The sequence below is a fragment of the Sorghum bicolor genome, chromosome 2 (genome assembly GCF_000003195.3).
Source record: "Sorghum bicolor cultivar BTx623 chromosome 2, Sorghum_bicolor_NCBIv3, whole genome shotgun sequence".
Lineage (NCBI taxonomy): Eukaryota > Viridiplantae > Streptophyta > Magnoliopsida > Poales > Poaceae > Sorghum > Sorghum bicolor.
The window spans coordinates 1,749,349-1,809,038 of NC_012871.2; the positions used below are offsets into that span (position 1 = coordinate 1,749,349).

Consider the following 59,690-nt stretch of genomic DNA (forward strand, 5'->3'; position numbering starts at 1 on the left):
TCTAACAGTGGAGCTGTAATGACTCGTATTTAAAATTTAATAGAAGAAGATGCAGCTAGAGCCTTAGGCAAATCAAGATTTTTTTGTAGTATGCATGTTTGAGTTGCCATTTTTATTAAATAGTTGCTTGAAACTTTTACTGGGGAATTAGATGCAGACAGTATGTATGACTGAACAATTTCACACTTTTTAAGTAATTTCAATTTTGCAACTTAGTCAGGATTAGCCGCACAATAAGTTAGTAATCAAACATTTTTGCAACTTCAAATGAATTAGCGAACAGTATTGCTATGGGTAAATGTCTAAGCACAATTGCTATTTAAGTTGGACCTTGTGTGTTATCTGAAGATCCAAGTCAAGTGAGGAAATTGATAATGTCTCCTTGGGTTTCGGTATGTTTTTTTTTGTGCATCTAGTTCGTGATTTCTTTTTTTTCTAACTAATTTCTTTTTTCCTTTTTTAATAGCAAAGTATCTTGTATGCTGAATCTACAAGTAAACTTGCTGAAAAGGCTTTTAATTTCCTTAATATCGACTATGCTTTGGTAAGTAGAATATTTTTTTTACATTCTTTGTACATTTCCTACCTAAGTTGCCACACTGAAATTTAATAATTTTGCTGTAAATGGAAACTGTATTCAGTATTTTTTGGGCTTTGTGTAGATTTGAAGAATGTAGATTAGGGATTGTGTAGCATCAGCAAGGCAGCATGGCTAACTTTTCATTTGTTTCAACAAGTGATGTTTGTTTCTGATGTATTTTCTACAGGATATGGAGAAATTTCAGCAACCTAAGGTACTCATGCTCCGGACACCAAAAACACCTAGTTGCCAGCACCTGTTCAACTATTAGCAATTTGGTGACTAAGATCACTTGTGAGATAGGGATGTGAGATTTCTAATTTATCTGAGATAACTTTGTGACTAAGTTCACTTGTTGAACTATAGTTTGGTGTTCGTGATGAATGTAATAAATATATTGATGAATGACATATGAACCTATTGATTTGGTCATGAATGGAATATATTGTTGGACCTACATATGTTAATGTGGATTGTTTGATGTGTCGGTGCGGTACGTGATGGTATGGATTGAGCCAAATTAATGAGTCATCCTACGTGACAAGGCCTAAGAACCTATGACATAAAAGTAGAAGTCATAAACGCTTGTGACATTTAAAACCAATGTCATGATATTATGACATGAACACTTAAACGTCACAAGTTGTCATTAAAGACGCGCATCTTTTGACATTTCAATTTTCGTCAACTTGGTGTCATAAATGGTGATCTATGACTTATTTTGCATGAATTATGACATATATCAAATGTCAAAAGATGACACATTTCTTGTAGTGTTTTCAGGGAGCCAGCTGGGCCAAGCAGGCCGCGCGCGGCTCACTCCGCAGTGCCGCTGCTGGGCCATTTTTAGCCAGTGGCGAAATTTCAGTTTTAATAATTGCAGAATTTGTTTTTTTATTTGTTATTTCCATCAGCACTTTATTTTTAGTAACTTTAAGTTAATTTAATTCAGTTATAAGTTTATATTATATATATATATATATATATATATATATATATATATATATATATTCGCTGAAAATAAACAAATAGAGAGTAAACTGAAAGTTAAGTTTTCGATGGGTTTTTATACTATGAGTTCTTTAAATAATGAGATCATCCCAACCACAAAGTTTTCCTATGTAAGCCGTTTATTAAGTTTTCGGGACAACTGCCTAGGTCGACTCAACTAGAAGCAGTCCACGATCTCACATTTAACTTTTGGCTACGTCAATATATATTTTGAGGCCAAACTAAGATTTATTTTAAGAATATAAGTTTCCGCTGCTATTTAATATAAGAGTTTTTTAAGTGTTATAATTGAATTTTGAGTTTTTAAATGCTCTCCTTATATTCAGTTTTGACGTAAGTTTATTTTGAAATTTGAGAAATTCAAACGTAGTTTTCGACGACAAGATGATTTCGAATGAAAAAATTATCAACTACAAAGTTTCATAACTTTTCGAGATCTACAACTTTCATTTTGATGGTTTTTCAAACGAGGTCATTTGCAAATCTCAAAAAATTCAATTTCAAATTATTTCTATAGGCTTAAGAAATCGCCTGTAGAAATATGATTTTTACAGGCGGTTTCTTAGAAGAACCGCATGTAGAAATACATTATTTCTACAGGCGGTTTTATTGGGAAAACCGCCTGTGAAAATTAAATTTCACAGGCGGTTTTTGACTTGGGCCCGCCAATTTATTTTTACAGGCGTTCTTTAATTGAAACCGCCTTTAAAAATTAAATTCCACCGCCAGCATAGAGCTTTTTTGTACTAGTGTATGTTATTGGAACTTTTTAATAGTTATTTTCACTTTTAAAATTTTTTAAAAAATAAAATAGACAAAAACATGTTCGAACCCCTTATACACCTGTTTTTTTGATTGGTTTTCCCCCACCATCCAGGTAGCATATAGAAGTCAGAACGCTTAAATAACAAGGTTCAAGACCAACGCCACATATTTTATATACCAGTTTTTCTTTTTTTTAATGTTTTTTCTTTCCATCCAGACTCTGCAGAACAAATGAATTCAGAATGCTGCAGCGGGCACCATAAAACGATGGTCCATTTGGTTTACTACTCATCTAGTTTACCATACCAAAAGGGCATGTGTTCAAAGCTCATCAAAATGCCATTTTTTGTTTTTCTTTTTTGAAAATTTTCCCATCAATCCTAAGACTTAGAGCTGACGTGGACGGAAAAGTTCACCTGGAACACATGATGTGTGGACCAGCAGCTATGTAGAATAAGATAATATTTTTTAAAAAAAAAATTATAGTAGTCCTATATTTTATGACGATCAACTATTATCATGATCTATCATCGCAAAGGCCATGCTGAGTATACTGTGACGATGTTTATGACGAACACACAGCTTGGTCACTGACAGTTGTCATCATATGAACAATCATCATAAACAGCCTCTGTTTATGACAAATAGATGCTCTATCATCTGGCAATCGTCATAGAAGTCCAGATTTCTTGTAGTGATACTCGCACAACTTAAACTTTAAGCCTTTTCTCTGAAAATTGAATGCGCTACATCTCATTGGCTTAAGTCACAAAAAAAATAAGCATAGGAATTCTTTTTTGTTATGCATGGTATGTAAATGGATGAGATTGGTCCCTAAACGATATTAAACATTGATGATTCCAGTCAATGTTGATTGTGCTTGTCTGTACATATGTAGGACCTGCATTTCTATTCTTGAACTTCAACTTGCAATGGAAGTGAAAAATGAACGTGCTTCTCTCGGTTTGTAAGAAGCAAATGTTAGCATTCATGTAGAGGTGTTTCTTATCCACAAGCAAACCACATGGAGAAAATCTCATTACCATCAAAGAATAGAATGCCATATAACTATATGAGTTTCTGCTGCAACAAAACATTTTCATCACCCATATCCATCTTGATTTTCAGCTATACACATCAGCAGCAGTATGATGAAAAATATTTAATCAAGATAAAAATTATGGGGCCTAGAAACAGGCACTATGGTTTATTGCTACATTGTAAATATTATGTTTTATGGATAATGTTGAGAAAAAATACCAATATATTTTCATTCATGGAGGGCAAAGGACGCACCTTGAGAGCTCTTGGATGCAACCATGCTCAATTAGCAATGTTCCTACAGACACTCAATAGGTTTCTTACTCATATATCTCATGAACATGTATAGGCATAGCCATCAAAGACACAAGAGATCGATCGTCATTCAAAAGGCAAGGTTATCCGCAGCGGGCATGGCTGCGGCTCCACCCTGAAAAGCAACCTTCTCCAGCCCTGTTCAGGAACACAAGATGATGACTGTGTACGAGCGCAACGTCGTGCATGAAGTACGTATGTGCTTGTTCACGTTTGTTGTCCCTTTTTCGATTGCATTATATTAGGTGGTGCGCTATTGCATGATTATCACTTAGGAGGAGTATATTAGCTTCTTCTCTCAGCGCCTGCTTGCAGATTGGGGTTCTAGATGCAAAGATTAGTAAAGTCGAGCTCCAGCTCAACAGTGAGCTGGAAAAGATCTCCTCCTGCTCAGGCTTGCTGGAGGATATCATCTCCAAACAACAAGGCTCATTGTGTTCTTCTCTCAGAGTGCGGGACATTGCCCGTGCCAAGAGAGATAGGGCATACCAGAAGCTCTAGCGCCAGCAGCTTGAGATGGAGATCCACGACCACAACAGTTAGGGCTGCGCCCCTAATCGTCCTGCCGGCGCAGTCAGCGCCTGCACCAGCGACTAGCGCATCAGCAAGGAGCTGGGCGCGACTAGCTAGCTTAGAAAGGTGACGTTCGAGTCGGCAGCCTGCAGCAACTGCGGCTGTCCGAAGGTGATCATCTTCTGGTGCGGGATAGCCTGCAGGCTGACGAGGAGAAGGTGACGACGGAGAGCCGGATGCTAGGGTCATGATTTTCGATCACGAACCTCATGGCGCGCTTCAGGAGCGCAAGTTTAGGCCAGACATGCTCCCGCTGTCGTCGATCGATCGAGCACAATCACCAGATCCAGTGGTGATCAGGTGCTCACCCACGCTGGCACATGCGGAGCCTTCAGATGGATCAAGATGGCAAACTGCTCCTGTGTGCCACCGTGCCGCGCGCGCCATGGCCATGTGGATGGTCACCAGAGCCAAGAAAGAGGAGACTTGAGGAGGAACAACGCCTCACCAACCGGATCAGCAGCCTCCCCGATGGCGTCCTGGGCGAGATCGTCCTCGATCGCCGCGCGTGCGTGTGCTGGTGAGTGTGTGTGTGTGTGTGTGTGTGTGTGTGTGTGTGTGTGTGTGTGTGTGTGTGTGTGTGTGTGTGTTGTGTGTGTGTGTGTGTGTGTGTGTGTGTTCGTGTGTGTGTTGCGTGTGTGGTGGGGTGCATATGTGTGGGCGCGTCTATATGTGTGTGGGGGTGTGGGTGCGCGCGCGCGTGTGTCTGCGTGTTGCGTGCGTGTGTGTGCACGCGTGTGTGCGTGTATATGTGTGAGTGCATGCGTGTGTATGTATACGTGACATGTGCAGATGCTCTCTACCACTTGCTTAATTAATTAAGATCAATAGTAAACAGCTGACCACCAGTACGTCCGTGCTAGTAATGGTGCCTACTGCAGCCTGCTCATTCTTCTTATACCACAAGCTGGGACCGTACGTCATGCGAGGCACAAATAAATAACACTTTTGCTATTCCAGCTTCAAGGTTATCTCAAATTATAAGCTATCACGGCACATATATAATGTTTTACATTTCAGCGTTGGATAATAACATTATATTTTCCTTCCTAAATTTATTTGCATCTTGTCTCATCAGCTATATATGTTGTGTCGCCCGTTGTTGCTACCCCAGCTGGATATTATATCCCCATGCATCATAATGGAAACGGCATGTATCTGCCAGTGAAACCACCAAGTAATTAATATGTCTTGCAGCCTGCTATCTTGTGCTAATCTCTTACTGTCATCACAAGATGTTCGAAATTATTTATGATGTGCTGCTCTTGCTGTCAGATTTGAATCATGGAATGGCAAGACCATCTTCTGTACACTCTTTCAAAAGAAAATTTGATTCAATTAACTTAACTGCTACCTTATACCATTTATTCTAATTCATGTTTCATTTATGTCGAACTTAATTGATCAATGATAACTATTCCTTTGCTCAGATGGGGCAATCGATCTGGTTCTTCTAGACTAGCTAGCAGCGCAGCCACATAGCGGATTGAGACTCTTTGCCGAGTGCTTGAAGCACTCATCAACAAAGCCCATATTACACTCGCAAATGCTTTGCCGAGTACCACACACTTGGCAAAAAATTTCGACAAAGAGCTCTTTACCAAGTGTCTTTTGTCGGTCACTCGACAAAACCTTTACTGAGTGCCTAACACTCGGCAAAGTTCAAACTCGAAAAAAAATCCAAAAAAATTAGAAACAAAATTAATCGAGGGAGGCCACCACTGGCCAGTACACGCCCACCCGTCTCAATCAAAATCGTAAGTCACAGCATTTTTCGCATAGCTACGTGACCGGCGGATAATAATATTATATTTTCCTTCCTAAATTTATTTGTATCTTGTCTCATCAGCTATGTTGTGTCACCCTTTGTTGCTATCCCAGCTGGATATTATATCCCCATGTATCATAATGGAAACGGCATGTATCTGCCAGTGAAACCACCAGGTAATATGTCTTGCAGCCTGCTATCTTGTGCTAATCTCTTACTGTCATCGGATGATGTTTGAAATTATTTATGATGTGCTGCTCTTGCTGTCAGATTTGAATCATGGAATGGCCAGACCATCGGGAAGAAGTCAGGTAATAAACCCTGTCATCATGTGTTCAAAGCTTTTTCTGTAAGCAAATGACACTCTTTCAAAAGGAAAATTGATTCAATTTAACTTAACTGCTACCTTATACCATTTATTTTGATTCATGTTTCATTTATGTCGAACTTAATTGATCAATAATAATTGTTGATCTTATTCCTTTGCTTACATGGGGCAATCTGGTTCTTCCAGACCAGTAGGGCAGCCACATACCAGATTGATCTTCTTTGCCGAGTGCTTGGGGCACTTAGCAAAGCCTATATTACACTCGGCAAAAAAAAACCATCGTCAAAGAGCTCTTTACCAAGTGTCTTTTGTCAGATACTCGGCAAAGCCTTTACTAAGTGCCCGACACTTGGCAAAGTTTAAACTGAAAAAAACCCAAAAAAACAGAAAAAAAAATTAATCAAGGGAGGCCTCCACCGGCCAGCGCGTGCCTACCCGGATCAGTCGAAGTCATAAGTCATAGCATTTTTCAAATGGCTACGTGGCCGGCGGAATTCGAACCCATGACCTCCCCCTCACACGATACCTCCTCTAACAACTACACATTCACATGTGCCTATAGGTCATTTTCGTTCCCACATATTATACTAAATCAAGTGTAAATTGCTTATTTGATGCCCTAAACAAATCCAAATAAAAAATTTATTGACAATAAAGTTTTACAACTTTTCGAGATCTACACTTTTTGTTTAGAATGTTTCTCCATCCGAGGTCATATGAAAAAAAAATCGAATTTTAAAGTTTTCAAATTCAAACGCACTTTTGTATGACAAGATGAATTCAAATAAAAAAGTTGTCAACTACAAAGTTTTATAACTTTTCGAGATCTATAAAGTTTATTTTGGTTGTTTTTCCTTATGAGAACATTTGAAAAATTCAAATTTTTAAATTTTTAAATTTTTAAATTCAAATGCAGTTTTGCATGACAAGATGGATTCAAATGAAAAAGTTGCCTACTTCTCAAGATTTACAAAGTTTATTTTGGTTGTTTGGTCATATGTTCATCCAACATTATGGTTGTAACATTATTTACAAATCTCATATATCTCTTTTGTAGTTTCATAAACTAAAAGAGAAATATATAAAGATGTGTAAACAAATTTAACTTCACTTTGTCATATGAAGAAATGACCAAAACAAACAATGTACATCTTGATGAGTTATATAACTTTATTGTTGAATTTTTTTTCATTTGAATTCATTTACTGCTTCAAAATGTGCTTTGAAATTTTCTTTGTCGAGTGCCACAAGAAAAACATTAGGGAAAAAAGCTCTTTACCGAGTGTCAAAAAACACTCATCAAAGAATTGCCAAGTACAAAAAAACACTCGACAAAGAACTTTACCGAGTGTTTTTTATTTGGCACTTGTCCCATATTACCATCTTAGTAGTCATGACCATGGCGTCGTGATCTTGCACGAAGAATGTAGGTGCTTTCCTAACATTAGACTTTGGCCTTGGCCTAGTTTAGGGGGTGTTTGGTTGGGGTGATAAAATTTAATAGGTAGTGTAGTATTTTTATTTTATTTCGCATTTAGTGTCCAATAATAGGTTAATTAGGCTTAAAAGATTCGTCTCGCAAATTATCTTCTAGCTGTATTTTTAGTTTTGTAAATAGTCTATATTTAGTACTTCACGCATGTGTCCAAATATTCGATGTGATGGGTGATAAAAAATCACCCCAAACCAAACAGGGTCTTAGTTCCCAAAAATTATCAAGATTATTCGTCACATTGAATCTTGCGACATGTGCATGGAGCATTAAATATAGATAAAAGATACTAATTGCACAATTTGCCTGTAATTTTTAAGATGAATTTTTTGAGTCTAGTTAGTCTATAATTGGACAATAATTACTAAGTACAAATGAAAGTGTTACGGTCGCTAACTAAACAAGGTCCTTGTTTCTCCATGAGCGAGGCCCAAAAGAAACGAAAACAATTCTGGTTTACTAGGAGCTCGGCCCGAAGGTGCATTTTGCGTTCTACCTGACGAACAACCATTACGGAGCCGACTCAAAAAGCCGGAACTAGCCTACGTACCAAACACGCTCTTAATTTCCATGCCCACAAAATTTGGACCGGAAGCATTCGCTTGAATTTACTCAAGTGTTGGCTTGACAAATTACACAATTGACTTCTATAACTGAGGATCAGACGACCTCGATGTCTGGTGCTTTGGCTTACATCTTCAGCCAAAAAAGTCTGCTTAGATATAATATAATTAGCTGAGGCCGCACTAATTCCTTGATGTAGTCCAGAAATCATGAAATACACTTGCTTCATACAGTGGTGAAGCTAGAAGCTTTTAGAATTCCGGACAATTCTCATTAAACAAGAATATTTAGTTATAAAATTACAGAATTCTATATAAAAATAAAGAAATTTTCCTTTTAAATTTTGGCGAGGAGCTCAGCCGGCCGCCTGGGGTGGCCGGGCGGTGGCTCCGCCAGTGGCTTCATATATAATCTCTCCTTCTCATAAAATGTGTCATTCTCACTCCCTAAGAAATTAAATATTTTTCACTTTGACCAAATATATATAAGAAAAAAAATATTATTTATGAGGCATAATTACTATCATGAAATGAATCGTTGAATATGTTTTTGTAATAATATACTTATTTGAAATATAAAAGTTGCTTGTATTTTCTATAAAGCTAATCAAATTTAAGAAAGTTTGACCACCATAAACCCCACAGAGATACTGTTTTAGGGACAAAAAGGAAGTATATTATTGCTTTGCTAGTCATTTTGGTCCTTTTGTTTGGGCATGCATCCATGCCAAAGTTTAAAATAGCAGGTTATTGAAAATAGCGGCAAATTTTTTAGCAGCTATGCAGCTATTGCGGTGCTATAGCGGCACTATGACAGATAGCGTTTTTATAAAAAAAATATATATATGAAAAACACGAGTAATTGATGAAAAGGACATGATAAATATGAATTTTGTTGAATAAAAATATTTTTTCATAAGTCTAGGTAACATTACAAAATACCAATATGACATTACAGCATGGTTCATGAATGTTTCATTGTCTAAACTACCAAATTAGTTATAAATGTTAAATGATAATCTAGTCTAAGATGGAGTTTTGAGAGTTGAATTGAGAAGATTTATCATAGCGGCGCTATAGCGCATAATAGCGGTGAAATTTGTTATAACAAATACAATATAGTGGCTCTAGAGCGCGTAATAACGGTAAAAGTTATAATAGCAAAAAAAAATACAAATAGTTTAGCGGTCAGCCTGTCTAGTAGCTATAGTGCCGCTATAGTCTGCTATTTTTTTTTCTTTGATCCATGCTTAACAGTATTGCATCGTCCTAGCCTCCATTTCGACAGTACTACAAAATCTTTCCACTTGAGTACAGTACTTGACTTTACGTACGTCCTACGTAGTTGCAGCTGTAACGTTGTAACTACGTTTACTACAAAAGTATGTATTCTCCTTCCTTGAGCACCGTGCAGTGTGTAGTATGTTCTTGAATCTTGAGTAGCTGGTTCCCTGCTTCCCTGTCCTGTGCACATGCATGCATGGCCACAAGAGAGTCAAGTACTGGATCGCTTAGAGAGAGGCTGCCTTAGTCAGCACCTCATCAGCCAAGTCAATGCCAAAAATTCTCCACAACTATATGCATGCATATGAATTGAAATCTACTCCTGCACAGTGCACAGCACACAGATTTGGACGATTTTGGAGTAGGTTGGTTGTGTGGTTTGTTCTTGGGTTGCGCTAGGTTGCACCGTATACTCCACGTAGTACATCCTGATTGTACGACGGCGAGGATCCAGAGCGACCGACGACTCTTTGGCTGAAATCGACGACGGCGAGGATCCAGAGTGGAGAATAAGGGCGCGTCAGTCAACTAAAGAAAGTGAAAGAGTGGGTGCATGATGCTTCAATTATCGTACATGTATATACTTCCTAATATTAGGAGTTCATGTGTTTTTTCGGTGCGTTCTCGCCATACAAGGCTTTGAAGACCACAAAATCCACTCTCTACTGACGATCAAATATAGAACCCACTAAACACTAACCAAGACTAAAGATGTCCATCTCTGAGCCCAGCCTAGAAGCCCCGTTACTCATAATTGATGTTATCAACCAAGACTAAAAAGCCTAATTTACTCCCAATTCACTAACGCGGGACTAAAATGAGGAGACTTTATTTAGTTTCGGAATTGCAGACCCAGCTGAGAAACCGGGATTGAAACGGTTTCCTAACTAGGACTGTAGCCTCTTTCCACATCAGTATTACTTTTTTCCGAACCGGCACGTATTTTATTAAACAAAAGACATCAGTGTTACTTTTAACGCATATAGTTGCTGCTGTACGTTGTAATTACGTTCGCTACAAGTATCCTCTCGTCCAGGAGTATTGTTGAGTGCAGCTTCCTCAGCTGGTTCCCTAGCTTCCGTGTCTTTTTGTGCACATGGCATATATGGCCTCAAGACTGGATAGAGCGAGGGCACTGGTCTCCTACTTTCCAGCAGGAAAAATATGGCTTCACAGAAACCTAAAAATTAGGATGATTTCTATACGTTTTTTCTTCATACCCGTAAAGAAAAGTCATTTAGAACAATAACATGGTCTCAAAAATCTAACTTTGACTCCTTGTTTTTATAAAATTATTTATCAAAAAGTAGTATATGTATATTTTTATGAATATTTTTTGAAAATCTAACTTTGACTCCTTGCGTTCATATGGTTTTCACATTTCCAAAATCAATAACATAAAAAATATTTATGATTTATATTCCTAATATCTGACTCAAATCTTGTCCAAAACGACATTCTTTATAGATATAGAGGGAGTATTAGTTAACAAAATAAGATGTGGTGTTAACATTAAAAACGAAGGAAATAGTTTATTATAAGAAAATATGTCTACACAGAAATCAAGATAGTAAGAAATGTGATATAAGTAGATAATAGAGGAGAGAGAAAACATATGATTAGATAAAAACTATTTCTTGAAAACAAGGTTTCTTTTTATAATTTTTTGTATGACTTGAGGCAAGTAAAAGTAATAATCATGGTCTTCTAGGGTGTGATTTCCCTTAGGCCATCCTCATCGTCAGTGTAGATTTCATAGCTCAGTTTCCAACATATGTATATTTTGAAAACATTTCATAGCTTCATCCCCATAAAACTCTCTCTACTTCTATAAAACTCATATCTAGTCTCTCTTCATTAATACGGTGCCACATCAACATATTTAATGTTCATAAAACTCCGTTGGAACTGGCCTTAGTTAACTCAGCAATCAGTAGTGAAGTCGATGCCGAAAATTCTGCACAGTATATGAAGTGAAATCTACTCCCACAGAGGTTTCAATTCCTGATTGGCCGGCAGATCGACGACTCACTGGAACAAGGGCGTGTCAATCAACTGAAGAAGATATTACGTTGAATCAACATATATAATTAATGTACTTCTAGAGTTATTGTAAGTTAAATTATTTTCAGTTTAACTAACTCTATAGAAAGAGCATCAATATTTTACCTAATTATTCGATGTTGGCAACAAAGCATTTCCTCTAACTTCTCATCTGACATATTTTATTTAGAGTAAACTTCATTTTTACTTTTTTTTAAATTGCACAACAGTGATATTTAGATTTCCAACTTTTAAAATTGCACATTCAAATCCTCAAACTTGTTAACTAGACTAGATAGGGCGTCAAATTACTGTCTTTTAGAATAAATTGTCCGCATAGCAACTAACTATACATCTGACATATGGGGCTCACATGTCCTCTCTATCTGATTTTCTTCTTCACTAATGTGCAACTACCTAGGTCCACCACCTCCGGAGCTACGTACACTCCTCCAGTCGTGATGCCACATCCGCTAGGGTAATCGTGCATCTCTCTCTCTAACCACTGCTACCGTTGCTAATGAAGGCAAAAGAGTCTATTGCATTAGTATCCTCCCCAACGACCTCCTTAACCTCCATGTCAATGACGTCGTGCATCTCTCTCCGCCACGCTCTCTATATACTACCTATGCCACCCTGCTACGTCGGAACACCCATCAAACATAGCACTAGCAACTAGATCCGTTGCCTAGGTGCTCGATCTTTACCTTGGTGTATATACCACAATCAACTATTAATTCCCCACCACCTACACCATGGTAAGTTGCAGTTTCATATGAGCCAGTGCAAATACCGCACAGCCCCATCACTCTAACCTCCCATGTTAGTTCGTGCAACTACTACGAAGAGGAGACAAAATACACCATATTGAAATCATGTATTATTAGGAGGAAACATGTAAACCAATTGAAAAAAAAATTTCAGTCCTGAAAAAAAATTCGAAACTTTGGCACATCCATAGTGCATGCTCATATCTACTCGCATGAAAGTTTAGAATTCAAATTCGCAATTGAAAATTTCATACAAAAATGTCAAATTTTAGGTTTATTGTGCATTAAAAGACAAAATTCCTGGATTTTGCCTTTTATTAGTGCAATGAACCTCATATTTGTATGATTTTTTCTAGATTGATTTTGCATCTTAACCTTTTGGTGTGAGTACATACATATTTGTATCCATTATGCATGTGCTAAGTTTTAAAAAAAATAAACGACCGAAATACATTTTTAAATTGATTCTCATATTTCCACCTATGGATTTTTTGGATAAAAAGTAATTAATATCCAATCTCTACGTCCAGGGATGTACACAGCCAAAATTACAGATTTCCACAGTTCCACCTATGGATGAACCTCCAACTCCAGCTTGTACATACTACTCTTCCTGTGCACGCATGCAACCGCGCGCCCGGCCGCATATCCATTAAATGCAGCGTCTGCCAAGCAAGCGCACACAGTACGTACACAGAGCTGATCGACGGAGATGACGACGACCAGTGACGCTGCAGCAGTGCCAAGGCCGGCGACGGACAAGCTGTGCCGCCGGGCTTTGCTCGTCGGCAGCCTGACGACGCTGCTGCTCCTCGCGTGCTTCGTCCTCAGCCGAGACAGCGCCTCGTCAACGGCCTGGCTGCAGATCGATCTCACCAAGCTCAACTCGTGTACGTACAATGGAACACAGCAAGGTACGTACAGTCACTCGTGTCTCGACGTCACGTCTCCATGTCATTCCGCGTTTGCAGCTCTGTTATTGCATGCTACTAATAAGCTCAGTGTCACCTTCATTTCACCTCCCTCTCCAGCTCCAGGGTTTACGACGACGAACGCTCCACAGCAGCATGGCGGCGACGAGCTCCTCGGCGGGCTTCTCCCGGCGGGCATGGACCGGCGGTCGTGCCCGAGCCGGTACGAGACGTGGCGATACTACAAGTACTTCCCGTACGCGGCGTCGCGGCACCTCCAGCGCAAGCTGCGCGACTACGAGGCTCGGCACCGGCGGTGCGCCCCTGGAACGCCGCTCTTCGCCAAGTCCGTCGAGCAGCTCCGGTCCGGCCGCGGCGCCGACGACGGCGGCATGGAGTGCAGCTACGTCGTGTGGCTCCCCATGGACGGCCTCGGCAACCGCATGCTGTCCATGGTGAGCGGCTTCCTCTACGCGCTGCTCACGGGCCGCGTCTTCCTCGTCGCCCTGCCCAGGGACACCGCCGACCTCTTCTGCGAGCCGTTCCCGGGCACGACGTGGCGGCTCCCCATGGACGACGGCGACTTCCCCGTCGCCAACCTGTTCCCGCGGAGCCAGGACATGGACAAGTCGTACACGAGGCTCCTCGACGCCAAGGTGATCGGCCCGGACATGAACGCGACGGCGCCGGCGGGAGCGCCGCCGCCGCCGTATGTGTACCTGAGCTTGGGGCCGCGCCTCAAGGACTCCATCTTCTTCTGCGGCGAGCACCAGCTCGTGCTCCGTAAGGTCAACTGGCTGCTGCAGTACAGCGACCTCTACTTTGCCCCGTCGCTGTACGCGGTGGCCGAGTTTCAGGATGAGCTCCGGCGGCTGTTCCCGGCGAAGGAGAGCGTGAGCCACCTCCTGTCCCGGTACCTCTTCCACCCGACGAAACCCGTGTGGAGGTTGGTCGCCAGGTACTACCGCTCGTACCTCGCTCCGGCGAAGCGGAGGATCGGTGTGCAGGTCAGGATGTTCGGCTATGGCTCCATCCCCGCCGACGACATGTACAACCAGATCCTCGCGTGCTCGCGGCAGGAGAACTTATTGCCGGAGACCGACGTCGACGACGGTGCTGGTGACGAGCAGGCGGCGGCGATGAGGAGTGGCAATGGCGACAATGCTGGCGGCTCCAACTCCACTGCCATCTTGGTGGCGTCTCTGTATGCGGACTACTACGAGAGGCTCAAGTCGAGGTACTACGAGCACGCGGCGAAGGGCGGCGAGACGGTGGCCGTGTTCCAGCCGTCGCACGAGGAGCGGCAGGCGACGGGTAACTCGGCGCACAACCAGAGAGCGCTTGCGGAGATCTACCTGCTCAGCTTCTCGGAGGAGCTTCTCACGTCCGGGAGGTCCACGTTCGGGTACGTGAGCAGCAGCCTCGCCGGCGTCCGGCCGACGATGCTGCTCACCGCGTTTGGCCACAAGGTTCCCGAGCCGCCGTGCCGGCGGGCAGTGTCCATGGAGCCGTGCAACCTCACGCCGCCCCTGCTGGGAGTGCAGTGCCAGGGCAAGCCGGTGGACAAGGAGGACCTGGCACGCCACCTCAGAGTCTGTGAGGATTCTCCCAAGGACACGGTCAAGTTTTTTGACTAACCAACCCGCTACTAACTTTATTTCCTTACATAAACTGTTAAGTGTAACTTGTAAGACCCATGCATGATGGCATGATGCCACGAAAATATGAACTACCTAGGGGTTCTAAAACTAATAATGGATCGGCCTCATCTCGCTAAGATAATTGGACCATTTTTTATCTAAGGCTACGCCCGTGTAAGTGACATGGCCGTTTTCATGTCCTGCAAGTTGAGCATCTCGTCGTTCGTCTTTAGCGGCTCCACTAGTCCAGCGGTGTAGAAGTTGACTAGCTAGCGCTCGATCGTCAAGGTTGCCAGCGCAAGCCAGGAAGCACTCCATGCAGTCGTCAACGGTGCTCGTCTTCCTTAGGGAGGCGGTCTCGCCTAAGGGGTTGCGCCTGGTCGGTGTCCGAAGCGCTCGTTGATACACCGAGCAAAGCTCGCCCAGTCCGTCACATCATTGTCCTACAAAAGTATCCAGTCTGTCACATCATTGTCCTACAAAAGTATCATGCATGTACCACTGTTGTCCAGTACCTGTCAGATGGTAAGAGGTGTACCATGTTTTCACGCTCTCAGTGGTCCGCAGTTGAGCAATGGAAGGGATCCTCGCTATCATACGTGGCGAAGGTGAGCTTTATGGGGGTGGATTTCCAATGCAGGGAAAGTGCTTGGCACCACAGATCTCTAGTTTGGGCTCGTCCTTGCAGATGAGGTTGGCCTCTAAATTGTCGGTGATCTCCCGCATCGTCTGTGTGCTACAGTTGTCAGTCTGCTCCTTGAGAAAGCCGCAACCGCCTTTCTCCATTGCATCCCAGGTGGCGATTTCTAGCTTGATGGCGAGGATTTGCTTACCACGCTTGAGCTCCTCTGCCACCTACTTTGTCGAACATCCCTTCTCCATGTTGGAGAGGCGGACATTGACGTCAGTGAGCTGTGTGTGGATGGTGTCAATCCTGGCGAGGACGTTCTTGGAGAAGTCAGCGAAGAGCTTTTGGATCTTTGCTACGTCACCCATTGCAGCGGCGTGAGGATCGAACTAGTCGCTAGATACCAGATGTTATAGTCGTATGACAGGGTGTGGCCAGCGGTAACTAGAGCAGAGGGCGGATTCAGCATGCTATTATACTTGCTCTAAAGTTGTTGCTTCTCTGCTCCCCACCGTCACTCCTCTGCTACCATTGCCGGAGTATGCGCTTTGACTAGTTGAGCACCTGATCCACGCCTCTCGCTCGTGCCTCCTTTCTGCCCTCTCGTCTTAGCCCCTTGATAGCTGCTCCTAGATCCACATCATCGCGTGTGGATGGCCTTAGTAACTTTTTATTAGCTACTAAGGTAGATTCTTTTGAGCTGATAGTTGGACTACTAAAAATCAGTACTAATGAATCCAAATAAGCTATAAGTTCATTCACTTTGTTGGGAGCCAAATTAAACAAGACCTAAATATACTTGAAGCACATTTAGATAAAAATGATTTAGTTTAGAACCCCTAGCTAATCTTTAGATATGTGCATTAATAGTAACCAAGCATTTGCCCATCTAAAAACAATAAAGTTAATAGCATGGTACCCCAACGCAGCAACTGCTCCTCCTAAGGCGTCCTCTAGCCGGCTTCTAGCGCCACCACTTCGGTGCCCCTCTACTCTCCCTCCCATCTGGTCATCTTGCCGGTGGTTAGAGAAGTAGGGCTCGACCAATTCGTAGATCTAGGTTTGTTCTTTGTTTCTCGTAGGGTTTAGTTTTTGGTGGCATGAACGAGGTGGTGGCGACCTATGTTACACGGATACTCCAAGGAAGGTGACGTATCCGTATCCGATACTTGTCGGATACGCAGATACGGATACTCGGATACACCATTTTATTAGTGGGTTTTTTTTGAGAAAGTGTGTATCCGCGTATCCGATACGTATTGTATCGGATACTCGTATCCATACTCGTGTAACGTAGGTGGCGACGTTGGTGCATAAGAATAATGTCTCTTTGGTCTCTTCCTATCTTGACGACATTCGATCCGGCATTGAGGAAGGGCTACTGAGAGCATGGTTTAGTCAGATCTGTTCGTTCTTTCTAGATCTTGGTAGTTAGAGTGTTTACCTTGGGAACCAGTTGACTGACATTTGATATGACAATCAAGATATCTTCTTTCAGTCAACTCGTTAGCAAGGCCCGATTTTTCAAAACGCTTGTCTTGATGGTGAAGAAATTCAAGCCTATGTTTCTTAGAGGGTTCCTCCGGTCGATATTCTTCTAGCGGTTACTAGATCTCGTTGTTAACAGCAAGTGGCTTCTGCAATCTTCAAAGCTATATTTAGCGAGGATATTGTAAGTGTTTCTTTTTCTTTACCGTTTGTTTTTTGAGTGACTTTTGCAGTCTTCAAAGCCATGTTTAGCGAGGATGTTTGCAGTTGTTTCTTTTTCTTTACCATTTATTCAGCATGATTTTCAAGATCCGGCAAGCAATAGATTCAAGCAAGAAGTGGATCGATTTGTTTTTTATGCGCTCTTATTTTTTTTAGAAATCATTTTATATCTTATTATCCATCTTCTATACTAATCTTTGTTTTCCTCGATATATAGCGTATATGAGATACTCTTTTGAGTGTCTGTCAAAAAGAAAAATAAAGTTAATAACGCATTGCTTAGTCAAAAAACTTGACCCCATTCTTGGAATCCTCGCAGACTCTGACGTGGCGTTCCACATCCTCCTTCGGGGGCTTGCTCTGGCACTGCACGCCCTTAGGCGGCGTGAGGTTGCACGGCTCCATGGACACGGCCCGCCGGCACGGCGGATCGGGAACCTTGTGTCCATACGCGGTGAGCAAGATCGTCGGCCGGACACCGGCGAGGTTGCTGCTCACATACCCGAACGTGGACGTCCCAGACGTGAGAAGCTCCTCGGAGAAGCTGAGCAGATAGATCTCCGCGAGCGCTCTCTGGTTGTGTGCCATGTTGGCCGTCGCCTGCCGCTCCTCGTGCGACGGCTGGAACACGGCCACCCTCTCGCCGCCCTTGGCCGCATGCACATAGTACCTCGACCTCAACCTCTCGTAGTAGTCCGCGTACAGAGACGCCACCAAGATGGCCGTGGAGTTGGAGCCGCCATTGTCGGCGCTCCTCGTCGCCACTGCCTTGTCACCACCACCACCGTCGTCGTCCTCGGCGCCATCGTCGGTCTCCGGCAGTATGTTCTCCTGCCGGGAGCATGCGAGGATCTGGTTGAACATGTCGTCGGCGGGGATGGTACCGTAGCGGAACATCCGGATCTGCACACCGATCCTCCGCTTCACCGGAGCGAGGTACGAGCGGTAGTACCTGGTGGCCAGACTCCACACGGGGTTGGTCGGGTGGAGGAGGTACCGGGACAGGAGGTGGCTCACGCTCTCCTTGGCTGGGAACAGCCGCCGGAGCTCGTCCTGGAACTCGGCCACCGCGTACAGCGACGGCGCGAAGTAGAGGTCACTGTACAGAAGCAGCCAGTTGACCTTGCCGAGCACGAGCTGGTGCTCGCCGCAGAAGAAGAGCGGGTCCTTGAGCTGCCACCCAATGCTCAGGTACACGTACGGCGGCACGCCCGCCGCCGTCGCGTTCGCGTCCGGGCCGATCACCTTGCCGTCGAGGAGCCTCGTGTACGACCTCTCGATGTCCTGCCCCCGCGGGACCAGGTTGGCGACGGGGAAGTCGCCGTCGTCCACCGGGAGCCGCCACGTCGTGCCCGGGAACGGCTCGCAGAAGAGGTCGGTGGAGTCCGGCGGCAGGGCGACGAGGAAGACGCGGTCCGTGAGCAGCGCGTAGAGGAAGCCGCTCACCATGGACAGCATGCGGTTGCCGAGGCCGTCGAAGGGGAGCCACACGACGTAGCTGCACTCCATGGCGTCGGCGCTGCGGCCGGAGCGGAGCTGCTCCACGGACTTGGCGTAGAGCGGCGTGCCCGGGGCGCAACGCCGGTGGCGAGCCTCGTAGGCGCGCAGCTTGCGCTGGAGATGCGGCGACGCCGCGTACGGGAAGTACTTGTAGTACCGCCACGACTCGTAACGGCTCCGGCATGCCCGCCGGTCCATCCCCGCCGGGAGAAGCCCGCCGAGGAGCTCGTCGCCGCGTTGGGGAGCGTTCGTGGTACCTGCTCTTCCATTGTTCATGGCTGTGAGCTTGGCGAGATCGATCTGGAGCCAGCAGGCCGCCGACGATGCGCTCTGCCGGCCGAGGACGAAGCACGCGAGGAGCAGCAGCGTTGTCAGGCTGCCGGCGAGCAAAGCCCGGTGATACGCCTTCTTCTCCCTCATCGGCCACGGCTCCACCGGCTTTGGCACCATGCGTGCAGCGCCACTCGTGGTCATCTCCCTGCGGTCAGCTCTGTACCGTGCGCGCATGGCCGACGACCGAGCTGCATTTAATCGATCGATCTCGGATACGCGGCCGCGTGTACCTGAAGAGTAGTAGAACCTGGAGCTGGACTTCCTGTCGGTGAACGCACGAAACTGAGTAGCTTTGACGCTTGTGTACTTCACTTGTGTGACAAACCAATTAACCAAACTAAATGGACCGATCTGAGTTCGAGGATCAGGTAACATTTGTATCCAATAATGAAAATGGAATTCTATATTACAATGCTCCGACGAAACTGCAAGGCTCTTTGGACAATTTTTTTTTTTCTGATGAGTGTCTGTGTCTAGTTATCTGTCCACAGATTTATCTTAGAGTTAAATACACTGGCGGCCTTTTAACTTGTGCGTCTATACCACTTTTTTTTAGGAAACAGAAGGGGTTTTACCCCTACTGGATTTTATTGAAAATTTAAACAAAAGGTATAATGTGTTATAAGCCTCGTTGAGGAGACGAAGAAAGTGTGGAAAAGGATAAAATAAATTATACATAAGCTTATAGCCATCTCTTCATCAATGGTTGCATGTCAATCTTTGCTCATAGAATAACTTGAGCAAACTCTTTTTTGAAGATCTCCTTGCAGCGGCGAACAGAATTGTCAATGCCTCTGAAAATTTTATCATTGCGCAAGGACCATATTGCCCAACACATTGTTATAGTTACATCCATGAAAAAAGGTGCAAGAAGCTGAGATTTAAAACTTTCCATAATTTGGAAAATATTCGTACTATTTGGCACTGTTACCTAAAGACTCCACCAGCAAAAAATTGAAAAAGGGCAATGAAGAAAAAGGTGAGTAAGATCTTCTTCAGCATTGATATGACAAAGAACACAACAATAGGAGGGTAGGTGCATATTCTTTCTACAAAGGAGGGATCTAGTATTAAGGCGGTCATTAAGAAGGAGCCATAAGAAGATTTTCCTTTTGTTTTGACTAAACGATCCAGAGCCGGTGAAAGACACGGTGAGGGTTATACTGTCCAACAAGGTGAAGATATGCATTATGGGAAGAAAAGGTTCTGTGACCATTAGGTCTATAAACTTACAAACTCGAAATCTACCTCCGTGAACTTGTTTAATTGTGCATCGGAGATCCACATCATTTCATGTAACTGCTAACTAGGATAAAATTTTATAAAAAAACATCTTAGCATAGTTATCTCCTCGTGCTCGCCCACCTACATCCAGTACCCCTTCGGCAAGGCTGATTATGAACCAGAGCATGTTCATTTGTGTCGTCCATAACCCAATCCTCCGAGGATGCCGTGGCAGCGGGCGTCAAGTCGCTCCACTTCAAGTCTTCTCAGCCATCGCGGGCGCCTATCTCTTCATCAAAGAAGAGCGACATTGTTGCAGAAGAGCGCCTCTAGCTTCGGCTGCACGTTCGAGAGCACCTGCACCTTGTACATGCCGAGTGTATGGTATAGCTTCTCGGTGGCCGCGTCCGTGAAGGCTAGCAGCTAAAAGATGCAGCCCTTGACGACGTTAACGAAGCATGTACTCGTGCCCGAGGTTCTCATCCGAGTGAGGAGTCCGCACCATCTATAGGTCATCCTTGTCGTGTCATTCTGCCAGGCCCCGCTGCCTAGACCACCATGGCATCTCCGTCTTTCACCGACGACCACGACACGCACCATGATCCACACAGCCATGACTTCAACGAGCACCACCCTTGTCACGCCAATTCACACGACGGGCTGGTATGTAGGTGTGGTGGCAGCACAGTAGGCCAGCCTTGGAGCAACACATGGATAACGGGCGTGGGTGGAGGAGTGTTGGAGGTAGTAAGATACCACACAGGGTGGTTTTTGTAAATTTTATCCTAGTCGACATTCTTTAAAGGGATATGGACCTACGGTGCACAACTAAACAAGTTCAGGGAGGAAGATTTTGAGTTTACAAGTTCATGAACCTAAGTGGCACAGGCGCATAAGTTAAAGGGCCGCCAATGTATTTAACTCTTTATTTTATATAGTCAAATCTACCAAAATTTAAGTACATGTGATGTTTATATAGTATTCAATGATGTAGTTTGTTATGTTAAAATGGTATACAATTGATGTTCTTTGAAATCTGAGAGATATAGTACCAAATAAACTATTTCTTTTAATATGTAAATTATATGCCACACAATTGATGTCAATGTGTCAGTAGATTTGTTTTGAAAAACAGTTACATGTTTTTTATTATCACGTAAATGGAACATTAATCATTTGGAAAAAAATTCTATGTGATGGTGTCACATAGAACCGCCATGCGATGTCCTATGCTTATTCCATGCAAGTCCCACCTACATGCAATTAGGTGGCAATTAAGCCGATTGATTAGATTTATCTCCCTAGGAAGTGAAGCAATTAGGTGGTGTCACATAGCGTGACACTGTAGCATAGAATTTCGCAATGTGGTCCTGAAACATGCATGTTAGTAAGGTTTCTACCTTTCAAAATTACACAAGGTCTTCAAACATACTAGTCAGGGTACACGAGGTCTAAGTTATAGTTATTTGTGACAAACCGTATTTGTAGCGCTGTCCTTACACCTAATTTGTTGGGTCTCACATGCCCCCTGTCTCTCGCATCTCCTTTTGTACTGCTGCCTTTGAGATCCACCGTATGCACGCCATGTCACCACTGGAGCGGTGCTCCTCCAACCATGAGGTTGCGCCTGTCAAGGCCACACTCCTCTAGCTAGAGGACGAGTACCTCCTACTAGCTACAACAATCATCATGTAGCAAGACTAGCACCACCAACAATAGTGGAGGGGTGCGCTAGTGTGGCGGGAGCAGGGATGAAGGAGGCACAGGCAAGTTCATTGGGGTTCAGGAGGAAGAGGTTGAGGTAGACAGGGGGTAGATATCCTCTTGATGGCTATGCTACCAAGGGATGTAGGAGATGATGGGTTGGAGGTGACAAGGAGCGCTAGTCAATGGGGTAGGAGTATACATTCAATGACGCCTTGGAGGCAAAGGCAGAGAGCGCGCAATAGGGTGTTGATGGAGAAGCTTGAACATGAGGTTGTGGAGCTCAGTATGTGGGCACCATCCTTGGTAGGGTGGTGTACGAGGATGGTTGCAATGTGGTAGGTCATTGGGGAGGCCGTTGACGTGGTAGAACACTTTACCTTTCTCGGTTGTGACGATGGTGTGGACGAGCGGTGGTGGTGACGCATGAGAAAGGTGCGGCCTTGGTCGACCACCAACATTGGCAAACTAGGGCGGTGACATGATTGTGAGGAAGAGATGAGGGAGGGGACACTTTGGCTCCACATGTTAGGTGCACAATCATCATTGGGCATGGTGGTTTTTATCATAAATAATTTGACCATATTTTCTCTAGTTAGCTTTTACGGGGAACTGAACATGCAATTTTGAAAGTTAGGGACCTAACGGGACCTAACTAGCACTATCATGAAAGATAATCTAAGTAAAATATGTCAGATAAGAAGACAGAGGAAATACTTTTTGATCAAATTGATTTGATAATACTCATTGGTGATAGCTATTAATATTCAATGATATATTGTTGCTCATTTGCCCAAATCCATTTGATAAAGCATTTTTTTAATATAAGAGAGATGTAGTGTGGCCAGTTGAAATGAATTTAACGTTGTGGCTCATGCAATGTGCTATAGATTCTACATGACGGTTACACTCAGTTCAAAACCGAGTTACTTCTTCAGTACGTTTAGTTAACTCTATCGAGTCTAATAAGTAGTATAAATTCAGAGCCAAAATTGAATTCCAGTTATAGGGCTAAGGAAAATTATGCAAAGTAATGAATTCATAGAAAATACATTTAAATAAGTTCTGAGTTACAAACACCACACGTACCACTTCCAAATAGAAATTAGAATTACACTGTGCTTTGTAATATATCTAAAATCCAGAAATTTTAGGGTGCTTCAAAGTTCAAGCTATAATAGCCGTTCGGATGCATGGTTAAAACTCGAGGTGTACGTATTGAAGTGTTGTGGGCCGGTACTTGTAGTACTTTAGAGGGTGTTTGGTTTGGGCTGTTAAAGTTTAACAGGTACTATGTAGTATTTTTGTCTTATTTAAAAATTATTATCCAATCATGAGCTAATTAGTTTTAAAAGATTAATCTCACAAATTACTCTCTAGTTGTATTTTTAGTTTCGTAAATAGTCTACATTTAGTACTTTATGTATGTGTCTAAACATCCAATGTGATAAGAGATAAATTTTACCGGAGGAAGCCTTATTTAGGGGACAGGGAAACCAAATTTTGAATTAAGTGGAAAGGGTATCCTGCTATATTAATGATTACTGCATAGTATCATAGATGACTGGCGCCCTTTATTTCCCAGTGAGCGAATCGTCGCTCTGCCGGATCGATCGACACGTAGGTACAATAGCCTCTAAAACAAAAAGTTTTCAAGATTCCCCGTCACATCAAATCTTATGGCACATGTATGAAACACTAAATATAGACGAAAACAAAAACTAATTACACAGTTTAGCTGTAAATCATGAGATGAATCTTTTGATCCTAGTTAGTTCATGATTGGATAATATTTGTCACAAACAAACGAAAGTGCTACAGTATCGAAAACTTTTCACTTTCCGGAACTAAACAAAGCCCAGGAGTAGATTTCACTTGATATACTGGTTGTGTAGAACTTCCGGCGTTGACTTGGATGCTGATGAGTGCTGACTAAGCAACGTACTGATGCATGCCTTTTTAATTAAAAAGCAACTGATGAACAGTGCCCTCCAAGCAATCCAGTCTCGAATCATGAGGCCACACGCACAAAGACGGGGGAGGGAACCAGCTCAAGAACATGCAATGCACAATGCTCGAGGAGTACATACATCCATATTATAAAAACAGTATATAAGAGTTTTTTAAAAATAAAATTCTCTCTTACACTTTTATAAAACTCTTATCATCTTTCTATTCATTAATACAGCTTAATATTAGAATTTAATGCGGTACTGCTAGCGCCCGGACGTCTGGCGCCAGCAGCGCGTCCGGACGTCGAGCTCTCTACGAAAAAACCGTCAGCTCCCCAACCAACTCGCACCGTGTAAAGGACCACCTTTCGTCCGCTCTCCACACAAGGAGCCCATCCCCACCCCCACAAGCACGGGATCCGCCCGCCCCTCACCCCGCCGCACCCTAGCATATCCGTCTGCCGCCAACTCGTTCCCCACCGAAAACGACTCCTGCCCCGCGCCCGCACAGAGAAGAAAGGCGACCCCACGTGCACAGATTTGTCCGCCCACAACCTCGCCAACCCAACACCTCTGACCTAACCACCAGCTCACCACCATAGTCTGTCCTCTAGCTAGAACTATTGCAAACATCGAAAGACATCTAAAATGCAACACAAAGAGAAAACACTGCTAAAACAAACGGAAAAAGCTATTGAAACATTGGAAACCATCTAATGCAACAAACAAAAAAAAATAAACTTCAACATAAAAAAGTCTATTGCAACATCGAGGGAAATATACTAAAACATTTTATAAAAACTTATTACAACATCTCAAGTACTACTAATGCAATATTAAAAAAACGTATGTTGCAACAAAAAATCTACTGCAACATCGGGGGAGAATCTGCTGCAACAATGAGAAAAAACTATTACAACATCTCAATCACTACTACTGCAACATCGAAAAAGAACACATGTTGCAAAAAAAAAAATCTTCTGCAACATCGGAGGAGAATCTGATGAAACAACAAAATAAAACATCTCAAGAACTGCTCTGCAACATCAGAGAAATACGTGTTGCAACAACCAAAAAAAGGTACCGTTGCAACATTCCACATCATCTGTTGCAACATTGAAAATGAACCATTGCAAAACAGCGACGAGATCTGACTCACTGGAACACTAGCTACCACAAAAATCCTTAGATCGAGAAGGGGAAGAAGAGGAGGAGGAGAAGGTGCAGCATAAGGGAGCCAGATCTGGGTCCCGTGGGAGAAAGGAGGGGGAGAGAGACCTCAGATCTAGATCCCTCCCTACCTACCTCGTCGGAGCCACACATTGAGGTCACAGCACACGAGGATACGAGAGCAGGGAGGGAGGGAGGGTGCGCGGCTCACTGGAAGCCACCCGCCGTGGCCCCCACTCCGATGGCCATGGATGTCGCAGGGAAGGAGGAGAGAGAGGCTCATCTTCGGTGGCTCACATGGAGGAGGGAGGCAGAGATGGTGTGGCTCGCTAGAAGTCGCTGCCATCGCCCTCCTCTTCGTGTGACATGGAGGTCAGAGGGAGGGAAGAAGGGAGAGGGAACAAGCGAGCTGGATCTGACTGTGTCTCTGTATTGATGAGCAGCAGCGAAGGCAGCGCAAGCAGTGGGCGTCGAACGAATGGATAAGAAGCCAGGGCGCGTCAGATGGATAAAGAAGCCACGAGGTGTCGTGTCCTTTCCCTGGTTCGCTTGGTGGAGTGGGTCCGTCCGATGCGGACGGACGCTCGACAAGTAGCATTACCGAATTTAATGTGCATGAAACTCTAATAAAACCCCGTTGAGACTGACCTAAGCATGCATGCAGCAGGGCAAGCACTAAAGATGATCAACGGGCCGGCCCGGCCCGGCACGGCATGGGCCCATATGGCCCGCGTGCCACCGGGCTGTGCCTCCATAGGCCATCGTGCTTGCCTGACGGCACAGGCACGGCCCGAGGGCTGATTTTCGGGCCGGGCCGGCCCGAAAAGCATGAGGCCCAATAGTGCTTCGGGCCGGCCCATGGCCCGCTATATGAAAAACACCAAATTTAATACAGAATTTAACAAAGTATAAGTAAATCACATTCAATTCGTAGACATTAATATTTCACAATTCACATAACACAATATACTAAAAGATCATATTTCACTTGTCAAAAATTACAAGTTTGAGAAGTCACATAACGATACTTTAAGTTTCATAAATTTTTTGATACCAGACCGACACCGTGCCTGCTGTTAAAAACGGACCATGTTGTGTCGTCCGGCGGGCCGAGGGGTCGGCCCAAGCACGGCCCATTACGTGCTTCAGGCCGGCCCAGGCTTGGTTAGAATCAGGCCGTGCCGTGCTCGGGTCGGGCCAAATCACCGTGTTTTGGACCGTGCCTTCGGCCCGTGGGCTGCATGCTCAACTTTAGCAAGCACCGAAACGACTTGCAAAGCAATATTGTAAATGTATCAACCAATTAACAACCTGGTTCACGTGTAGCAAATTGTGTGCATGCAGTGGCGCCCCTCTCCCGCCCCAACTTTGTCCACGCCGCATGCACACACTAACTAAGGCCCTGTTTAGTTCTCCATCCAAAAATTTTTCGTCCATCCCATCAAATCTTTGGACACATACATGAAACATTAAATGTACATAAAAAAATAAACTAATTACACAGTTTGATTGAAAAACGTGAGACGAATCTTTTAAGCCTAGTTACTCTCTATGATTAGCCTTAAGTGCTACAGTAACTCACATGTGCTAATGATAGATTAATTATGCTTAATAGATTTGTCTTGTAGTTTCCTGATGAGCTATGTAATTTATTTTTTTATTAGTTTCTAAAAACCCCTCCTGACATCCTTCCGACACATAACATCCAAAAAAATTTTCATCTCCAATCTAAACAGGGCCTAAGCAGTATTAGTTGGTTGGTTCATTCATTCATTCACTAGTCTTCTTCTCGCCTGTGTGTCTGTGTGTGTCAATCAAATCAATACTGTCAACAGCATGCACGGTTGTTCGTTGTACCAAAACCACGTCCCCCCCCCCCCCCCCCCCCCTATGGCTGAGAGCCTGAGACAGTGCGCCGTCCGCTGGTGCCAGATTTCTTGCCGTGGACGAAGGGTGCCGCTGCCATTTGGGTTTGCCGACCGTCGTAGGAAACAAAGGCACCGCAGAGCTGTAAACACAACACGATTTTACTATATTTTGTAGTATATGGCTTTGTTTAGTTCCAAAATTTTTGGTAAAACGAGCGTTGTAGCACTTTTGTTTGTATTTGATAAATATTATCTAATCATAAATTAACTAGGCTCAAAAGATTTATCTCACAAATTACAGACAAATTGTGTAATTAGTTATTGTTTTTATCTATATTTAATGCTCTATGTGCAGGTGACTCAAGATTCGATGTGTTGGAGAATCTGAAAAGTTTTGCAAAAAATTTTGGAAACTAAACAAGACCATATATATGGCACCTGGTATTTTTATTTGGATGTTCTCGAGGAAAAGGCAAATGAGTGGTGAGCACAATGCAAGACTCTATCACAGAGTTCAAGATAATTAATTACATATTATTTATGGTATTTTGCTGATGTGGCAGCATATTTATTAAAGAAAGAGATAGAAAAAATAAGACTCTAAGTCTTATTTAGACTCTAAGTCCACATTGTTCGAGGTAATAAATAACTTTAGACTCTATGATAGAGTCTGCATTGTGAGTGCACTAAATATAATCGATCCATACCATGCTATAGTAGAAACTCAACAAATATACTCATTCGTGTGTGTGCGCGCGCGCATGTGTGTAGGGAGTTTTTTTAAAAAAAATGGATGCATTTTTTATAAAAAAAAAGGTCGATCAGTGTATCTTTCCAATTATCTAACATTAATTGCTAGCTACGAAAGGAAACTTCAGAGTGAAAATAAATTAGTTTGCACCAGCTCATTAGGTTAAGTTTTTATGGCGAAATCGGCCGCGCTGTGCTCACTAGATTCAATTTTTCGACTTTACGTAAGCACAACGATATCAAGTCAATCCCGGTAAATTTATACCGCTACGTACATGTGTGTAGGGAGTTGGCACTCATCAGCAGCCATGTCAACGCCGGAAGTTCTAGACAACTATATCAAGTGAAATCTAATCCTGCACAGGTTTACACGCTGGGCTATTATGGTCTTTGTTCGTGGGTTGAAATCCTGCCAGCGGAGGAGCATTGGCTTCACACCATCACAGGTTTATAGTACTTAGACTAGAGTTAACTAACGTACTGCTTGTAACTCGGTTTTGAACTGAGTGTAACCCATAAATAAGTCATGTAGGTAACGTCATTTTAATCAGGAATCTATATAGCACATGAGCCACAATGCCAACGAATTCATTTCAAGTGGCCACACTACATCTCTGTTATATTAAAAAAAAGTGTCATCAAATGGAGGGCAAAATGAGCATCAATGTCATCGAATATTATAGATATCGCACAAGAGTATTACAAATTAATTTGATCAAAAAGTATTTCCTCGGTCTTCTTATCTGACCTCTCATTCATTACATACCAAATTTCATGAGCGGTCCCTAAATTTATAGGGTGCTAGACTACTTGCTAGTTATGTACTCCGTCCATACTTATAAAGAAAATTATTTTAGACAATCTTTAGGTCAAATATGTAGAATATAAATTATGAATAACTTTTAAATTATTGAATTTAAAAATATAAAAACTATATGAATAAATTTGTCTTGAAAAATATTTTTATAAAAATATACATATATCACTTTTTGATAAATATTTTTTAAAAACACAAGGAGTCAAAGTTAAACTTTAGAGACTGTGTCGCTGTTCTAAACAAATTTCTTTACAGGCATTGAGGGAGTACGTAACTTTCAAACATGCATGTTCAATTCCCCAAACAAGCTAGAGGTGAGAAAAAATGTTCCACGATACAGAGCTGCCGATGCCTAGGGTAGAGCTGCCGCCACCTGCCTGTAACTTGCTCTACCACCACTATATCTATTTTAATTCCGTTTGCGTCAGTGTGTTCTAAGTGATGAGAATGAGCAAAACTAGACCCCACTTGCATATGGTTTAAAGAATTTTATTATATAGCAATTTGTATGTACTAACTTATAACATAAAACTTATATATAAAAGTTATGAAGCTTAAATTATGTACAAAATTTGTTAAGCACAAATGAACAAATTACCTTATAACTTATGCTAAAAACTTGGAAACACAAATATTATTAAACACAAAGAAATTAATTAATCTATAACGTACACCAAAACTTAGAAACATAAAAGTTATGAAAACACAATTTATCATATACGCTTATAAAGTTAACCCAACTAGATGAATTCTCTCTTCATGCAAGGTGTCCACATCATTCCTCATTAAGTGACCCACTAAATGTTCTATCTCTTCATGCAAGGTGTCCACATCATTCTCCACTAAGTCTATGGCATCCCATATTAATTACAAAAATATCATGTCATCTATATCATGTGAAATACTTTAAATATTTAATCTATTAACATATAAGTCATCTACATATGTTATTTGTTTGATCACCTATGTCTCTATAATGTAATCAAATATTCTATTGTTTTTCTTCTATTAGCTTAGCGATTGTTTACCAGATCTAATACAACAAAAATAACATACAAGTCAAATTCATATATATGTATAAAAATACAGTGACTACCTAAGAAAATCCCGCAGCAACGCGCGGGGACCGGGAAATTCACCTAGTATGTACAAAAGTTATGGAATTTATTCTATAATTAAGGTTCATAAGTTATTCTATATAACTTGGCAGCGCTGTCCAAAAAGTTTCAATAAAAACTTGTGCTGATAAGTTATGTTCTGCAAAATGTTATATTGTAAAAATTTTAATATATAATTTGTGGTAATAAGTTATACATGAAAGTCATTTGTATAAGTTAGTAACTTTCAAAAAAAATTATGTGTATAACTTAGATATAACTCGGCGAATGACTTAGATGTAAAGTTAGAAAGAAGTTATTCATATTTAAAACTTAGATGTACAAACTAATTATCATAATATATTTGCAGAAATGTAAAACTATGCATGAAATAACTTTTATAAAAAAAAGAAAAATGAGAAAATAAAAAAGAGAAAGATGGGACGCACTTGCCGCAAACATGCTAGTGTGTGTCGACTCGAACGTGCCAACTCTACCCAGGCAAGAGAGAAGTACAGTGCAAACGCGCGTCCGGCTGATAGGAAGCCTCCGAACAGCCTGTTGGATTGTTCACTAGGCTAGAAACCGATGAACGTTCGGGGAAATAGAATTTGCCAGTCCAGTGGCATGTAATAACTAGTATTTGTCAAATGCGAGCTTTATAAATTATAAGCTCAGTGCTGATGTAAACTTAAGTGCTGTTATTGTAATGTCCTTCACATCAGGCCATAAGGACCAAATCATCAATATATACAGGTGCTGGGACTCTCTCTCTCCTCCGACCACCGACAACCACCCCCCCCCCCCCCCCCGGCCCTCTCTCCCGCGTTGAATTTTTTTTAAAACAAAAGTGGCACTGCACGCATGGTGCCAAAGCCGGTGGAGCCGTGGCCGGTGAGGGAGAAGAAGGCATACCACCGGCCTTTGCTCGCCGGCAGCCTGATGACGCTGCTGCTCCTCGCGTGCTTCGTCCTCGGCCGGCAGAGCGCATCGTCGGCGGCCTGCTGGCTCCAGATCGATCTCGCCAAGCTCACAGCGATGAACAATGGAACAGCAGGTACCACGAACACGCTCCCCAACGCGGCGACGAGCTCCTCGGCGGGCTTCTCCCGGCAGGCATGCCGGAGCCGTTACGAGTCGTGGCGGTACTACAAGTACTTCCCGTACGCGGCGTCGCCGTACCTCCAGCGCAAGCTGCGCGCCTACGAGGCTCGCCACCGGCGGTGCGCCCCGGGCACGCCGCTCTACGCCAAGTCCGTGGAGCAGCTCCGCTCCGGCCGCAGCGCCGATGCCGGCATGGAGTGCAGCTACGTCGTGTGGCTCCCCTTCGACGGCCTCGGCAACCGCATGCTGTCCATGGTGAGCGGCTTCCTCTACGCGCTGCTCACGGACCGCGTCTTCCTCGTCGCCCTGCCGCCGGACTCCACCGACATCTTCTGCGAGCCGTTCCCGGCAGTGGCGGATCCAGAAATGGACCGAGAGGGGAGCTAAATAATATAGGCTAAATTTTTTTCTCGCTCAACCCAGTACACTAAGGTCTTGTTTAGTTTCAATTTTTTTTTTGCAAAATAGGAATAATAGCATTTTTCATTTGTATTTAACAAATATTGTCCGATCATGGACTAACTATGCTCAAAAGATTCGTCTCAAAAATTACAGGTAAACTGTGTAATTAGTTATTTCTTTTATCTATATTTAGTGTTTCATGCGTGTGCCGCAAGATTCGATGTGATAGAGAATTTGAAAAATTTTGTAAAATATTTTAGAAACTAAACAAGGCCTAATAGATATAGCTAAGATGATAATTCAATATTGATTCAAAGTGTTTAAAAGCAAAGATTTATTAAATAAGCATGAAAAATACCAAATACACATGAAGTCTTTTGATAAAAAAGAAAACATGTTACAAAAAATTTGAGCCCAAGAGAGAGGCTGCAGCCGCCCCGGCCCCCCTCGTGCGTCCGCCAATGGTTCCCGGGCACGACGTGGCGGCTCCCGGTGGACGACGGCGACTTCCCCGTCGCCAACCTGGTCCCACGGGGGCAGGACATTGAGAAGTCGTACACGAGGCTCCTCGACGCCAAGGTGATCGGCCCGGACGCTAACGCGACGGCGGCGGGCGTGCCGCCGTACGTGTACCTGAGCATTGGGTGGCAGCTCAAGGACCCGCTCTTCTTCTGCGGCGAGCACCAGCTCGTGCTCGGCAAGGTCAACTGGCTGCTTCTGTACAGTGACCTCTACTTCTCGGCTTCTCGCGCCGTCGCTGTACGCGGTGGCCGAGTTCCAGGACGAGCTCCGGCGGCTGTTCCCGGCCAAGGAGAGCGTGAGCCACCTCCTGTCCCGGTACCTCCTCCACCCGACCAACCCCGTATGGAGTCTGGCCACCAGGTACTACCGCTCGTACCTCGCTCCGGCGAAGCGGAGGATCGGTGTGCAGATCCGGATGTTCCGCTACGGTACCATCCACGCCGAGGCGCCGACGACATGTTCAACCAGATCCTCGCGTGCTCCCGGCAGGAGAACATACTGCCGGAGACCGACGACGCCGACGACGACGACGACGCTGTGGTGGTGGTGACAAGGCAGTGGCGACGAGGAGCGCCGACAATGGCGGCTCCAACTCCACGGCCATCTTGGTGGCGTCTCTGTACGCGGACTACTACGAGAGGTTGAGGTCGAGGTACTATGTGCATGCGGCCAAGGGCGGCGAGAGGGTGGCCGTGTTCCAGCCGTCGCACGAGGAGCAGCAGGCGACGGCCAACATGGCACACAACCAGAGAGCGCTCGCGGAGATCTACCTGCTCAGCTTCTCCGAGGAGCTTCTTACGTCTGGGACGTCCACGTTCGGGTATGTGAGCAGCAACCTCGCCGGCGTCCGGCCGACGATCTTGCTCACCGCCTATGGACACAAGGTTCCCGATCCGCCGTGCCGGCGGGCAGTGTCCATGGAGCCGTGCAACCTCACGCCGCCCAAGGGCGTGCAGTGCCAGAGCAAGCCCCTGAAGGAGGATGTTGAACGCCACGTCAGAGTCTGCGAGGATTCCAAGAATGGGGTCAAGTTTTTTGACTAAGCAATGTGCTATTAACTTTATTTTTCTTTTTGACAAAGGCACTCAAAAGAGTATTAAATGCATGAAAGCCAAAAGTCAGGGTCTCGGCAAAAGAGTATTAACTACATGAAAACCGAGCTTTGCCGAGTGTTAAATGCTTTGCCGAGTGCCAAAAGTCAGGCACTCGGCAAAGAGCCTCTTTGCCGAGTGTCGCGCTCGGCAAAGCAAGGCTCTCGACAAAGAGCCTCTTTGCCGAGTGCCAAACACTCGGCAAAGCCCGGCCCTCGGCAAAGATGGTCTTTGCCGAGTGTCGGACACTCGGCAAAGCAAGACACTCGGCAAACGGTGACGGTGGTACACACCGTTAGTCTTTGCCGAGTGCTAGAAGTTTGACACTCGGCATAGATGGTCTTTGCCGAGTGCCAGAAGTTTGACACTCGGCAAAGAATTTTTTTTTTGGTTTTTTGTCTCCAAATTTTTCTACTAACTTTAAACTTGATTTTGAAGCCTAATTTAAAATTTGGCACAATTCTCAATAAATTTCCTATATATATTTAATTTATATCGCTTAAACGTATTTCTTCCGAAAATGCAATATTGAACTACAAGTGCATCGAATCATAGAATTAGTTGATTGGAAAAATGATATTCACAATACTTATTATAGTTTGAGACCATTTCCACGAGCACGCTCGAAATTTCGAACGTCTTATACAAGAAATATGACGACAAAATTGCGGCAGAAATGCATTTTAATTATATAAATTACAAATAAAGTCCGAAAATCTTAAAACCTGGCAACATGTCTTTACATCACATGTAGATGCTATGATAAAAATTAGAGAACATTTCCCAAAAGTTGTCACGTACGTTAGTTATAAACCTACACCTCTCGCATGTGATCACATGTGAAATGAACTAAGAGGTATAGGTTTATAACAATCGTATGTGACAACTTTCGCGAAATGATCTCAAAAATTTATGGTAACCTTCTCATGTGATGTCAAGTCGTGTCGCTAGATTTTAAGATTTTTGGACTTCATTTTTAATTTGTATAATTAAAATGCATTTCTCTCATAATTTTCTTGCCATATTTTGTGTATAACATTTTCGAAATTATGGACGTGCTTCTAGAAATAGCCTCAAACTATAACGAGTATCCTGAATATAATTTTTCCAATTATCGAATCCTATAATTCGATGTATCTGTAGTTCAATATTGTATTTTTAGGAAAAATACGTTTAAGCAAAATAAATTAAATATATATAGGAAATTTATTTAGAATCGTGAAAAATTTTAACATACACATCAAAATAAAGTGTAAAGTAAGTACAAAAAGTTTGGAGGTAAAAAAAATAATAAAAAAAATCTTTGCCGAGTGCCGAATTTGGCTCTCGGCAAAGACTATCGGTGCCGAGTGCCCGTACCTACGGCTCTCGGCAAAGGTTAAAGTGTCTTTTTTTTAAAAAAAAATAATATTGAAATGGTTGTCTTTGCCGTGTGCCTAATGTAAAGACACTCGACAAAGAATATATATTTTTTTGAAAAAGTAAAAATAAAAAGAAAAAAAATTAAAACTGTGGCCATTGTCTTTGCCGAGCCGGATCAAACACTCGGCATAGAATATTTATAAAAAAATTAAAAGAATAAATTTTCAAAACAAAAGAAATTATTTTTTTTAAAAAATTGCTTTGCCGAGCGCCGGATCAAATACGACTCGGCAAAGAATGAATTTTCAAAAAAAAATTGCTTTGCCGAACGCTCAACCAAATGGCACCCGGCAAAGAATGAATTTTCAAAAAAAAAAAGCTTTGCCGAGCGCTAGATCGGATGGCACTCGGCAATGAACGATTTTTTTAAAACAATTTCTTTACCGAGCGCCGGATCTGAGAGCACCCGGCAAAGAAGGTATTAAAAAAAGCAGCCCGCAACGCGCACTCGCCAGAACGCAACCGCACTCGGCCGCACCCCGCTGCCAGAGCCGTGAGCGCCTCCTCGCCGCCGCCGCTCTCCTCGCCCCAGCCCCGCCCCTCCCCGCCACAGCCCCGCCCCTCCCTGCTGCCCGCCGCACCGTTGGGCCACGGCCGCGCCGTCCCACCCCAGCCCCGCCCCTCCCTGCCGGCGCGCCGCCCATCCCGGCCGGCAGACTGAGGAGATGAGCAGCGACGCCAGCGCCAGTAGCTTTGGCTGCTCGGATTCGATGGGAAGGAACGGCACGGTGGCGGCTGCTGGGAGCTCCCAGAGCCTGGCGCTCTCGATGAGCACGGGCTCGCACCTGTCGATGGTTGTGGCCGGCGGCGGCGCCAGCGGAGCGGCCTCGGAGAGCACGTAGTCGGAGAACAAGCGACCGAGCGGCGCCATGGATTCGCCCGGCAGCGCGGTAGAAGCCGTCCCGAGGAAGTCCATCGATACGTTGTTGTTCTGGATTCGTTTTTTGTCTTGGATACATTTTGTTATTGTTCTGGATTCGTTCGTTTCAAATTGGTCTAGTACTCTAGAGTTATTTATTTAGAGGTAACTATCATCTGAGAACATAGCATTAGCATGACCTTTTTCTAAATTTCTAGTACTACTCTGGCAAAATACCATGGCCTTGTTGAGCGATCAGTCCATCGAGAACATAAAACTATCATCAGAGATATATGCTAATGCAACCTTTGGAAACAGTGGCCATGCTATTTTTCTTTTTAATTTTCTGTAGTAGTTCATATGATACTTAGAAGTAAGGTGACTAATTCTAAATTAAAGTATACCATTTTTGTTTACTAAGAAGTGGATGCAATATGTACTGATGTATTTTTCATGCGTGCTGTGATGACAGCATCATATGCCACTGATCACATGGGCGATTAATTGAGAACTCAGTATATATGCATGTACAATTCATGGCTAGTTGTGGAATGGTTAAGTATTATATTACTCTTAGTTCTTGAATGCATTTTTTTTGCCAAAATTTTATTGTTGCAGATAAGCAGCTATGAAAAAGAGCTAGAGGAAATGAAACATATGACTAGACAGGAGTATATTGCATACCTAAGAAGGTAGTATTTTGATGCTTTTATCATCATTCTCAATGTTTCACTTCCATAGATGATTTGGCTAACATTAATATGATCCTATACATTCAGAAATAGCAGTGGATTTTTTCGTGGTGCGTCAAAATATCGTCGAGTAACTAGGTAACTAAACTTCACACAAGTAGTAGGCAATATATGATTTGCGTTCATACAATCAAAATTGTCCATGTTTTTATTTCACATTATCATTAGATGCCTGCTATGCGAAAAGCATAATTACAAGAGATTTATGGAACATGTTTTTATTTTCCTTTTTTTATTATTGAAATAAATGTTGTTTATCGAGCAGACATCATCAGCATGGGAGATGGCAAGCAAGGATAGGGAGAGTTGCAGGAAACAAGGATCTCTACTTGGGCAAATTCAGTAAGCTAGCTGCCTTCTTTTCTTGTTTATTTGTTTGTTTGGAGAACTCAGTGAAGCCTCTAGCACCTATTAAGTGAGTAATGTGACTCATCAAAACCAAATTGCTCGATTAATGGAGATCCTTAAGCTAGTTAATGACTACTCATAGTGTTATATATGTCCCCAAGATCTAGTCATCTCGCTCTGTACTTGTTTAGTCAAATTTCTTGAAATCTTCGTCTCGTAGAACTGAAGATTAGATATTCTATATGTTGCCCTATGGAAGCATAAAATAGTGATCACAACGGCACCATCTGGCGCGCCGACATGTACGGCAGCGTGATCTCCCAGCTGGCCGAAGCTGGGATGGGCGGCTATGCCTCGTACGGGCACCACGCCTAGCTGACCATCGCGTTCCAGCAGCCGTCGCCGCTCTCTGTCCACTACCCGTACGGGCAAAGACTTTTTTTAAAAAAAAATATTTTCTTTGCCGAGTGCATCTAGGCTAGACACTCGGCAAAGAGTGATTCCCAGCTTTGCCGAGTGTCCCCCAGCAGAACACTCGGCAAAGAATTTTTTAAATAAAAAAATTAATTTCTTTGCCGAGTGTCCTGCCTGGAGACACTCGGCAAAGATTTTTTTTTTTAAAAAAGTCCTGAATTTCTTTGCCGAGTACCTCATGGCAGGGCACTCGGCAAAGAATTTTTTAAATAAAAAAAATTAATTTCTTTGCCGAGTGTCCTGTCTGGAGACACTTGGCAAAGAATTTTTTAAAAAAATCGGCAAAGAAATTCGGGATTTTTTTAAAAAAAATTCTTTGCCAAGTGCCTTTCTTGGAGACACTCGACAAAGCAACCGTTAGTTTATAACCGCCATAACGGTAACTTTTCTTTGCCGAGTGCCTTCTGGAAGACACTCGGCAAAGCCTTTGCCGAGTGCCCGATAAAAGACACTCGACAAAGAACCCTGTGCGGCACTCGGCAAAGCCTTTGCCGAGAGCAATAGTGCCTTTGCCGAGTGCCGCAGGCACTCGGCAAAGCAGCTGTCTCCTGTAAGCACGACTTCTAAAGAATAAGAGTACATCAAAAACAAATCAGTCCTCTTCTTCCTTCAATCATCTAATGCTTGCCGGATCTTGACAAACACGCTGAATAAACGGTAAAGAAAAAGAAACACTTACAACACATCCTCGCTAAATATAGCTTTGAAGACTGCAGAAGCCACTTGCTGCTAACAACGAGATCTAGTAACCACTAAAAGAATATCAACTGGAGAAACCCTCCAAGAAACATAGACTTGAATTTCTTCACCATCAAGACAAGAGTGTTGAAATATCGGGCCTTGCTAACAAGTTGACCGAAAGAAGATATCTTGATTGTCATATCAAATGTCAGGCAACTGCTTCCCAAGGAAAACACGTACACTAACTGCCAAGATTTGGAAAGAACGAATAGATCTAACAAAACCATGCTCTCAGTAGCCCTTCCCCAACGCTAGATCAAATGCTGTCAAGATAGAAAGAGACCAAAGAGACATTATTCTTATGCGGCATCATCGCCACCACCTCGTTCATGGCACCAAAGACTAAACCCAGTGAGAAACAAAAAACAAACCTAGATCTATGAATGGGTCGGGCCTTACTTCTCTAACCATCAGCAAGATAACCATGTGAGAGTGGAGGGGGACCGAAGTTGAAACGACCTAGATTTTTCCACAAAGGGGAAAATCCACAGATTCGAATTATAATGTGATAATTCAAAAATTGAGCCATCACATTATCATATATCAGCTGTTATCATAGTCATACATCGTGAAAAACAATATTACAACACATTTACTTTACAACTCTTGGTCAACAAGCCTATTACATCGTTTTTCTAGCGGAAACACACACGGGTCTATATCAGAGTTGATGTAGCGCGTCAGCGGTGAAGGCTCCTCCTTCACGGGCAATCATCAGAGTCGGCGTAGTTTATCAGCGGGCGTAGCCTTCATCTCCGAACCAAACTTGAGCGCAGCAACGAGACCACCTAATCCTTCTATTCTCCGTAGTTATCGTCGTAGACCGCGTTCACAACCTGCTAAACAATTTTCAGTACGATTTGTACTGGCCACTGGCTCCCACCCTATGCTTTTGCGTAAGCTTTGTGGTAAGTGGAATGCAAAGGGTAGATCAGGAGGCCTATATATATGGCTATAGTCTTTCCTATGCAAGTTCATCAATATTTAATAATAATAATTCATCAAGTTTTAATCCATCTCAACCACACACCCATCCATCCATCCCATCACACACATCTCACCACACTCTCACTCTCTAGACGGCAAGTACGACTCCCGCTCGTGCCTTGCCTCAACGGCCAACGCCGGATCTAACACAAACCCAGGGAAAGATAGAAAGGACTCCTCTCTCTAGTCAAGTGAAGCGGTACTTAGGAAAGGTCCATAGCCGACGAATCGGCATATGTATCGATCGATCAACCAAACTTTGCAGAGGTTTACACTAACCACAAGATCACCATCATCGACGGTGGCCCCCATCTAGGCTGATTCCGAGCTGCCTCCCAACTAAATACGATGCCACCCTACCACTCAGAACTGGGGCCATACCGGAGTACCACCGGCATGCTGAGACTGTGAGGCGTAGTACCGGGCCCCAAAGGTCACTACGCTGTCTTAGGAGGGTGTGGGTCCTCATGCCCGTACCTCCCTACACTATCCGCTAACAACCTAGTAGTAGTGGCACCGCACTAGCTGGTCGTACATTCGTCCCGCACCATAATAAGGCGAGTGGCGTGTAAGGCTTCCTAAGACCCGGTCCACAGAACATCTCAGTCCTTAGGGTGACCAAACATGACATCTTCACGAGGGGCCAACCGATGCCCCGCTCGACAGGACATCCGGCTACCCCGTGCTAAACAGCACCTCCCATCCCGACGCTTCGTCCCACAAAGACACTCCACTCCGGGACCTCTCCCTGTCACATGTACCCGCCACAGGTATCTCTCATGGAGAACGCCTAGGTAGCGTCCTCCGGCAAGACTTGTCCCAAGACTCGTCGTAGATCCTGCTCGGTGGACTCGACCCTCACCACACACCTAAGACACACGCCAAGATCTCCTCAAATCTATTACCATCTCATTATCCAGTTATTGGCACCACGTGCCTTATCCACTCACATTCAATCTCCCACATTGCATCACATCACAGATATAATGCGTAGTAGAAGCAGTAGCAAGTAGTATGCAGCATCTAACCTGACAGCGGGTGTGCGAGGGTTATAGGTTGCAACAAGGCAATGGCTCACAAGCATTTCTATCATGCAACCTATCTCAGTTCATTTGCATAAAAGTAAAGCACTAGCATCTACATTATTGCATGTCTAATAGGATTCTACGAGGTTGGGTGGGACGTGGCACCTGTCGAATGTCATTTCCGAGATTATCAGTGCACTCGTAGTTGTTCTCATCCGAGATCCTCCTTTCTGCATGTCCTCCCTCCAACGGGTCCTGATCCGATCAACGCTAACCGAAGCAACTACCTCGAAAGCGACAAACAAGGCGAAACAATCAAACGACTAGACCTAGAAAGACTGTGAAAAGAGGCGACAAAATATTGAAGAACAACTACACTAAAAGAGCACCGAAAGGATAACCACTTAGCCCTCTCAGCGGATGTCCGATCCCTGGGCTAAAAGAAATAGGAATGGCTGTTCACCAAGTAAGTCAGAGTCTTAGCCTAGCCGATACTTCCCGGGGCAACTGAGTCAACCTGTACGGCTTCAATAAATGGCTTAGACTCTAACTCATTCTAAGCAAACACCACAGCTTACGGTCTTTCGATCCAAGCGTCACAGAGACTGACGAGAATCAAACTGTTGTAAGCACAAGAGATTCGGATCTCTCTCAACTCATACGCCATTATGATTGACGAGAGTCAAGAGAAGGTGGAACAAAGAGAGAAGAAAAGGGAAGTGGTCTATTCCTTCCAATCCACCCGCCATGGTAAGAGACGGGGAATCAGAGAGAGTGACACACAAGTGCACGAGTGCTCAAACTACTTGTAGGGTACCACAACCTAGGTGCACTAAATGCACTAAGACATCTCTAGGGTTCTTAGCAGTGCGGTTGTCACCACGAGAACCAAAGAAATGCTACGGTCGAATAGGTACAAGCATACAAGAGTTTAGGCACGAAGAACCAAAAATACAAGAAAAGACACGGGCTTCACTTTCCATTGATCCGCTCGCCAAAGCAACAGCGGAAATCGCAGAACTGGAAACAAAACATCGAACAAGCAAAAGGGGCTCAATCCACATCTTACTGGATCAACGGGGATTGAGAACAAGAGAGAAGAAGAACGAAATCACACTCTTTCAACCAACTTGCCATGGAACAAATGACAGTTGGAGAAATAAACATGACCCCATGAACTACACCAACTCATAACACTTCTCGACCTAGGTGCTTCTGAATTGGCACAGGGTCATTCCTATAGTTTCAGGCGATGCGGTTGTCACCGCGGAAACTAAGGGAAATGTCCGGGTCTAGGTGGCATAAGCATATGAGAAGAATAAGATAAACATGCGAGAAACTAGGTAAAGTCCGATGACCATGGCGAGGTGACTCGCGGCCATGAGCTCCACCTAACGAGTTGGCTTTCATAAGTCCCATGATCATCGTCCGCTAATCCTCCCACTAAACTAGGTCACGAGTGGCTCGCCAAGTGCGGGTAGGAGGCGCACCGACAATGAGTCCATGGTAACCACGCCTGTGGGTCGAAAAGGGTCGCTAACAATCATAGCACTAGAGAGTCAATTAAACGTGGGGAAACGAGTTACGTTCAGCATCGCGATCACGGTGGGACGAACCCACGTTCGAGACGATCAAACAAACTACCATTTTCCCCAACCGGCTCGAAGGCTCAGTCCTCAGGCAAATAGCAAAAGAAAGAACAACGACTACACGAGAGAAGGGACATGCTTAGCATTACGACCATGGCAAGACAAACTCGCGATCGCAACACTCAAACATATCACTCTCTCAACCGGCTCGAAGGCACGGTCCACAGACGACGACAATCACACAAAGAATCACGACTCGACTGCTAACAACACAAAGACAACGATGACTCGGAGTAGCACATTCCCATGGCACAAGATAGAGATAGATAGATATATAAATAGACCGGCACGAAGGCACGACATAGGCATGGGTATAGATAAATCATGTATCGACAAGTATAAACGATGATAGAAAGATGTACAAAAGCAAAAGGGGTTTTTCGTCGGCGTCGACTTGGGTTCGACCTTGGTGATGGCAGGGCAGGCGAGGCTTGTCGCGGAACGCCCGGGTGAACTTGGCTAGCTGCAGCGTGTCCTGGTCCGCTATGGCGTGCTGATGGAGGTCAGAGTTGGGCATGACAGCACGATCCAAGAGACTCTAGCAAAATGATATAGCGAAGCCACTGCTCCCCTGCAACAGTGAAGTTCACGGCACGAAGGCCGGTCTCAGTCGGGAACGCAAGAAGGGGGAAAACTCCGGTCTTGGCGAGGCTCACCGGGGGCTTGGTTTGGCGAGGTCGTGCATAGGAGTTCGACGCGGTGACCGTGGCAAGGACGGGGACGGACGCATCGTGGCCGCGGCGACGAGGTACATGTTGGGGTCGAGGAGGCCGCGGCCGCCACGGCACGAGCAAAGAAGTTCGCGGCCGGCGCCAAGCAGTGGCGCTCGGGCCCGACGCGAAGGTCGTGGTCGTGGCGTCGCGAAGATCGCGGCCGAGGTTCGGCTTCGGTGGCGTCGGCGTCACAGGTCGGGGTCGTGGTCACGGCCGATGTTGCTGCTGCCCGGCGTCGCGACTGCTCGTGCACGTCCCACGGCTTGACGCAGAGGACGTCGCGGCGAGGTGGGGCGCTGGGCGAGGGCGACACGGCGTCGGGGTCACGGCGTGGTGCCGCGGCTCCGGTGCGAGGACGGCGCGGCACGGTCGCGGGCGATGTCGACATCGCGAGCGCAGAGCGGACCGGTGGCGGAGTTGGTGCCACGGCAGCATAGCTTCAGGACGAGGCCATGGCGCGGTCGTGGGTGGCTTCGGTGTGGTCGTGCTCTGTGACGTCCGCGGCGAGCTCGTCGGCGAGGCGACGCAGAGGAAGGGGCGCGGCCGACACGGCGTTGCGGGGCTGGGCTCCTGCTCGACGCGGAGGGATCAACGTCGAGGAGGGGGGGCTCGCGGCCTGGAGTAGGGGGCTTGGTGGCGGTTGACGGCGCCGGTCGCGGCTTGCGGACGACGGCGTCGTGGGGTCGGGGCTCGGCGTCGGCGCTCGGCTTGGCGGCGACGAGTGCACGAGGGCGAGGCTTGACGGAGCGGCGACGGCTGGGAATGGAGGAGAGAGCGGCGGCGGCCATGGCTTTTATAGGCGTGCGTGGCTAGGGCATAGAGGGCTACAGCGGCTCCTGGGCGTCCGTGCCTCGGAGAGGACACGCGGCGCTCATCGGCGTCCGTGCCACGGAGGCAGAGGCGCGATGCGGGTGCCGGGGCGCTCAGGCGCGGGCGCTCTCCAGGAGGCGAGCGGCGGCTGGGTGCTGGGGTGCGCGCCCCCTGCTCGCTAGGGTTGGGCTGGGGCGCTGGCTGCTGGGCCTGGTGGGCCGCACGGTGGGAAAAGGCCAGGCGTGCTGAAGGGGGAAACGAGCTGGGCCAAGAGAGGGGGCTAGGCCACGGGGGGGAGAGAGAGGGAAGGCTCGCGACTGGGCCTCGGGTCGGGGCGAGGCAGGGGAGGGGAGCGGGCCGGCCTGGCTGGGCTGGATAGGCCGCGCAAGGGTGCTGGGCCGAGGGAGCGCCAGCACGAGCTGGGCTGGGAGAAAGGAGCTGGGGCGATTGGGCCAAATGGAAGTAGAGATGGGTTTCCCCATTTTCGATTTACTGAACAAGAGAGGGAATCAGAAGGATTTTTTGGAGATTCAATTAGATACTGAAACGAATTCGGAGGAGATTTGAGATGAGATCAAGGAGGGAGGAGGATTGAGAAGGGAATTCCGAGAAGGGTTCAGAAACAATCTAAAGGAGTTTGAGACATACTCCTATAAAAAGGTTGAGAAGGGATTCGCTTCACCTTTGAGATAGGCTCAGCGAAGATTTGGGAATACTTTGCTACGGATATGTGCACTCCAAAGAAACTCAAAACCCTAAATAAGACTAAACACTAAACCGACTCACGAACAAAGCACTTGCCTACAAGCAATTCTATATGGATGCAACGATTTGTTAGTGGGTTAGGATCGATTTTTCACCTAGAAACTATATGATTCACACAATTATAGGAAAAATTTTAAAAAGTTCGTACTTTTGGTTTACGTAAAAATCTGGGATGTTACAGAAGTGGTGGCGCTAGAAGCCTGCTAGAGGACGCCTCAGGAGGAGCAATTGCTGCGTGGTGTATCGTGTTATTAAATTTATTGTTTTTAAATGGGCAACTGCTTGGTTTCTATTTGTGCACATCTCTAAAGATTAGCTAGGGGTTCTAAACTAAATCATTTTTATCTATTTTGGCTTCAAGTATATTTAGGTCTTGTTTAATTTGGCTCCCAACAAATGTGAATGAACTTATAGCTTATTTGGATTCATTACTACTGATTTTTAGTAGTCCAACTATTAGATCCAAAGAATCTACCTAGTAGCTAATAAAAAGTTAGTAAGGCCATCCACACGCGATGATGTGGATCTTGGAGCAGCTATGAATGGGCTAAGACAAGAGGGTAGAAAGGAGGGACGAGCGGGAGGCATGGATCAGGTGTTCGACTAGTCAAAGCGCATACTCTGGCAATGGTAGTAGAGGGGTGATGGTGGGGAGCAGAGGAGCAACAACATGCTAAATGGCGACATGGAGAAAAGATGTGAGAGGAGAGAGAGAGAAGTGAGCTATAAGCTTACAATACAAGAACGTAACTGAAAAATTCTGTAAGAGAGATAGGTAGGTCATATATTAATGCTGAAGAGCTAAAACAAGTTTAAACATTCTATGGATGTATATATGCACTATGGATGTGCATGTTTCAAATGTCTTAAAAGTCCTAAGTATGTTTTTCCTGAAAGGTTTTAACGATTCCACCAAGTGATGAATGTTTGTATTTTTATTAAGGTCTAAGTGAATTATTGTACTTAACTACATTATTTCATCGTTGTCACACTCTTCCGATTCAGTGACCACCAAGTCTCTTTTTCTGCAAACGTAGTACACAGGCACTTGCAACAGTACAACAGTAGCGGCAAACAGTTGGACCCTCGCTCCCCGTGGCCCCACCTGGCAGTTGCATAGCCACCCACCGCCCAGAGCCTCGTTGACTGGGCACGTCACATGCAACTCGTACGTCCCCATTCGACCAAAACCCTCGCTGCGCCGCCGCCTCAGTCCACATCGATCCGAGCAGTGACTAGCATGGCGACGGCGGGGCTGGTAGTACCAGCTCTGGTGGACGACTCCGTCGAGGAGATCCTCCTCCGCTTCCCTCCGGACGACCCCGCGGCCCTCGTCCGCGCCGCCCTCGTCTGCAAGCTCTGGCGCCGCCTCGTCTCCAACGCCAACTTCCGGCGCAGGTTCCGCGAGTTCCACCGCGCGGCGCCCATGCTCGGTTTGCTCTGCTCCCAGAGAGCGTCTTTCCACTTTGAATCCACCACCTCCTTCCGCCCGCCCTACGGGGGCGACGGCACCGGCACCGGCACCGGCGTCCGGACCCAGCGGGCGCTCGACGCCCGCCACGGCCGCGTCCTCCTCGGATCAACGCGGCGCGACTGCGAGGACCTCGCCGTTTGGGATCCCCTCAGGGGTGACCTCCAAACGCTGCCGCCGCTCCGCCATTGCTGCTGTGACGGCTGGACGGCGGCGTTGGTTTGCGCGGTCGCCGGGTGTGACCACCTCGACTGTGCCCCACGCGGGCCCTTCCGTGTCGTCTTCGTCGGCACGGACTGGATGTCGCAGTTCGTCACCTCCGTGTGGCTCTACTCATCTGAGGTTGGTTCATGGCGTGAGGACCGTAAGGTCGCCATTGTTAGGGCACCCAACGCCTACCTCCCTGTCAACATCGGCCCAAGCGCGCTGGTGGGGAATTCTCTCTATTTTCGATGTGCCACCAGAATCCTGGAGCACAATTTGGGCACACAGGTGTCTCAGTTTACACGACCACCTGCATTCTTCATGCCGGATATGGTGCTATGCTTATGACTACAGAAGATGGTGACCTGGGATTGGTCATCATTAAGCAGTCCAAACTCATCCTATGGTCAAGGGAGACTGCTTGTCTCGAAAGTGGGAAGAAGGATAACACTAGATGGGTTCGAAGCAGAGTCATTATGCTTGGGGCTTTGCTCCCTGTTAGTACCATCTTGTATTCGGCTCGTTTGGTTGGCATTGCAGATGGTATTGCAGTTATTCTAGTGCATATTGCTGGTCGACTCTTCACTATTGATGTTAAGGCAAGATGTGTTAAGGAGATTGGAAAGGGTCTGTACCTCGATGGCTATCATGTTGTCCCCTTTCTGAGCTTCTGCACTCCAGGTACGAACTGAATGAGTTCAAAAAAAAAGGTACGAACTGAATGTTTCAGAACGAAAATATTTCACAGTTAATTACAATAAAATATTTACAATGATGTATGTCATCAAGAAACTAGAATAATAAGTTTATATATAAGAGTAGAAATATCTTTAAAACTGCTTCCTTTTGCATTTCCTTGCACCGTCCTTCAAATTGGCTACAACCATGTACTACGTGTGTTGATAGTTTTCAACTGATTATTGGGTCCTCAATCAGTCAATCTTGACAATTGACTTAAGTTTGGAAGAGCTAGGAAGGTATCCAGCAGGAGACCCTATTCTTTAAGGGGTCTTGAAACGTTCTTCCCATTATATTTGGAGTTCACTAGCTATATCTCAATATTTTGATAATTTGTGTTTACTAGGTGGCATTGTTGCTGACAAGTAATTGTATTTGCTTTCATGGTTATCCACGGTTGCTAATTGAGGAGAAAATTTGAAATTTGGTCATCAACATGATGTTTTTTATTTTAAAATTATGTGTCCTTTTGCAGCTCTAGAAGCAGCCTTTTCAGACGTGGGACCAGGTGCGAGTGCTTCAGCTGCATCACAAATTTAAGGTGCTCCCGACTCCCGTCGATGAGAAATTGAGCCAGTCCCTAGTGATAATTGAAGTCGGCATGACCTTTACGGAGGATCAATTATTCAATTCTAGCATTTTTTAGGTTGTCATAGATTTTTAGGTTTGGGTCATTATTTTCATGTTCTACTGGCCAGCTTGTCGATCGGCGAGATATGGTACCCCTGCATTTATCCTATTTAGCTTTACGGATGATAATAAGTTGCATTTATCCTACTGCGTTTTCACTTTGGGTTGCAAGCTTTAGCACAAAATGGAGAGACTGGATTGCGGCGTTACTAGGATCCGCAAGTTCAAGAATTTTAATCAATGGTCAGCCGACGAAAGATATAAGACATGAGAGGGGGCTTCGACAGAGGGATCCCCAGTCATCATTGCTTTTCATTCTGGCCATCGATCCTTTACAACGCATCATCGAGGTTGCGGCACAGAAATGCATCCTTAATCCAGTCTTACCAAGGACAGCAAACCTTCGATGTTCGCTATATGCGGACGATGCGGCGATCTTTGCTTCTCCCAGTACTAGGGAAATGGACCATTTACACCAAATCTTGTCCTTTTTTTGGAGAATGCTCAAGATTAAAAATAAACATCTCTAAAATGGAAATCTACCCGATCAGAATAGACAACAACACGGTTGCACATATACTCCAGAACTTCCCTGGAAAAATCTGCAATTTCCCTGGAAAATACCTTGGCCTCCCCCTCCACATACGGAGATTGAGGAAAATTGATGTACAACCACTCCTGGACAAAATCAGTGCTAGGTTACTAGGATGAAAGGGGCGGTTTTTATCTTCAGCAGGGAGAGAGACTTTGGTTAAAACGGTGCTTTCATCTCAACCGATTTACCATATGACGGTTTTCCAGAACTCAAGTGGCTCATAAAGAGGATTGACCGAGTGAGAAGAAGCTTTCTCTGGAGGCTGAGCATGACACCTGACAAAGTCCATGGTGGACATGCGTTAGTGAACCGGCCTACCTCCTGTTGTGCCCAAAGATCAAGGGTGGACTAAGAATTTTAGACTTAGAACGTTTTGCACGAGCGCTCAGACTACGATGGTTATGGTTCCAATGGCGCCAAAAGGAAAGAGCATGGAACAAACTCGGCCTACCATGTGACAACCAAGATCGGGACCTTTTTGCGGCATCGACAATAGTCATGATTGGAGATGGCAAAACAGCCAAATTTTGGACCTCATCATGGGTACAAGGAATGTCGCCTAAAAGCTTCGCACCAAATTTATTTAAGAAAACCAAGAGGAAGCATATCACAGTGCAAAAAGCTTTACAGGACAGCAAGTGGATCTCTCATATTACACCAATTCTTTCACTCGATGAGCTTCAGAAATATGTCCAACTATGGGAAGTTGTACAACAAATTCAGCTAGATACCAATAGAGAGGATAACATAATTTGGAGATGGACAGCAGATGGGGAGTATACGTCCAAGAGCGCATATCACATCCAATTCGAAGGGACTATACTAAGCTACGGATTATGTCGATATGGAAGGCCAAGGCCGAGCCAAAATGCCATTTTTTCGCGTGGACACTGCTACACAAGAAGATTCTAACAACAAATAATACTTGATAAAAAGAAATTGGCCAAATGACCCCATGTGCAAACTATGTGGAGTCGATCCAGAAAATCCACCGTAGGATTGCCCTTTTAAAAAACAAGTATGGGCCATGATGAAAAATTGGTTCGGATTATCAATTATTGACACGGTGGAAGAAAATGGATCACTCCATGGGTACTGGCGCAGATGCAGGCTATGAATAGACAAACCCCATAGGAAAAATTTTGATGGCCTCATGATCTATTTTTGGTGGAATATTTGGAAAGAGCGAAACAGAAGAACCTTCCAGAACAAAAGTGTGCGACCAAGAGAAATGACACGATTATGCAAGGAAGACATAGATCAATTTGAGTTGGCCTTTAGTCCAAACGTGAAAGCTTAGCATTAACTCCCACAAGTTTTTCTCTTGTTTTTTCTTTATCTTTATTTTTGTCTTTGTTTTGTTTTGAGTGGCTGGCCCCAGTGGTTGAGAGTTTTTAAGTGGGAGTTGTAATTATGCTGTATTTTCTTTTATTTTTTCTTGTCTAATAAAAATACGGCAAAAACTTTCTTCCGCCTTTCGGAAAAACTTTGGGTTGCAAAATGAAAGGTTGGGACTTAAATGTTTGCTTTTATCCAAAGTTATATATGTCATGTTACTCCGACGTTACCTATTGCGGTACTTGATTCTTGAAATAGCTGGATAACCACTAATTTAGTTTATAAGTAGGAAAAAACCATACTCTTCGTTATTCATACTCCCTCCGTCCCATAAATAAATGCATTTCTTTGACTACTACGATTTATGTTTGACCATTTGTCTTATTTAAATTTTTTATGCAAATAATAAAATAAAGAAATCATTATAAAAATATATCTAACAATAAAATAAGTCATGAAAAAATAAATAATATTAATTAAAATTTTTTAAATAAGACGAACGGTCAAACATGAATCATAGAAGTCAAAGAAATACAATTATTTGTAGGACGGAGGGAGTATATGTGAAGAACAAAGTTTATAGAATCTTGGATACTAGCTACAATTGCATAAAAAAGTGTAATACTGAGGTTCTCCCTTGTAAGTTGTAACAAGTATTATTATGGACCATTCATGAAATCCAACAGGGGAAGAAAGCACCACATAACAGTATTAGCCTCATAACAGTATTATTATGACCGCCTTGGTTATGTTTGCTGTAGTAGTGGTTTGATCAAATTTAAATAAATTGGAACTAGTTTTCATAAAAATTTGACGTCATTTCACTAAAAAACTGTATAATCCAATGTGCATCACAATTTTGTAATACTGTTTGGTGTAATGTTGGAACATTTAGGCCTTGTTTACTTCCAAATTTTTTTGCAAAATATGAATAGTAGCACTTTCGTTTGTATTTGACAAATATTGTCCAATTGTAGATTAACTAGACTCAAAAGATTCGTCTCGTCAATTCCGACCAAACTGTATAATTAGTTTTTATTTTTATCTATATTTAATACTTCATGCATACGTCTAAAGATTCGATGTGATGGGGAATCTGAAAAATTTTGTAAAATTTTTGTGGAACAAAACAAGGCCTTAAGCGAAAAATTTAGCCGAGATAAAAAATTTCAGACCCCACCAAAAAGGCAATAAGTAATTGATTGAATCCTACATTGAAAATAAAATTGAATCCTTTGAATTATTCCCATTTGATGTCAATTGCCTTTTGCTAATTTTTGGTCCTCACCAAGGCGAGGACAATCCCAATCTCCGTGCATCCTTGGCTCCACTGGCACAGACACTGCATCCTTGGTCCCACCGGCAGAGGCGTCCTCAGTCCTCACTCCTCACCTCACAGGCTCACACTCGCACTTCGCTGTCCCCCAACCAAAACCCTCGCCGCCGCCGCCGCCAATCATCAGGATGGCACCCGCGACGGCGCTGCAGGACGAGCTCGCGGAAGAGATCCTCCTCCGCCTCCCGCCAGACGACCCCGCGCTCCTCGTCCGCACCGCCCTCGTCTGCAAGCATTCCTGCCGCCTCATCGCAGACCCCGGCTTCCGCCGCCGGTTCCGCGAGTTCCACGGCGCGCCGCCATGCCGCAGTGTTTTGTGCTGATGCAGGCTGCAGCCACCTTGACTGCCGCCACAACCCTTTCACCGTGATCTATGTGAGCATCATAGGAGAATGGAAGATGGAAGTCTACATCTACTCGTCGGAGGCTGTTCAGTGGCATCTGCCTTCTGTGCCTTACGCCGCTGCTCAACAAGGCGACTATCTGGACTTGGGGCCTAGTGTCCTTGTGGGGAACTTACTCTACTTCGTGCTTCGGAGGAACACCAGAATCCTGGAATACAATGTGGCCACAAGGGAAATGGGTGTTGTTCATCTACCACCTGGTTGTTTCTCAGAGCGGCGAAATATGCTCATGACTGCGGAGGATGGTTGCCTGGGATTTGCCACTGTGCATAAGTCAAAACTCTGTCTATGGTCAAAGGAGAATGGTTCTGATAAGGATGCAGGGTGGGCACAGAGGAGAGTCATCGACCTCAAGATGCTACTCCCCATTCGTTCCCTCTTAACCCCTCCTCATGTGGTTGGCTTTGCAAATGGCATTGGTGTCATTTTTGTGCACACTTGTGATGGGCTCTTCACTATTGATTTAAACTCCAGTCGGGTCAAGAAGGCACGGAAAGCTAGTGATGGCTCCAGGGTTTTTCCATACATGAGCTACTGCACCCCAGGTACGAGCCTCATATGCAATGTCCATCTTTAACACAGTACAACTGTACTTATATATCTATGATACAGTCCAATCCATTTATGACAATGGATTATCACAATTTCATAGTAACATGCTATTGACTTATAATGGACTACTCTATTTATATTGCCTATATATGCCTTGGAATTTCTTTGTCTCCTTCAACTGTTTAGGGAAGATAATGGATCATGATAATTGATCTAAATTTAGGCTGGGCCAGTAAGCCACTCAACAGGAGAGATGCCTTGTTCTTTTTCTTGTGTGTATGTCTTTTATGAGAAGCCATTACCTACATCAGTTTCTATTCCATATATCAGCTAGCCAACCATCTTGAAACTTTTACATTCCTTTGCCATGATCTATCAATGTCAGTTGTCACTTAACAATATAGAGATATGGATGATTATATTTAATCTTGGAGATGTGTTAATGATCAAATCTAGCTGTTACCCAGTAAGGTACCCCGCAGGAGATATATTTTCTTCTCTCTTCTAAAGCCATAACTTACATGTGCTTCTACACTGAATATATTAGCATCAAATTTTCTGTTATTGCCACTTTATATTATACAAACAAAGATAATTTTTGAGGGAAAACAAACAAAGATAATTGTACTTGTGCTAAACCGAGAGAGGCATTTCTTTGTCAAGCTTTTAGTCCAAATTCTTTTCAAACTGTCAAGTTTGTCTGTTCATTTAGCCAATATATCTTATGATCTGTGTTGTCCGGTTAGAAGAAAATATTCACTGAGGAGAACTTGGTTCTCAACAAGCTAATGCTATGTTCAATTTTTATGCATTCCTGCAGCATTGAGAGCAGCAACAACCTCTACAGATGAGGGACCAACTATGGGCGCTTCAAGTGCATCAGATGCTTAAAAGCCATGATCTGTGGAGTTGAGTGGAGATTTTGGTTCTGGTAACGGTAACGAGGTTAGGCTCTATGATGGGACAGTTATTTACCATCAGTGAAGTTAGTTTGACTCTTAATTTGTTGCCCGTTAAGGGTTCTGTATTTCTTTAAGGGATCATATCTTCTAAATTGGTAAGCCTGTCAATTGGCCTTGTCTGTAAGGTGGCTATCCCAGCCTTGCATCAACCAGCTCTATGTGCATTTCCTGGACTTTTACTATCAGTGAAATTAGTTCTACTCTTAATTTGGTGGTTCCTTCTGGAAGGGAAGCCAGTTAAATTAGTATATGTGGTTCAGTTTCAGTATGACTTGAGCCTCACGACATATTGATATGAAGTAAGACTGTGAGTGTAGCATCAACGCTGCCATGATTTTAATCCATGGCATCAAAAGGGATAAGATCGAGGAGCTCATCTCATAGCGCATTGAAGAATAGAACACTACTGGGCTAGAGCATTTATGATTTAATCTTTATAACCTGAATTGCTTAAATGGATAATGTCAGGTTTTCGGAAAAAAAATGTTTTCGAAAAAAAGAACAAGATAATGTTGAAGGTAAAGATTCTTTGAACCATTGAGTTGTGTTAGCTAACCTGAATTGTCGGGCTAGAACATAAGCGACAAAGGAGCAATAGCAAATTCAGTGTGGCCCCATCTGGAAGACCACTCCTCTGCTCAGCTTGGTTTAGCTGAACCATAACTTACGCATGATGGAGCTGTGGATAATAAATTAGTGTAGTTTGCCTGTTTGTTTAACCAATAATTCATATGTGGGCTTCTTGGTCAAGTGGAAGTTGAGCTGTGGAAATGGTAACTAGTTTAAGCTTTACAATGGGACAGTTATTTAGCATAAGTGAAGTTAGTTCTAGTCTTAATACTTTGGCCTTTCAGGTTACGTGTTTTCATTAAGGAATCATATTTCCTAATTTCTTTAGCTTGCCCTTGTCAATAACCTGACTACCCCAGCCCTGCGTCCACCAACTCTTTGTGCATTTCCTGGACTTCATCTTGCACCATGAATATGGTTCCTTTATCTTAAAATACCTATGCTCAACTGAAAGGGAATTTGCAATTAAAATGCTACAAGACTGGAACCGAAAGACTGAATACTTACTCTTGAGTACTTTGCTCATGGAAGAAAGCAGATAAAAGTTGAAACAGTAGTTGCATGCTAGCAGTGACAGGACACTAAGATCAGAGATTTGAAAGGTTTAGGACAAACAGGTGTTGATTTTTGAAATCGTCCATGTTTTCAGATGTGTCAGAACAACAGAGGACTCTAGAACAACATGGTAGCTTTAATTTTTTTTCTCCAAAACCTGAATGTTACTTACAAATGTTACAAATTAAGACCACAAATGTCTAGTCATGAATCAGGTTGCTCTGATCAGACATACAATTGAGATTGAGTCAGTTAGTGCTAGACGGCTTTGGTGTGTCTGTACGTAAGGTGTTGCAACTAGCTGTACTCTTTCTTCCCTAAGCTAAGAAGAGGTCAACAAACCGAACGTGCATGTGGCGCTAATTTCCACCATCACCCATAGTCAAATAATCCTGCTCTCTAGAGCTAACTAAGGGTGTGTTTGGTTCGTTTCTTAGACAAGCCTGGCTAGCAAAACTAAGACAGACTAGCTCTGACTAGCTTTAACTAATGCAAGTAGCACATGTTTGGTTGCCTGTACTAGCTAAGCTTGGCTAAGAATTGGTGCGTTTGGTTGTCTGGATTACTTTGAGTAGACTCACATCTTCCTTCACCTGTTAATTTTACCCCCCTTACGGAACTTAAGTCAAACATGTTGTGGGCATGGTGGACGCCGGGATGCCCAGACAGCAGCTTCGGGCACATCCCCGCCGCGCGCCGGAAGTCCGCGGGCGGCACGCCGGCCTCCAGCAGCACCGCCGCGGCGCCCTCGGCCACGAGCGGCGACGGCAGCAGCACGGGCTCCGGTGCTAGGGAGCAGAGCGCCATCGACGCGTTGTCCGGGAGGCTCGACCTCGGACTCCGGGACTGCGCGCTGCTCGTCAAGACCGACGACCGTCCCCATCCCCACCGACAGCGGAGACTGCAGTAGCCCCGTCTGTGGCGGTGCAGGCGGACGTCCGGAGCTGCTCGCGAGGCTGCAAATCAGGCACGCCGAGGCCAAGAGCCGGGCCGTGGACAGGATGCTGGACGCGCTGCGCAGGGACGAGCGGAGCGTGCTAGCGGCGCTCGGGCACGCCAGTGTCCCCGCGATGGTGCTGCTGCTCATGCCGCCGGCGCCCGTGGTCCGGGAGAAGGTCGCCACGGTCGTGTGCCAGGGCACGGGGGCGCGCTCGTTGAGATCTGCTAGACGGGGGACTCCGCCTCCCAGTCTGCGGCGGCCGGCAACGACGACCTGCGGCCTTCTCGCGAGTAGTGCGTGGGTGAGGAGGAGGTGAGCGATGACGAGGAAGAGCGCCGAGGCGGAGAAGAAGGTGAGCAGATGTCGCTGCGGGGTTAGCCAAGCCTGGCTTGCGGAGAACGGCCGTATCGGCCGTTTCCAGCAAGCCACCCAAATCCCCTGATTTGGGCTTGCTGGAGCCTGGCTAGCAGACCATCCAGCCAACCAAACAAGCCCAGGTTGCATTCCATAAGCCTGGCTAGACCCTTATGCAGGCAACCAAACACACTCTAAGTGTCGTCCGTGTGCTAGTACACACAGCAGCCGGCCACTGCCCTTTGGTCCGCTGCAATAGTAGTCAACTCATTTCTCAAGATATTTACTTATCGTAATGCATGTGACAGACAATGTGAGCCATTAGCATGGAACATGGTTTATTCTGTCATCACTGACAATAGATAATGCAGTCTTGGTTTTATTGAGTCTGAGGTCTCAAGTGATGCATACATGCACTTAACATTTCAGTCTGGCTCTGGCCAGCTAGGTGTCTATTGCCGACTGCTGCAGCAAGTGAAAACGGAGATATGTTTGGTTGCTAGCCATAATCTACCACAACTAACTTTAGGCAAGTGTGGCAAGTCACAAAAAGTGTGGCTAGCAAATTGGTTGCCACACTTTGCCATACCTAAAGGAATCTTGCCACACTTTTTAACTCTATGACATGTGGAGCCCAAAAGAATCATGCCTAAACTTAGTTGTCAACCAAACACTTGTCAACTTGGTCAAACTTGCCTAAGGTAAAGTGTGGCAAAGTGTGGCTAGCAACCAACCACAACTGTACTGATTGGGAGACATGTAGAATAACCCATGAACCATGAACACGTGGACTATATTTAGTTTTCTTTCTTGTTTCTAGTTTTTCTTTTGATAAATTGTTTGTAGTTAGTTATAAGGAGATGAAGACTTTCTCAGTTGTATGCCTGTATCTGCTTCATTCTGCTGTGACATATTGGGATTGTATAAAATGAATCATAATACTTCATGTTCTAAAAAATATCTTGGTAGCCATCGTCATGTATTGATGCGATTGGCTCAATGTATGCAGCTGGGCTCCTGTTACACTGTATTTGGGTCATGTGCTACTCCTGTTACTTGTGTTGCATGTACTGCTGGTCAATTTTGATTGGTTAGTATCTTGTGGTTGGAACATGAGAACTGGGACTTCTAGAAAGAAATTATTTTAGTCCCATGCATTTGAAATATATATATGCGAATCTTTTAGGATTGAGTACTGTTCCTAGCTATATAGGAATTCTTCTTTTTTTTTACCCCTTGCTGGGAATGGAACTTGCCATTTTAAGCACATCCGTATGACATACATGTTCATAATCTGTGAATGCTAAATGTTCTCGAAGCATCTTGTTGATCTTTTGGTAAGCATTGGCTGTGAAAAGTCCTGTTTGCAATATCTGAATGTTGGATGCAGAGTTTGGTTTCTTCAGGTCTCAGATAACATTACTAGTTCATTTTGAGAAGAAACCATCTGAATAGGCTGCCAGGAAACTGACAATTTCAGTTTCAAAACTTTCAGATAAGGTACTTGTGTACCATCCAATGCCACAATGAACTGAATATATACTGTGTTCCATTCCCTCCTGAAAAAGGCGATCGATCAGGAATTCAGGGTGCATGGTTCAGCTTGGTTGCCTAGTATAAAATTTTCAATGTCAGTTTGGTTGCTGTTACCAAATCTGGTGTGGTCATGGATCATGAACCGTACTCCAGTTTACGTTTTGGATTATTGCTTTGATTTGGTTGGAAATGTCAGGTCTGGTATATGCGCTTTGCTTTGTACATAGTTGAATTTCAGTACTTCCGTCCTGGCAAATAATTCTGGTGCTACAGAGTACTAATTTGCTACTTAGCCACTATTTGCAAGGCGATGGTTATTGTGTATATTTTATATTAAAATTACAGATTCCGTTCACTGCAATTTCTGGTGCCATCCGCAATTTTTTGGTACCAAGAATAAAAAAAAAACCGTTAGACAACTACAAATCCAACGAAATCTGATTTGCATCGGTACAAAGGAAATTATTAATTTATAATTATTTCTATAGGAAGGCAAGGACAAAAATTTAATGTGTTATGATACAAAGAAAAATAACAAAATAATAAAAATAATAATTTACTTGTACAAATTAGTAGTACAAAAATGTTACCTGAAATCAACTTAAAATTAAGCCACCTGAAATACAAGAGAAGTGTTAATGTTAATATGACAAACATCCTGCCATCAGAATCTGGTCACGAAAGTGCTGAATACATATCTTTACACGTATCTGCATTCCTGAACGAAACGGTTCTCTGCTGGGCTATTTTCCTGCCTCAGCTGCTTGCCCCCTGGCCCCCCCACCTGGCAGAGCGGTCTGACTTAGTTTAAGATGGCAACAATCCCTGATTCTCCGTGGGGAATTCCTTAGTGACAGGGATGAGATCAATTTTATCCCCACGGGGAATCAGTTGGTAGAGAAACAATCTCCATCAGGTCTGACACGGACAGAGATGGCTGTCTATCCTCCGACCCCTCAACCCCGCCCCCAATAAAGAGTACTCCAGCAACACAGGAGAGCTCTCAGCTCTGCCAATGATGACAAACTCCAAACCAAACAGCATCCAGATGCAGTTCAGCTTAATATGAGATCGCACATCGTAGATCGTGGAGGAGGCCGATGTCAACCTTGTGTGGATCGGACCAACGCTCAAGTTGTCGGATCATGAACAGTAAATGGGAGGAAAAAAACTAGAAGTATGTTGCAGTGTCGTGGGTTCAGTTGTGGCTTTTCTCACTGAGTGGAGAGGTGTTGCATGTTTCCTTTGTGGGAGTGTGATGTGCTGGAGTCTGTTTGGTTTGGTTTGGTTTGTTACGGTCCGCATGGTCCGGATCAGCGGTGATTGGCTATGAATGCTTGTTGCTAGCTTGCCATCGTAGGACAACCAATGGAAGGCAGGTATTGCAGAGACAACCTGCATAGGGATGCTCGTGGCACATCTAGAAGCTTGTTGGATGGCGGCATGCAACTATGTTTGCTGCTACTTCTTGCCCTCCTGTAGTACCATAATGCGGTGGCCGGAGCTAATTAAGTGGGTTGGTGGTGGCCCTTTTGGGCCGGCGTGGTGTCGACATGTCATGCGTGCTTATGACATGATTTGTGTGGCCACGATCTTCTGCTGGCTGCAGTTTGATGTGTTTGTTATCTCAATGGCTTGTCTTGCATGGCGATGGCATGTTTGGTGTTACAATAGTGGCCTATATATGTGCTTGGGCATGAGGGTTTATGGGGTGGGGGAGTTTATGTCGCGATTGACAATGGTGGTGCCATTGGCGCCACACTTCTTATTGGATGCATTGTTGTGAGGTCCCTTTTCTCATAGGGTTCCGTTGAAAAATCTCGGTTCTCTGCTTGGCGTTTGCGGATTTGTAAATGTTTCCCTCATTCGAATTAGAGGCATCACTTTTGAGAAAAAACCCTCCCCCAAGCTTTTTGCTTGTTCTCTACAGCATGTGGTTTGTTTGTTTGCCGGTGCTTTTGTAGTATTGCGGTTTGTGTTTGTTGTGGTGGATGTCATGCTATCGCCTTCACTGTGAGTGTGTTTCAGATGAGAGTTTTGGATTATTTTTGTGAGCAATACATAACTCACACGGAAAGATCATTAGCTAAATCCTTTTGTCTTGTCTATTGTTCAACAGAACTAGGTTGTCTCTCTACCAATTTAAGCATTTTTCAGGCCTAAAACTTGAAGTTAAAATGCTGTGATTCCTTGAGGCCAAGTTTTCCGGCAGTAATTTTAGGTTTTAGCCTCATGCACACACAAGGAACTACAAGTGCTTGAACTTTTTGTTCAGATTAAGGCTTTCAGTATGCATGCCAGCTTGCTCATAACTCATAAGGTCTATACTCTATATAAAAACAAAGAATAAAATTTTAACAAAAGTGGGGCATGAGGATTTAGTGGATGTTTTACTGGCTTTCAGAAATGCTAATGCATCTTTTGCCCAAGGAGCTTCAAGGTGAAATTGAATTGCGTACTAGAATATGTGTCAGGCCGACACGAGATCGGAAGCAACGGAGAGAGCAGAATAGCGATGACAACTTAGCAATGTTGAATTCAGTTATGGCATAGTTGCCTGCTTCCTGACGTTTCCTCTCTTCTATGCAATCGGCTTCAGCCTAGGACAGCTGCCTCTACGCCTAGGACTCAAGTCCACTGTGGCCCAGATATGCGTGTACTTGGCCATCTAGCGTGAATGCTACTCCCGGGCTGGTTGTCGCGCGAAGGCTTCGTTGTCGGATGGGCTACAGAAGCGCACGGCCTGCTTCAGGTTCAGGTTCAAAGCTCTCTTCAGGTTCAGGTTCAGGTTCAGGTTCAGTTTCAGGATCCAGACCAGCAGCAGCATGCGTAACAATATGGGACTGTATGAAAAAGAGGTAAGCTTGAGCTTGACTAATGCAATGCGAATCAACTACTAATGTTGGCGGCTTGTTTTGCTTCATGAGCTAGCCTTGTACTGTTTTAGTGCTGAAAATGATTTATCGTGCTGCTATGGAATAATGACGAGTCTGAAGTCTGAACTCTGAACCATTGCGAGCAATGTCGAACCCAAGATTTCAATAGATGAGATCACGAGGACGATCTGCATCCAGAACAGGTTGTGCGCAGAAAGCTGCTGAAATGATGCCAAGAGCTGCATCTCTAACTTCTTGGTAGTTGGCTGATTTAAAACAAAATGTTTTTTTTTAAACTCTACAAAAATCAAACTGTTTATCTATGCAAAATTCTCTGAAAACTCCACACAATCCATCTAAAAGGTACTCGCTCTGTCAAAAAGATGCAACTTTCACTTTCAGTGAGTCAAATAGTTTTAACTTTGATCAAATTTATAAAAAAAATACTAATAACACTATATGAATAACTTTCATTATATTAATTGTGAAATACGTATATTTTTATATCTTGAAATAACTCTCCAACGTAACCGACTCAAAGTCAAGCACCGCACGTATGCGACTTACTCCTACCCGGCCCCGTACGTATCTTCTCCTCCTCGCTGCTCGCATCGGATCCAACGAACACAGCCAAGCAAGAACATGGCGCCGCCGCCGACACTGTGCTGCCCTCCCTCGTTGCCGGCGCTGATGGAGGAGATCCTGCATGCTCCGCATCCCGCCTGACGAGCCGGCGCACCTCGTGCGCGCCGCATCCTCACCGACCCCGGCCGGCTTCCTCCGCCGCTACCGTGTCTTCCACCGTGCACCGCCCCTTCTCGGCTACCTCCACAAGGGAAGCTCAGCCACGACAACCGGGCAGGGATTCCCCCTTTGGCTCCCACCTCCGCAGGGCCGCAGCTTCTTCTCCCCTGTCGACGACCCTGCCGGAGCTCAAGCGCTTCAGTTGTGTACTCGATTGTCGCCATGCATGGCCGCGCGCGTCTTGATCCAGTGCCTCGTCGTCTGGGACCCATGCAATCACCGGCAGCCAGAAGAAACTGAGCCTGCCTGACTATGACCACCGAGATTCTTCGCCGGCCGGGGCTGTGCTGTGCTCCGTGGACGGTTGCGACCACCTGGAATGCC

At 44.6% G+C, this 59,690-nt stretch overlaps 4 protein-coding genes and 1 pseudogene across 4 annotated transcripts; 3 read left to right on the forward strand and 2 right to left on the reverse strand.

The window, feature by feature from the left end:
- Positions 13,234 to 15,212, forward strand: LOC8059883 (probable fucosyltransferase 8). Its single transcript, XM_002459244.2, has 2 exons — positions 13,234 to 13,447; positions 13,565 to 15,212. Exons 1-2 carry the CDS (start codon positions 13,246 to 13,248, stop codon positions 15,079 to 15,081), a joined length of 1,719 nt encoding a protein of 572 aa, XP_002459289.1. The 5' UTR covers positions 13,234 to 13,245; the 3' UTR covers positions 15,082 to 15,212.
- On the reverse strand, positions 17,585 to 19,407 carry LOC8084292 (probable fucosyltransferase 8). The gene has a single exon (XM_002461333.2). It carries the CDS (start codon positions 19,394 to 19,396, stop codon positions 17,702 to 17,704), a length of 1,695 nt encoding a protein of 564 aa, XP_002461378.2. The 5' UTR covers positions 19,397 to 19,407; the 3' UTR covers positions 17,585 to 17,701.
- LOC8059884 lies at positions 30,678 to 32,908 on the forward strand (annotated as a pseudogene).
- LOC110432362 (vegetative cell wall protein gp1-like) lies at positions 42,366 to 44,681 on the reverse strand. The gene is made up of 2 exons (XM_021452603.1): positions 44,607 to 44,681; positions 42,366 to 42,716 (listed from the first exon to the last, which is right to left on the reverse strand). The coding sequence occupies exons 1-2, from the start codon at positions 44,679 to 44,681 to the stop codon at positions 42,366 to 42,368; spliced, it is 426 nt and encodes a 141-aa protein (XP_021308278.1).
- LOC8084294 lies at positions 44,742 to 51,897 on the forward strand. The gene is made up of 5 exons (XM_021452605.1): positions 44,742 to 45,426; positions 45,717 to 45,857; positions 46,390 to 46,422; positions 49,770 to 50,762; positions 51,590 to 51,897. The coding sequence occupies exons 1-5, from the start codon at positions 44,742 to 44,744 to the stop codon at positions 51,658 to 51,660; spliced, it is 1,923 nt and encodes a 640-aa protein (XP_021308280.1). The 3' UTR covers positions 51,661 to 51,897.

Coding starts and splice junctions, on each gene's coding strand:
- LOC8059883 (XM_002459244.2), top strand. CDS start 13,246: ATGACGACGACCAGTGACGCTGCAGCAGTGCCAAGGCCGGCGACGGAC. Junction 13,448..13,564: donor GTACAATGGAACACAGCAAG/GTACGTACAGTC, acceptor CTCCCTCTCCAG/CTCCAGGGTTTACGACGACG.
- LOC8084292 (XM_002461333.2), bottom strand. CDS start 19,396: ATGACCACGAGTGGCGCTGCACGCATGGTGCCAAAGCCGGTGGAGCCG.
- LOC110432362 (XM_021452603.1), bottom strand. CDS start 44,681: ATGGGGACGTACGAGTTGCATGTGACGTGCCCAGTCAACGAGGCTCTG. Junction 42,717..44,606: donor GGTGGCTATGCAACTGCCAG/GTGGGGCCACGG, acceptor CGCCTATAAAAG/CCATGGCCGCCGCCGCTCTC.
- LOC8084294 (XM_021452605.1), top strand. CDS start 44,742: ATGGCGACGGCGGGGCTGGTAGTACCAGCTCTGGTGGACGACTCCGTC. Junction 45,427..45,716: donor GAATTCTCTCTATTTTCGAT/GTGCCACCAGAA, acceptor TTGGCATTGCAG/ATGGTATTGCAGTTATTCTA. Junction 46,423..49,769: donor CTTTTCAGACGTGGGACCAG/GTGCGAGTGCTT, acceptor GTCCTCACCAAG/GCGAGGACAATCCCAATCTC.